Here is a 72,089-nt window from a genome sequence, read left to right on the forward strand (position 1 = left end):
CTTTCTTAGATGAGTCTTTTTTAAATATATGGTTTATTTTTTTATATTTAAAAGTTTCCATCTCCTCTCCTCCTCATCCCCCTTCCCTCCCCTCCCCTCCACCCATACTCCCCTCCCTCCCTCTCCAGGCCAAGGAGCCATCGGGGTTCCCTACTCTATGTTAAGACCAAGGTCCTCCCAACTCCCCCCAGGTCCAGGAAGGTGATCAACCAAGCTGAGAAGGCTCCCACAGAGCCCGTCCATGCAGAAGAATCAAAGCCCAGCGCCTTTGTCCTTGGCTTCTCAGTCAGCCTCCACCGTAGGCCACATTCAGAGAGTCCGGTTTGGTCTCATGTTCCGTCAGTCCCATTCCAACTGGAGTTGGTGATCTCCCGTTAGTTCTGTCCCACCGTCTCCATGGGTGAATGCACCCCTCATGGTCCTGACTTTCTTTCTCATGTTCTCCCTCCTTCTGCTCCTCATCAGGACCTTGGGAGCTCAGTCCGGTGCTCCAATGTGGGGCTCAGTAATTTTCTTCATCTATCGCCAGGTGGAGGTTCTATGGTGATATGCAAGAAATTCATCAGTATGGCTATAGGAACTGGCCTTTTCAGGCTCCCTCTCCTCAGCTGCCCAAGGAACTAGCTGGGGGTGTTTCCCTGGAAACCCGGGAACCCCTCTAGAGTCAAGTCTCTTGACAACCCTCAGTTGGCTCCCTTAATTAAGATATATGCTTCCCTGCTCCCATATCCACCCTTCCTATATCCCAAGCATCCCATTCCCCCAAGCTCTCCCCATCTTCCCCTTCACGCTTTTCTCTCCCCATCTTCCCTTGGCCCCGTCTCGCCCCACCCTCAAGTTCCCAATTTTTGCCCGGCGATCGTGTCTACTTCCAATATCCAGGAGGATTATGTTTTTCTTTGGATTCACCTTCTTATTATCTTCTCAAGGATCCCGAATTATAGGCTCGATGTTCTTTAATTATGGCTAGAAACCGATTATGAATGAGTACATTCCATGTTCATCTTTTTGGGTCTAGGTTACCTCACTCAAAATAGTGTTTTCTATTTCCATCCATTTGCATGCAAAATTCAAGATGTCATTGTTTTTTACCACTGAGTAGTACTCTAATATGTATATATTCCACACTTTTTTCATCCATTCTTCCACTGAAGGGCATCTAGGTTGTTTCCAGGATCTGGCTATTACAAATAATGCTGCTATGAACATAGCTGAGCAAATGCTTTTGTAGTCTGATTGGGCATCTCTTGGGTATATTCCCAAGATTGGTATTGCTGGATCCTGAGGTAGGCTGATTCCCAATTTCCTGAGAAAACACCACGTTAATTTCCAAAGTGGTTGCACAAGTTTACATTCCCACCAGCAATGGATGAGTGTACTCCTTACTCTATAACCTCTCCAGCAAAGGCTATCATTGGTGTTTTTGATTTTAGCCAATCTGACTGGTGTAAGATGGTATCTCAAAGTTGTTTTGATTTGCATTTCCCTGATATCTAAGGAGGTTGAGCATGACCTTTAGTGTCTTTTGGCCATTTGAACTTCTTCTGTTGAGAATTCTCTGTTCAGTTCAGAGCTCCGTTTTTTAATTGGGTTAACTAGAATTTTCATGTCCAGTTTCTTGAGTTCCTTATATATTTTGGAGATCAGACCTTTGTCTGATGCAGGGTTGGTGAAGATCTTCTCCCATTTAGTAGGATGCCTTGTTGTCTTAATGACAGTGTCCTTCACTTTATAGAAGCTTCTCAGTTTCAGGAGGTCCCATTTATTCACTGTTGCTCTTGTTGTCTGTGCTACTGGGGTTCTACGTAGGAGGTAGGCTCCTGTGCTCAAGTGTTGCAGTCTACCTCCCATGAGATTTCTTTTAAGTGTCTGACAGCCTTAACTCTCGAAACAATTTTGTTGAATATATTTTTTGGGCTTTTGAGCTGGAGTTCTTCTCCTTCTTCTATCCCTATTATTCTTAGGTTTGGTCTTTTCACAGTGTCCCATATTTTCTGGATGCTTTGTTTTAAGGATTTGTTGGATTTAACATTTTCTTTGACTGATGATAAGTCTATTTCCTCTACTGTATCTTTAACTTCTGAGATTCCTCTATCTCTTATAATCTTTAGTTTATGCTTGTATCTGTAGTTCCTGTTCATTTACCCATATTTTTCATTTCCAGAATTACCTTGGTTTATGTTTTTTTTATTGACTATATTTCAGCTTTCACGTTTTGAACTGTTTGAACTGTTTGCTTCATCTGTTTGATTGTTTTTCTTGGTTTTCTTTAAGAGATCTATTAATTTCTCCCATTTTTTGTTTGTCTTTTCCTCCATTTCTTTAAGGAAAATTATTATTTCCTCTTTAAGGTTCTCTAGCATCTTTATAAAGTTATATTTAAGGTCGTTTTCTTCTGCTTCTTCTGGGTTAGGATGTTCAGGTCTTCCTTTTGCCGAACCACTAGGTTCAGGTGTCATCATATTGCTCTTTAGGTTTGAATGTATTCTTGCATTGGTGCCTACCCATCTCTTCCTTTAATTGGTGCAGGTGGGGCCTGTGGTTTAGGTGTTCACTCTTCCTCTTGGTGAAGGCAGTGCTGTACCTCTGGTAGTCAGTCGCTGATGTAGCGCTGATGCTCCTCTCCAGGTGCAGTCTGGGCCCAGGCTCCAGTGATCATAGGTGCAGTGGGGGATGGTTGAAGGTTTGGGGAGGCTGTTCAGAGTCTCTGGGATGTGGTGGTTGGATGTGGGGTATGGGATCCACCTTCATGGGCTAGGGCCTGGAGATCAGTGAAATCTAGCTGGGAAACAAAATACTGGGTAACAAGGAGAACCCTAAGAGAGACATACATGAATACCCCTTGGAAGGAAAAATAGACCAGATCTCCTGAGAAAACTGGGAGCACATGGGGAGGAGGGAGAGAAGGGAGGGCTGAAGGGAATGGGGAGGAGAGAAAGGGAGAGAGGAAGAGAACACAAATACAGCACTAAGATCTGTAGAGGTGGATCTCTTCCTCATTAATCACCCTACTGGTAGGATATAGCAGCGAGTTTCAAGGAAGCCACTTGCACCTCAGAGTCTATGGACTGTAGAACTCTGACTGGTAGATAGGTGGCTCCATATGCTGACATCATGCTGAACTGAGATGCAGAAGTATCACCACCTAAAGGTTCTAATCAGGTGATGAGAGCTGATCCCAACCACTAAACGCAGGGATCCCTTTTCCTTAGGCACTTCACTGCCTGTAGAGAAACCCCTGGAGACTTGAGTCTATATCTGGCCCTGCTGTTCTCCTCAAATGTTGCCCAGGGCTGTCTCTCACCTTGCAACAGACAGGTTAAATTCACTGTCCCAGACTCCTACCTGTCAGTCATTGTAGACAGAAGTTTCTGTCCTACTTGGTCCCGCAACCATTCAGTCCCAAAGAAACACATAGAGGCTTTTGTTTTGTCTATTGCTCAGCCTTATTGCTAACTAGCTCTTACAACTTAAAATAACCCATAGTTCTTATCTATGGTTAGCCACATGGCTTGGTATCTTTTCTCACTGAGGCATTCTTATCTTGCTTCCTCTGCCTCTGACTGGTGACTGCATCTCGGCCTTTCCTCTTCCCAGAATTCTCTTAGTCTGGTTGTCCTGCCTGTACTTCCTGCCTGACTGCTGGCCAATCAGCATTTTCATTAAACCTATACGAGTGACAAATCTTCGCAGTGTACAAGAGCATTGTCCCACAGCAACTCATTCTCAGACCCTTTCAGTAAGTCAGTTTTCAAATGAGGAGTTTCCTCTCAAGATGGTATGGAGCCCCTGCACTCACAGTGATGTTGACTCGCAACTGCTTCAAAAGCCACTGGTGAAGCTCTAGGCTTGTCCTGAGTGTAGGACTTTAAGTCTTATTTCACCAGGACTGCCTGCTCTAGTTGTGGAGGCATCTTTCAATGCCTCACCTGGAAGCCATGCAGCTTCCCATCTTTTTCTTTTCAAAGATCCTGTTACTACCCTCGTCTTCTCTTTATCTTTTTGTAATTAGGCCCTTTATTTCTCTCTCTTATTCCTCTTTCTGAGACAGGATCTCACCATGTAACCCTGGAGAACCTGGAATTTGCTTTGTAGACGAGGGTTGTCTGGAACTCACAGAGACCTGCCTGCCTCTGCCTCTGCCTCCACAGAAGTGAGTATTGGGATTAAAGGCATAGGCTACCACACTTGGCAATTTTTTGTTTCTCTGTCTCTCTGTCTCTGTCTCTCTGTCTCTCCCTCTTTGTCTCTCTCTCTCTCTCTCTCTCTCTCTCTCTCTCTCTCTCTCTCTCTCTCTCTCTCTCCTTACTCTCTTTCATAGGGTTACAAGGAAGCAGCTTTTTGTCTACTACCCTGAAGTTTCTCTGTTAGGTTTCACTTTAGCTCCCATTACTTTGAGACAACTTAATGTTTTTGTTTTGTTTTGTTTTTATAGAAGAAAGGCTTTTTCTTACATTGAAATTCATCATATCACCCAAATATAGGTGTGGAAAAGCAGTGGGTTTCTGTGGCCTTTTCAATTTCATGTGGTTTAATTCTGGAAATTCTTTCTGTTTTTTTTAATTCTATTTTTCAACTGTTTTCTTAAATTTTTACTTCTGTGTTGCACACAATGGTTTTAATGTCTAATATTCTTTTTCACCTAAACATTCTATTGTTGTAGAATATGAAGTTAAAGGGGCATCCTTTTTTATGCTGTGGAATATTTGTTTAATGATGGAAAGATGTATTGCATTCTTTTATGTTGCATTTGTTTAATACAGATCTGAATAGCAAGGGAATAACCAGGCAAGGGAAAGGATGTGTTGGTATAACAGGCAGAGAGAGTAAATAGAAGGAGAAATCTGGGAAGAAAAGATCAAGGAGGAGGAGCAAGAACAAGGAGAGGTTGACACTAGGGTCAAGCCACCCAACCACACAGTCAGCCATGGAGTAAGAGTAAAAGTAAGAGAAAGATATAAGCCCAGAGGCAGAAGGTAGATGGGGTCATTTAAGAAAAGCTGGCTAGGACCTTATTGACTTCCCAAGGAAGGCCTTGCCCACTCTGAGGAATGAATGGGGATGGGAAGAAGGGGAAGGTAAGGGATGGGAGAAAGGGAGGGAGGGGGAACTGGGGTTGGTATGTAAAATGAAAAGTAAATTTTTAAAAGAAAATTATGAAAAAATAAAAAAGAAAAGCTAGCTAGAAACAAGCCAAGCTAAAGCCAGGCATTTATAAGTAATAATAAGACTGTGAGATTTATTTGGGAACTGGGTGGCAGGTCCCCCCAAAAGAGCCTAAGAATAAAAAACAACCAACTACATTCTATCTCAGTTTCTTTCCCCCTAGATGTAATGCATCAGTTTTATTTGAACATTTATGCTGGTATACAAATTTTTGTGTGTGTGTGTGTGTGTGTTACTGTTGGTTGTATAACATTCTCGGAAGAGTTCTTGCTTTTCTTTGTTTATTTAGTCAGCCATATGGGCAGAGTTTTAGTGACCTGAACTTTCTGAAGCATGTTCATATTGTCCTGTAGAGCAAACACCCACCAGACTCAAGGATATGGAGTAAGCTTAGAGCTGTAGGCAGTAGGCATCACTAAATCCCTCTTTTCTTTCTCTCTCATTTTCTCCTGTGCCCTGATGTGGTACAGAGCTATGGCTGCTTTATTGGGGAAAATGTGGAAATATTCAGAGAGACATAAGGAAGGAAATTATAAATTAATATGATCAGGACACAAGCTTGCTTACATTGTGCTGCATTTTCTTAAGGAATGGAGAGCACAGTGGATCCGCTTCAATGAAGCTTATGACAACCAGGGCTTTTCTTTCAGAATATGGAGCTTGTCATAAGTAGTACCATGGCTGAATGGGGAAGATACTGAGTTGGAGTACTCAGGCATTGACCAACATATTGTACATGGGGAACAATCAGACCATTTAGTACAGTGGCCAGAGGAGAGGCCAATGTTTGATATCATATGTGATAATTTTCATTTATGGCTACAGAAAACTTACTTGCAGGGCAGTGCAAGATGGTGTTTGACCGAATACCAGAGTTTCCGATGCCTGATCTCCAAGATTGATAGTCATACTGATAGGAATTATTCTGTAACTTATTACCATCACTGAAAATCTATTTTTTTTATCAAAACCCATTCAGTGCAAGACCCAAGACTTAGGACAACAACAGACAGATGGTAGCATGTAAGAAGAGTAATTTATTAGTGCAAGACGTTGGAACCTTCACATTGGGCAGGAAAGTCAGTTTATCCATGAGAACCAAAGGAGCTGAGAAGAACTATGTTTCATTATTCCTTGAAATCACAATATAATAAAACTTGTGTCTGGAAATAAACAGAAAGCGAGAGAAGAAACGTGAGCAGAGTCAGGCAACTCCTGGAGAAGAAATGTTAACAAACGAGTGCTCCATGAGAGAGCACTATGAGAACTGTTGCCTTTTTAAACACAGCGCCTAATTTTACTTGTCTATAAATGAAAATAAAATGTTATTTATAAAAAAAAAAAAAAAAAAAAAAAAAAAAAAAAAAAAAAGAAAGACCCGCAAAGTGTGCTTGGGGGAAGTTCTGAATTCTCCTGGGGAAATTTCATCAAACAATGCATAAGAGTGGAAACTCTTTCCAAATTCAGGCAAATATACTCTGAATGGGCTCAACAGCGTGGATCAAGTCCCTTTGTCTCTGTGATCAGGAGGGTTAGAGAGCAGATCACAGCTTCCCAGGTATAACTCCCTCTGATGATTTACAATTGTGAACTCAACCTTCATTCCAGTGGGATAACCAGGGGGGACCCTGAGCAGAAGTGGGTAAAAAGTACTGGATCAGGAGGTTCACAGGCTTTTGGCAGGGCCAGCAAAGGTGGCAGAGAAATGCATGCTGCTGGTATTTTGCTCTTAAGGAGGCTGTCTCCAGTTCCCTTCCCCCATCTGTGTGATTTTCATCCACCAACACTCCCCACAGCATAATATCTACTCCTTGTGCAGATGTCAGCTTCGGCAAAGTTCCCAGTAGATTGAAAATAGAGTTATCCCTGAATCCTCCCTTTGTAGGACCCCACAGTTCTTTTAGGGTGCCTCAGGAGTGTTGTGTCTAGAAGGAGGCACCTATGCCAGGCACTGTTTATAACGGAATTCAAATCAGTAGTGTATGCCTGAACCAACCTGCTCCTGGTGACCTCAAATTCCATTGCTTCACCCCATCCATGTGTTCCCCATAGAATGTCAGGCCAACTTCATTAGTGGCCTTCTGAGTGTGTAAAGCAAAGTGAACATACCAATGCAGCTCCTACGCTAGTTTTTTCTAAGAAGTTCATATTGTTGTCTACACATCGCTTCACTTTTAGCATTGCTTCAACAGCCTCTGAAGGTGCATTGTATCTCTCAAGCTCAGTCTTCAGTCTTTTCTCACTCGACAGTAGGAAGATGAAGTGTTCACGCTTAACTGCATAACAGACTGGGGCGGCATTAGCTGGAGAGTGAAAGGAGAAAGAATCCAGTTAGTCAAAATTACTGCTCATATTTTATTAATTCCTTTTTGGTGTGAGTCTCTCTGACTTAGGGCGGCAGACTGGACATCATAACCAGTATTATGGCTCCCTCCTGTGAGGACACTGAAGCAAGCCAGCCTAACCTCAAGATCACACAACCAGGGACTGAGGAAAGAGTATTATTGAGATTACGTTTCTGTATTTTAATCCACATTTACGACCCCCAATGCGTCTATGGCTGCAGAATTTCTCTTTTCTAGCATTAAAGTTGGAGTTTTGACTGCATCTTCAGTAGCATTTTCATGAGTCTTTGATAGTTGAAAAAGGAATTTTTGTGTCATTCAACTTCGACATAAATAACAGAGCTAGAATTTTATAAGAGACAGGAAAAGTAAAAACCAATCTGAGTGCTTATGTGTAGAAAGGTCACAGTTTGAAATTGATGGAAGTAGGTCATGCAGCAAAGTAAAAAGCTAATGTAATGTAACAAAAGTTGATACTGTTTTTTTCAGATAGGGTTTTTTTTTTGGTAGCTCTGACTGTCCTGGAACTCAATCTGTAAATCATGCTGGCACCGAACTCAGAGATCTGCCTTCTTCTGTCTCCTGAGTGCTGAGATTAAAGGCATGTGCCATCACCTAGCTGTGTTTATTGGTTTTGATACACACCAGAGCATATCTAGGAACCTGTGAAAAGCTTTGTCCTTCCACAGTGATGCTCAGATTTAATTCTAGGGAAGGTGACAAGGGAAGCTGACACCCACCTTATCATTCCTAAAGATCTATGATGAATATTTGGGTAGAACCGAAGAAATCAACTTTCCTAATCTACATTCCACATTATCTTCAAGGCTCTTAAAAAACAAAACAAAACAAAACAAAACAAGGCAATAGCACAAACCTCACAAATCTCCAAAGGTGGCCTTGGCAAACTTCAGTCCAAAGTTCCTTGTTTCAGCTTCACCTAACTTGGATCACTGGGATGAGCCACCAGACCCAGTTTTTCCAAGGACATGACAATACTACCCTTAGGAGGTGCCAAAACAGCATCTGATGTGGGCCTAAAGCAGGTCTCATCAGTCTGTAGGGATGTGTTGTAGACTATTAGAAGAAGGGTGTTTAGGCAGACAGGAGGAGATGCAGAAAAGAAAGAGAGTAACTGCACATTAAACTTGGTTCCCTTTGAAGGTACAGAGTATGTAGGAATGTCTGTTTACACACAAATGGATTGTTTGCAAAAAATTGGTTAATTTTAGAAAAATAGACATCTTAGTGGTAATAACTGCACTGTTTCTATCCCCGTTATTGGAGGAACCCCAGGAAACTGATTGGACTACATGAGCCTGCTTGTCCTCAGAGTCTAGTGGAGAGATTTGAGATGTATTACTCAGAGACTGGGAAAATCCTGATTCTGAACAGAGCTCTCTGAAGTCAACTTCCCAGACACAAAGACAATAAACTGAAAAATAGCACAACCAACACAATACCTCTAATAAAATCTTTCTTGAACCTTGTTCCTAATGGCCTTCTTGTCCCTGCTGCCCCTACCCCATCAAACTTCCTAATTTTAGGAGAAAATGAGTTGAATGTATCTGGGCTTTTAGGAGGGCTAGTAAAAGGGGCTGGGATGGGAGAAATTTTAGATCATCTGTTGTGACTTCAACCTTGTCACACATAAACCTACCAACTGTTTAAAGAGGTCAGCTTTCTAGGAGCTGTGTCTGGATTGAACATAAATGATTCTCACCTTCATAGCAACAAACAGCCAGGATGACCAGGAGAAGACACAGGATCAACCTCATGGTGCTCAGTTTGTTCGCAGACTCAGCAAACAGTGAGCAAATGGACTCTACCTGAGCCCCTGGAGACCAGGGGTATTTATATGTGGTGAGCCTTACTGGTCCCGCCCTTCAGGCATCAGTGAGGGCAGATCCCCTCTCCTCCCTCCATCCTGTTGGGCTGGAGCCCAGCAGAACAGCCTCATGGGAACATCACTGTTCCTTCAGGTGACCTTTCACATCCCCAGGAAGCAATCTGTGAAGTTTCAGTTTACTTTTGAGCTTTTGATTATCACACTTGAGTTCCCTCCTTCTCAACAGGAACAAATGGCTTCTGACAATGGATGACATTCTCTAGGTCACAAAACTTCCAAATACCAGCCCCGGAAATGAGAGCTTTGCATTTGGACCTTGCCAACATTTCATCCAAACTCTACATTTAACTGCATCAAAATATCAAGAAGACCTGACAGAAATAACCTCAATGCACTCGAAACAAAAATAACGTAGACTCCAAATTCATTAAGGAAGGAAACACTGAGTAAAAGAAAGTAAATAATATAGAGCAGAAAGCATAGAAAAACCAATGAAACAAACACACAGGTCTTGGAAACTATAAACAAACCTGAGAAATGCACGTCTAGATTATTGTAGATAAATGAAAAAATATGAATGGAAATATGAAATGAATAGAGAGAAGTTACCAATTATACCACAGATAAGAAACAATGGATTAGCAGAGGTCGTTATGATCAACTTCATGCCAACCAATGTGACAGAATGCAGGAGCACTTTCTGAACATATTTATTCTATCAAGATGGAATTATGAAAAAATTATAAAATCCTGAATAGACAACAGTTTGTGATTGGAGTACATATATAGCAAAAATTCACAAACCAAGAATAATAAGACCAGAACAAAATGGCTTTACTACTGAATTCTATCAAACATGCGGAGACCTAAGCTTATTTATTGCTATTTTATTCCAAAACCACATTGAAGGGAATTGTTCCTAAAACATTCTATCAGGCCAGCATTTTCTTATCCAAAATCACACAAAGGTGCGTGCATGTGCACACACACACACACACACACACACACACACACTAAATGCACAAAACTCTAGTATTCTCAATGAAAATTTTGTACAAATACGCATCAAAATTCCAGCAAACAAAATCCAGCAGCACAAGGAAAGATTATCTGCTGTTGTCCACAGTGTTGCAAGGATGACTCAGCATGTGTACAATGCACAGTATGCTGCGTCAGCATAATGAAGAAGAAAATCCCTTCATCCTCTCACTAGCTGAAGGAAGGACATCATGTAAAACTCAGCAAGAATCTTTTTATGGGCTGGCAAGATAATTCAGTGAATAAAGATGCTTACCACCAAGCCAACTGACTTCATCCCTGTGGTCCCCATGGTGAAAGGAGAGAACTACCTCCCACTGATTGTCCTCTGACCTTCACGTGCTTGCCCAGATACGTGCGTGCTCACACATACACAAACATATAAGTAATGTAATAATAACTTTTTCTGTTTTTTTTTTTTTATATCGGATTTCTCGGTATAAAAGTTCTGGCTTCCCCAAGGACAATGGCACTGGATTTGGATCCTACTACACATACTGGCTTTGGGGGGGCCTAGCCTGTTTGGATACTCACCTTCCTAGACCTGGATGGAGGGGGGAGGAACTTGGACTTCCCACAGGGCAGGGACCATTACTGCTCTTTGTACAAGAGAGGGAGGGAGAATGGAGGGGGGAGGGGGGTAAATGGGAGGTGGGGAGGAGGCGGAAATTTTTAATAAAAAAAATAAAATAAATTAAAAAAAAGTTCTGGCTTCTAGGAGCTCACATTTGAGACTAGGCTGGACTTGAACTCACAAAGATCTGCCTGCCTCTGCCTCCTGAGTGCTCGGATTGAAGATGTGTTTCACCACTGCTTAACCATAATAATTTTAAAAAATTAACTATAAAACCATGGGCAGAATTATACATTCAAAATGTGTCTCAATATAAAAAGACTGCTTATAGTAAGTCAAGGACGTCCTGTAACAAAGTGTGTCCACTTTCACTGTTGATTCAAACTGTGGGCGTCCTACCCACAGCAACCATACACAGAAATGTCATAGGCAGCAATATGGAAAGAGGACAGAAGGCTGTCAGTGTCTGAAGATGCCATGATCTTATATGTACACAAATATTCTACAAAAACCAGTTACAATTTATGAATCAACTGAGCATGGCTCTCAGTTGCAATCCAGCTCATAAAGCAGCAGTGTCAGTAAGCGCTAACAGCGGTTATCCCAACCATAGGTCTTCCGTATATGTGTGTGCTGCAGTGCGCAGGTGCAGGTCAGACGACAACCATGCCAGTTCTTTCCTTCTAAGGTCTGTGCCTTGGGTATTGAGCTCACGTGGTCAGACAGGGCCACAAATACCTTCATGCACCGAGTCATTTCGCTGGCCCCACTTATTTATTCTAAATGAAATTAAATTAGTAGCCGGGTGGTGGTGGCGCACGCCTTTAATCCCAGCACTCGGGAGGCAGAGACAGGCGGTTCTCTGTGAGTTCGAGGCCAGCCTGGTCTACAAGAGCTAGTTCCAGGACAGGCTCCAAAGCCACAGAGAAACCCTGTCTCGAAAAACCAAAAAAAAAAAAATTAGTAACTGCAAGGACCAATAGTTTTGGAGATATGATGACATATCTGTATTGATGAGTATTGCCTGCCATCTCTGCTAGGTTTATTTATTTATTGGGTGCTGGGACAACCATTTTTATCTCTGAACTATATTCTAGTCCTCAGTCTATCTTCTAGAGAGCTTTGGGATGCTTTTATCATGAAAATGTACAAAGCACTAAAAAGAGTTCCCTTGAGATGTCTCCTACTGTTAAGAGTTGTATGGCATTTCCTGTGGCCAACTCTACCCTTGTGTCAGTATCTGAGGTCTTCCAGGAGTCTGGGAGCAGCAGGACAGCATGGCTGTTAGCCCACACTTTATATCTTTCCAAAGACTCTGACTCCCTTTGGGCAGAATCTGGGACTGAATCCTCTTTGAACGTGGTTTTAGAGCAGCTGAGACACAAACTTGCTCCACACATGTGAAGGAAGCTGGACACCGGCAGTTTCTGACCTCCATTTGGAAGCCTGAGACAAGTCTATTCTGGAGAGAGAAAAACTCAGACCAGAAGCACAAGTGCCCTGGTCTTTGTGGGTCCTCTGGTTGTCTAGTTAAACAGCTCCACAAAGTAGCCTTTTCTTCACCCAACGACCAGTGTTCACTCTCCAGAGAATGGCCTTCACCAAGTATCCAGGTAAAAATGAAGTCACAGTCCCTTCAGTGTGGAGTGGGATTATTTTTGGAAATGGAAATCTTTTAAGTGTCTTCCAGCCCAGCAGGTGCCAGGGCAGGGACATAAGTCTGGGACACTGAGTCAAGGCCCTCTACATCCTGACCAATGATGCAGTGTGCCATTTACTTTTCAGGGCCTTTACTTGACTGGAGACTGAAGATTCGGCCTTGGGCAACCAGGAAGGAGAGCTCACGTGCACTCTCTGGAGATGTCAGCTTTGTTCTTGGCAGCTTCTTCTGCTGATTGATGGAAAGGACAGCATCGTTAATCATCGCACAGCAAAGCACACTCAAGGATAATCAGAACACGCACTCCTGCCTGACACTCCCGCTTATTTCTGCTGTTTTAATTCTTTAGTATATCAGCCAACTATTCTTGTTCCTTGTTCCTTCAACTTTCCCCCTTGTCCTTAATTGATCTATTTTTCAGACACATAATTTTATCTTGTCAGTATCTTAATCTCATGTGTTCATGTTCCTTTCCTTACTTGACCTTGGTGAGTAGCAACTGTTCTCGGGCCACTGAACTCCCTTTGATCAATGTCATTGCTGAAATCATTGTGTTGGATATATTTTAAAGTTACAGTCATGTCACTATTTTATTTTCATTGAAAGATGTGTTCTGTAAGCTAAAAATAGTCATGGCTTTTTACACTTTCATATAAACTTGAAGCACAAAATATAACAAATTCTGCATTTTATTTATTTTCAAAAAGGCTTCCATTAAAATTGCTCTTTGTCGTAGATACACATAGACATGTAGAATGCATCCTGCCTGGCCTCCCATACACTATCTCGTCTCCTCACTTCTGTCCTCCATCTTTCCTGCAAGTCCCTCTCCTGCAGTCACGTCTTATTGTTTTGTTTTGGAAACCACATAGTTGAACCAGGACTGTCTCTGTGAGCAGGGTTTGGAGTGACAGCAGTCCTCTGGGAAAATCATTTCCTAGGCCTGTGTCCCACAGTTTGTTCCTTTGTTTTTTCATCCAGCAATCTGAGTTTTTTCCCTTTTATTTTTATTTTTTTAAAACTATCTTTTCTCATCTTACATACCAATCAAAGTTCCCACTCATTCCCCTCATCCTGTTCCCTCCACCTTCCCCCAAACCCACCACTCACCTATTCCTCAGAGAGGGAATCATCACAGGGAGTCATCAATGTCTAGCACACTGCTTTGAGGATGGACCAAGGCTCTCCCTTCTATATCTAGGCTGAACAAGGCATCCCTCCAAATAGAATGGATTCCAAAACCTGTACAAGCAGTAGGGATAAATTCTGGTCCCAAGGCCAGCTGACCCTCAGTCTGCCTCAGCCATACAAGGCCTAGTTTGGTCCTATACTTTTTCCTTCCCTGTCAGGTCAGAGTTGGTGGGCTCCCATTAGCTCAGGTAGGTTCTTTCAGTGGGGATCCTCATCATGGTCTTGACCTCCTTACTCCTATTCTCACTCCTCCCACTTTTTAACTAGAGTTTGCGAGCTCAGCCCCAGTGTTCTGCTGTGGATTTCTGCCTCTACTTCCATCAGTTGCTGGATGAACATTCTATCTTAAATATTCTATGGTGACACAGTCATCATTCTTACTACAGGGCAAGGCCAGTTCGGGCACCCTCTCCACTACTGCTTAGGGTCTTAGCTGGTGTCATTCTTGTGGATTCCTGGGACTTTCTCTAGTGCCAGGTTTCTTGCTTTCTCTATAATTACTCCCTCAATCAAGATCTCTTTCCTTTCTCTCCATCTCTGTCCTTCTCCAATCTCGACCATCCTGTTCCCTCAAGTTCTCCTTCTTCTTCTTTCCTCTTCTTCCCCTTCCACTCTCCCTTCTTTTCCCGCCCCATGCTCCCAATTTTATCAGGAGATCTTGTCTATTACCCCTTCCATGGGGGGGGGGTGTATATACATTTCTTTTAGGGCTTTCCTTTTTCCTTAGCTTTTCTGGGGTTATGGACTATAGGTTTGTTATCCTTTGCTTTACAGCTAGTATCCACCTATGAGTGAGCACATACTGTGCTCATCTCTCTGGGAAACCTCCATCCTGATTTCCAGAGTGGTTGTACAAGTTTGCATTACCACCAGCAATAGATGAATGTTCCCCTTACTCTGCAACCTCTCCAGCATAAGCTATTATTGGTGTTTTTATCTTAGCCATTTTGACAGATGTAAGATGGTATCTCAGAGTCATTTTGATTTGCATTTTCCTGATGTCTAAGAATGTTGAGCAATCCTTTAAGTGTCTTTCAACAATTTTTTAGTAGAAGAGAGGTCACTTGTTGTGAGCCGCTTATTAGTTCCCAGCTGCCAGGCTAGATTGGCCCTGAAATAATCACACAGAAACTGTATTAATTAAAACTCTGCTTGGCCCATTAGCTCTATCTTCTTATTGGCTAACTCATACATATTAACTCAACCCATTTCTATTAATCTGTATACCACCATGAGGTTGTGGCCTACCAGCAAATTTTAGCATCTCTATCTTCGGAGGCAGACACATGGCATCTCTCTCTGACTCTGCCTCCTTTCTCTCAGCATTCAGCCTAGCCTTCCTTTCTTACCTAAGTTTTGCCTTGCTATAGGTCCAAAGCAGTTTTTTATTCATTAATGGTAATCACAGCACACAGAGGGGACTCCCACATCACCTCCCCTTTTCTGTTTAAATAAAAAGAAAGGTTTTAACTTTAACTTAGTAAAAATACATATAACAAAACATATCAAGTAAGAATTATATTACAATATTTATATCTACTTTATCTTTTATCATAACTAAAGAAAACTATAACTATCACTGTATATTCTTTAACTCCATCAAAGACTCCAGAAGGATATAATATTACCTAAGTAAACAGCAAGTACATTATAAGCAACTTCCAAAACTCTAAAAATGTCAGAGACATCTTGTGGCATAGACAGTCACCCAGAGTTTTTCTGCACCATTGGGGCATCCATCTTCAGCCTATAGGCCCATAGTATCCATCAGACTTTTCTATGAAACAAGAAATTTCAAAGACAGTTCCACCTATACTGGAAGTTTGTCAGTCACTTTCTTCTGTGTTCTTCAGAATGTCTCGCAGACTCTTTCATGAAGCAGGAACTCCTAAGGATCATCTCATCTCATCTTTGGGCAAATTCAGCAGTCATTTCTCTGTGGGTTCTGCATGTCCAGTTAAGCAGTCCAGGCAAGAGCAGTTTCTTACCCAAATGGCTAGCAGACTCCATAAGGAGCCTCTTCAATGCCCATCTTTCTCTTGAAGGTACTGTGTTGCCAGGAGCAGGTGTGTCTCACTGTCATGAAAAATCCTATTGAAAAGATAGGTATTAAAGTATATCTATCTAACTGAAATATATCTCTATACATCTAAAAAATCTAACTAACATGACTACAAACTTGACTATTATAGATGATTATCTATTAACTTATATTTCTTAATAATATATTACATTTTTAAATGAGCTATACAAACACAATACCTTAATCAAGATCAGAAATAAATATACATATAATAAAATTGACCTTAAATTTGTATCAATAAACCAGGATCCATACCAATGCAAATTATTCACGTCTGTATCATATTCTCCTTTAAATGTAAAGAAACATTTAAAAACAATATTTGGGAATATGGGCGTAGTTTTGTCCATACTGCTTCTTGTTGATTGGGGCTATTGTTAATCAGGTCTTTCATGGTGTATCCTGTGTGCTAGGTTCATCTCAGCCAGCAGTTGGGCAAAGTAATTTTTTGAGGGTGTTCAAGGTGACCTTTTAGGAGGTCTTTGTCTATCACACCACACCAGACTGGAAGCAATCCATAGGTTCTCATCATCTGTGGAAACAAGAGAAGAACCTCTTTTCCAAAGCAACATATCCTTAGACCCAAATTTGGAAATCATGATACCTTTATAATATACATGCTGGTTTAGCTTAGCAGCCCAAATAATGAAATGTTTCTCTTTACTTAGCTCCTTCACAGTCAAAAAAATTCAAAGAAAACACATTAATATACATAATTCAAACTTTCTGTTTATAGTCCATCTTTACATGGCTTATTATTTTTTCATTCTATTATTCTATCTCCTTAAAGACTTTACTTTTTTAAAAAAAGCATTAATTTTATTTTATGACTCTCTATACTCTTTTTTTTTCTCTTTCAAGCCTACATGCAATTATCCAACACTATGACTCATCTGGACTTGTCTTTATTGCATATCTGTAATTCTTTACTGTCCAGGAGTGCTTTTTAAAATGCTAAGCGCTTCTTAAAAACTTAAGCTGCACCATTACTATGATATATATGGCACAGTCAAGCATGGCAGAGCTGCTCATTGCCCTGAGAGCCATGCACACTGCTCCATTCTCAGGCACACAGCCAATCCATGTCACCATTATGCAAGCTGTAGCAATCTGCTCACAAACTCCATCCAAATGCTCCATCTTCTGAAAGAGCCAGAGTTCATGCTAACAACAGGACCTACAACTGGAAAGCTGCCATTTTGAAACAGTGCAGCTGCTACCACTGAATCGGTAAGACCTCTCTCAACGGAGTTGTGTCATGTCACCAACAAACAGTAAGAAGCTGTGTTAAACTCTGTATTTTTGTGTCTAGAATTCCTTTTCAAGCTCTCTCAGATTTTACATGGATTTATTCCATCATGTTGGTACACCAATTGTAGGAGGAGGAGCTGTTTGTTTGTTCTGGCTGCCCAGAACTGAAATAATCACACAGAAATTGTATTAATTAAAACACTGTGTGGCCCATTAGCTCTAACTTCTTATTGGTTAACTCTTACATAATAATTTAACCCATTTCTATTAATCTATATATCACCACAAGGTCATGGCCTACCAGCAAAGTTTCAGCATGTTATCTCTGTTGGTGGCCTCATGGTGTCTTTCTCTAACTCTGCCTCTTTTTTCCCAGCATTCAGCCTAGCTTTCCCTGCCTACCTAAGTTCTGCTTTGCTATAGGACCAAAGCAGTTTCTTTATTCATTAATGGTAATCACAGCACAAAGAGGGGACTCCCACATCACAGTCTGAGATTCTTCTGTTGAGAGATCTCTGATTAGATCTGTATCCCCTTTTTAATTGGATTATTTAGTATTTTAAAATCTAGTTTCTTGAGTTCTTTATATAATTTGTAGATCAGTCCTTCTGTCCTCTGATATGGCACTGGTGAAGATATTGTCCAATTCTGTAGGCTGCTATTTTGTCTTATTGACTGTGTCATTTGCCTTAAAGAAGCTTCTCAGGTTCAGGAGGTCCCATTTATTTATTGTTGCTTTCAGTGTTTGTGCTACTCGTGTTATATTTAGGAAGTGGTCTCATGTGCCCATGCATTGAAGGTTATTTCCCACTATCAATTCAATCAGGTTAAATGGGGTCAGAGTTTCAGAATTATATTGAAGTCTTTAATCCATTTGTACTTGAGTTTTTGCATGGGGATAGATATAGACCTATTTTCATTCTTCTGCATGTTGACATCTAGTTATGCCAGCACTATTTGTTGAAGATGCGTTTTTTTCTATTGTATAATATGAGCTTCTTTGTCAAAAATCAGGTGTTCATAGGTATGTAGATTAATAGCTGGGTCTTAAATTCGATGCCATTTGTCCACTTGTCTGTTTTTATGCTAATACCAGGCTGTTTTCATTCCTGTAGTTCTATAATAGAGTTTGATGTCAGGGATGGTGATGCCTCTGGAAGCTCCTTTATTGTACAGGATTGTTTTGGCTATCTTAGGTTTTTCAGTTTTTCCATCTGAAATTGAGTATTGTTTTTTTTAGGTCTGTGAAGAATTGTATTGGGATTTTGATGGGGTTTGCACTAACTCTATGGATTGTTTTTTGGAAGAATTGACATTTTTGTTATGTTGATCCACCCATCCAAGAGCATGGGAGATCTTTCCATTTTCTGGTATCTTCTTCAATTTCTTTCTTTAAAGACTTAACATTCTTGTCAAACAGGTCTTTCACTTCTTTGGTTAGCATTACCCCAAGATATTTTATGTTATTTATGGCTATTGTTAAGGGTGATGTTTCTCTGATTTTCTTTCTCAACTTCTTTATCATTTGTATATAGGAGGGCTACTGATGTTTTTGAGTTGATATTGTATCCTGCCACATTACTGAAGGTATTTATCAGCTGTAGGAATGCCTTGGTAGGGTTTTTGGGGTCACTTTTGTAAACTATTATATCATCTGCGAACAGCAAAATTTGACTTCTTCCTTTCCAATTTGTATCTCCTTGCTCTTCTTTTGTTGTCTTATTGCTATAACTAGAACCTCAAAAACTATGTTGAATAGATATGGAGAGAGTCAACAGCCTTGTTTTATTCCTGATTTCAGTGGAATCACTTTGATTTTCTCTCCATTTAATTTGGTGTTGACTGTTGGCTTGTTGTATATTGCTTTCATTATGTTTAGGTATGTTCCTTGTATCTCTGATCTCTCCAAGACCTTTTTCATGAAGGGATATTGAAATTTGGTGAATGCTTTTTCAGCATCTAATGAGATGATCATATGATTTCTTTTCTTTCAGTTTATTTTTATGGTGACTTACTTTGATAGATTTTCATGTTAAAACATACCTGCATCTCTGGGATGAAACCAATTTGATCATGGTGGATGATTTTTGTTTTTTTTAATTTAATTTTATTTTAATTTTTTTTTTATTATTATTAAAAATTTCTGCCTCCTCCCCACCTCTCATTTACCTCCCCCTCCCCCTTCACTCTCCCTCTCTCTCTTGTCCGAAGAGCAGTAAGGGTTCCTTGCCCTGTGGGAAGTCCAAGGTCCTCCCCCCTCCATCCAGGTTTAGGAAGGTGAGCATCCAAGCAGGCTAGGATATGCAGTAGGATCAAAATCCAGTGCCATTGTCCTTGGCTTCTCAGCAGTTCTCATTGTCCGCCATGTTCAGGGAGTCCAGTTTTATCCCATGCTTTTTCAGTCCCAGTCCAACTGGCCTTGGTGAGCTCCCATTAGATCAACCCCATCATCTCGGTGGGTGGGTTCACCCCTCGCAGTCCTGACTTCCTTGCTCATGATCTCACTCCTTTTGCTCCTCATTTGGACCTTGGGTGCTCAGTCCGGTGCACCAATGTGGGGCTCTGTCTCTATTTCCATCCATCGCCAGATAAAGGTTCTGTGTTGATATGCAAGATATTCATCAGTATGACCATAGGATCTGGCCATTTCCGGCTCCCTCTCCTTAGCTGCCCAAGGAACTAGCTGGGGGCATCTCCCTGGACACCTGGGAACCCCTCTAGAGTCAAGTCTCTTGCCAACCCTAAAATGGCTCTCTTAATTAAGATATATACTTCCCTGTTCCCATGTCCACCCTTCCTATATCTCAACCCTCCCATTCCCCCAAGCTCTCCCCATCCTCCCCTTCACAATTTTCTCTCCCCATCTCCCCTTACCCCCATCCCACCTCACCCTCAAGTTCCCAATTTTTGCCTGGAAATCTAGTCTACTTTCAATATTCAGGAGGATAACTATATGTTTTTCTTTGGGTTTACCTTCTTATTTAGCTTCTCTAGGATCACGAATTATAGGCTTGATGTCCTTTATTTATGGCTAGAAACCAATAATGAGTGAGTACTTCCCATGTTCATCTTTTTGGGTCTGGGTTACCTCACTCAGAATAGTGTTTTCTATTTCCATCCTTTTGCATGCAAAATACAAGATGCTATTGTTTTTTACCGCTGAGTAGTATTCTAGCATGTATATATTCCACAGTTTCTTCATCCATTCTTCCACTGAAGGGCATCTAGGTTGTTTCCAGGATCTGGCTATTACAAATGATGCTGCTATGAACATAGTTGAACAAATGCTTTTGTAATATGATTGGGCATCTCTTGGGTAAATTCCCAAGAGTGGAATTGCTGGGTCCTGGGGTAGGTTGACCCCAAATTTCCTGAGAAACAGCCACACTGCTTTCCAAAGTGGTTGCACAAGTTTGCATTCCCACCAGCAATGGATGAGTGTACCCCTTATCCCACAGCCTCTCCAGCAAAGGTTATCATTGGTGTTTTGGATTTTAGCCAATCTGACAGGTGTAAGATGATATCTCAAAGTTGTTTTGATTTGCATTTCCCTGATAGCTAGGGAGGTTGAGCATGCCCTTAAGTGTCTTTTGGCCATTTGAACTTCTCTGTTGAGAATTCTCTGTTCAGATCAGCGCCCCATTTTTTAATTGGGTTAATTAGCTTTTTAAAGTCTAGTCTCTTGAGTTCCTTATATATTTTAGAGATCAGACCTTTGTCAGTTGCAGGGTTGGTGAAGATCTTTTCCCAGTCAGTAGGCTGCCTTTGTGTCTTAGTGTCCTTTGCTTTATAGAAGCTGCTCAGCTTCAGGAGGTCCCATTTATTCAATGTTGCCCTTAATGTCTGTGCTGCTGGGGTTATATGTAGGAAATGGTCTCCTTTGCCCATATGTTGTAGAGTACTTCCCACTTTCTCCTCTATCAAGCTCAGTGTGTTCAGATTAATATTGAGGTCTTTAATTCATTTGGACTTGAGTTTTGTGCATGGTGATAGATATGGATCTACTTTCATTCTTCTACAGGTTGACATCCAGTTATGCCAGCACCATTTGTTGAAGATGCCCTCTTTCTTCCATTGTGTACTTTTGGCTCCTTTATCAAAAATCAGGTGTTCATAGGTTTGTGGTTTAAGATCCGGGTCTTCTATACGATTCCATTGGTCGATTTCTCTATTTTTATGCCAATACCAAGCTGCTTTCAATACTGTAGCTCTGTAATAGAGTTTGAAGTCAGGGATGGTAATGCCTCCAGAAGTACCTTTATTGTATAAGATTGTTTTGGCTATCCGGGGTTTCTTGTTCTTCCATATAAAGTTGATTATTGTCCTCTCAAGATCTGTGAAGAATTTTGATGGGATCTTGATGGGGATTGCATTGAATCTATAGACTGCCTTTGGTAGAATTGCCATTTTTACTATGTTGATCCTCCCAATCCAAGAGCAAGGGAGATCCTTCCATTTTCTGGTATCCTCTTCAATTTCTTTCTTTAAAGACTTAAAGTTCTTGTCAAATAGGTCTTTCACTTCCTTGGTTAGAGTTACCCCAAGATATTTTATGTTATTTGTGGCTATCGTGAAAAGTGACGCTTCTCTGATTTCTTTCTCTGCTTCCTTATCCTTTGTATATAGGAGGGCAACTGATTTTTTTGGAGTTGATCTTGTATTCCGCCACGATACTAAAGGAGTTTATCAGCTGTAGGAGTTCTTTGGTGGAGTTTTTGGGGTTGCTTATGTATACTATCATATCATCTGCAAATAACGAGAGTTTAACTTCTTCCTTTCCAAATCGAATCCCCTTGATCCCCTTGTGTTGTCTTATTGCTATTGCTAGAACTTCAAGCACTATATTGAAGCGATAAGGAGAGAGTGGACAGCCTTGTCGTGTTCCTGAATTTAGTGGGATGCCCTTGAGTTTCTCTTCGTTTAATTTGATGTTAGCTGTCAGCTTGCTGTAAATAGCCTTTATTATATTTATGAATGACCCCTATATCCCTAATCTCTCCAAGACCTTTATCATAAAGGGGTGTTGAATTTTGTCAAATGCTTTTTCTGCATCTAATGAGATGATCATATGGTTTTTATCTTTCAGTTTATTTATATGATGGATTACATTGATAGATTTTCGTATGTTGAACCAGCCCTGCATCTCTGGGATGAAGCCTACTTGATCATAGTGAATAATTTTTCTAATGTGTTCTTGGATTCTGTTTGCCAGTATTTTATTGAGAATTTTTGCATCGATGTTCATGAGTGAGATTGGCCTGTAATTCTCTTTCTTGGTTGAGTCTTTGTGTGGTTTAGGTATCAGGGTAATTGTAGCTTCATAAAATGAATTTGGCAATGACTGTTCTGTTTCTAAATTATGAAATACCTTAAGGAGTATAGGTATTAGGTCTTCTTGGAAGTTCTGGTAGAATTCTGCATTGAAACCATCTGGTCCTGGGCTTTTTTTGGTGGGGAGGTTTCTGATAACAGTTTCTAATTCTTCGCGACTAACAGGACTATTTAGATTGTTCACCTGGTCCTGGTTTAACTTTGGTATATGGTATTTATCTAAAAAATGTCCATTTCTTTTACATTTTTCAATTTTGTGGCATACAGGTTTTTGTAGTAAGATCTAATGATTCTCTCAATTTCCTCTGTGTCTGTGGTTATGTCCCCCTTTTCATTTCTGATCTTATTAATTTGCATGTTCTCCCTCTGCCGTTTGATTAGTTTGGCTAAGGGTTTGTGAATATTGTTGATTTTCTCCAAGAACTAGCTTTTTGTTTCATTGATTCCTTGGATTGTTTTCTGTGTTGCTATTTTTTTGATTTCTGCCCTCAGTTTGATTATTTGCAGTCTTCTACTTCTCCTAGGTGAGTCTGCTTCTTTTTTTTTTCCAGAGCTTTCAGGTGTGCTGTTAAGTCTCCAATGTGTGCTTTCTCCATTTTTTTTTAAGTGGGCACTTAGTGCTATGAATTTTCCTCTCAGCACTGCTTTCATAGTGTCCCATAAGTTTGAGTATGTTGTGTCTTTATTTTCATTAAATTTAAGAAAGACTTTAATTTCTTTCTTTATTTCTTCCTTGACCCAGGTGTGGTTCAGTAGTTGACTGTTCAGTTTCCATGAGTTTGTAGGCTTTCTGGGGGTAGCATTGTTGTTGAATTCTAATTTTAATCCATGGTGATCCAATAAGATGCAAGTGGCTATTAATATGTTTTTGTAACTGTGGAAGTTTGCTTTGTTACCGAGTATGTGGTCGATTTTCGAAAACGTTCCATGAGCCACAGAGAAGAAGGTATATTCTTTCCTGTTTGGGTGGAATGTTCTATAGATGTCTGTTAAGTCCATTTGGTTCATTACCTCCATTAAGTCTTTCAATTCTCTGTTAGGTTTCTGTCGGATTGACCTGTGCCTTGGTGAGAGAGGAGTGTTGAAGTCTCCCACTATCAGTGTGTTTGGTTTGATTGCTGCCTTGAGTTCTAGTAATGTTTCTTTTACATAAGTGGGTGCTTTTGTATTAGGGGCATAGATATTCAGGATTGAGACTCCATTCTGATAGATTTTTCCTGTAATGAGTATAAAGTGTCCCTTTCCATCTCTTCTGATTGATTTTAGTCTGAAGTCAACTTTGTTAGAAATTAGTATGGCCACACCCGCTTGTTTCTTAGGTCCATTTGCTTGATAAACCTTTTGCCAACCCTTTACTCTGAGTAGGTGTCTGTCTTTGTGGTTGAGGTGTGTTTCTTGTAAACAGCAGAATGTTGGATCCTGTTTTCGTATCCAATCTCTTAGCCTGTGCCTTTTTATAGGTGAATTGAGTCCATTGATATTAAGTGATATTAATGACCAGTGGATGTTAACTCCGGTTGTCATTTTTTATTTGGTAGTAGAGATTGTGTGTTTCCTTTCTTTGAGATGTGCTGGTGAAGGGTCACTAGATGTCTGAGTTATTTTGGGCAATGCTGGACTCCTTTGTTTGTGAATTTCCTTCTATTACTTTCTGTAAGGCTGGATTTGTGGCTACATATTGTTTAAATTTGTTTTTATCCTGGAATATTTTGTTTTCTCCATTTATAGTGAATGAAAGCTTGGCTGGGTAGAGTAATCTGGGCTTGCATCCATGGTCTCTTAGTTTCTGCAAAACATCTATCCAGGACCTTCTGGCTTTCATGGTTTCCATAGAGAAGTCAGGTGTTAATCGGATAGATTTACCTTTATATATTACTTGACCTTTTTCCTTTGCAGCTCTTAATATTCTTTCTTTATTCTGTATGTTTTGTGTTTTGATTATAATATGGCGAGGGGATGATTTTTTTTTGATCCAGTCTATTTGGTGTTCTGTAAGCTTCTTGAACCTTAATAGGAATATCTTTCTTTGGGTTTGGGAAGTTTTCTTCTATAATTTTATTAAATATATTTTCTGGACCATTGAGCTGTAATTCTTCTCCTTCTTCTACGCCTATTATTCTTAGGTTTGGTCTTTTTATTGTGTCCCAGATTTCCTGAATGTTTTGTGATGAGAATTTGTTGGATTTGCTGTTTTCTTTGATCAGTGCATTTATTTTCTCTATGGTATCTTCAGAATCTGAGATTCTTTCTTCTATCTCTTGTATTCTGTTGGTTATGCTTGTTTCTGTAGTCTCTGTTCGTTTACATAGATTTTCCATATCCAGATGGCCCTCGGTTTGTGTTTTCTTCCTTGCCTCCATTTCAGTTTTCAAGTCTTGAACTGTTTCCATTATCTGTTTGATTGTTTTTTCTTGGTTTCGTAGGATATCATTTACGGATTTACTCAATTCTTCAAACTTTTTGTTATTCTTCTCGTCCATTTCCTTAAGGGAGTTTTTCACCTCCTGTTTAAGGGACTCTATTACTTTCATAAAGTCAGTTTTTTCTACTTCTTCTTGATTAGTGTGTTCAAGTCCTCCTGTTATAAGTTCGCTGGGTTCTGGTGCTTTCATGTTGTTTTTCAAATTGTTGGAGGAATTCTTGCATTGGCGCCTGCCCATTTCTTCCTCTGAATAATCCTCTTTGGGTCTTCTTTTAGAAGTTCAATTCACCCCAATGAATTCAATTCACTCACCCTAATGAATTATGGATCTTCTGGTAGACAGTCAGGTCTCCTTGCTGGCCAAGAGGCTCACTGACAAAGGGCCTACCTTGCTGCAGGCAGGCTATTGAAACGGGACCTCCCACCGGCCTGTGTGCACTCAATTCCAGGTCCCCGGCGCCCAAAGAGGCAGAGCTGTGGGATTTTGTGTCCCCAAAGACGGGAGGATGAAGGGTGGGGGTTCTGGGTCCAAGCTGGAAAGGGACAGGATGAGAGAGGCAGTATTCTGGGAGAATAACCCCTGCAGGAAGAGCAGGAAGTGTGTGTGTGTTGGGGGGTTGGGGAATGTCGGTGGTCCCTCTCCGGGTGGTTCAGGCACTAACTCACCCCAATGAATGATGGATCCTCTGGCAGTCAGGTCTCCTTGCAGGCTAAGCAGCTCGCTGACAAAGGGCCTACCTTGCTGCAGGCAGGCTAATGAAGCAGGGGACCTCCCACCGGCCTGGGTGCACTCAATTCCCGGTCCAGGCACCCAAACAGGCTGGGCTGTGGGATTTTGTGGCCCCAAAGACGGGAGGATGAAGTGGGGGGAGGGTTCTGGGTGCAAGCTGGGAAGGGACAGGAAGAGAGAGGCAATATCCAGGGAGAATAACCCCTGCAGGAAGAGCAGGAAGTGTGTGTGTGTGTGGGGGGGGTGGTGTTGGGGAATGTCGGTGGTCCCTCTCTGGGCAGCTGCCGTGGTTCAGGCACTCACTCACCCCAATGAATGATCTGCCATTGTTCTTATATTGTTTATGCAGCGATTCCTAGAAGAGTCTTTTTCATAGCACATTACCTTTGGTTCCAACTCTTTCAAACTTTCTGCTCCCTCTTTCGAAATGTATCTGAGCCATAGACTCAGGAGTTATGTAGATGTGTTCATTGAGGCTGGGTTTCCCATGAGCAGTTGATCTCTGTACTGTGTCCAGGTATGTGTTCTAGGACAGGCTCCACTTGTAAAGAGAGGCTTCTTTGTTGAGGGATGGTAGCTACATGTATCTGAAGATTTGAAGGTGGAAATAAATGAGAGCAAACTGGCAGCATTTGTCTTTCTGGGTCTGGGTTACTTTACTCAATGTCATCTTTTGAGGTTCCATCATTACCTGCAAAATTCATGCTTTCACTCGTATTTAGTTGAATAACGTTCCATTGTGTACGTGCACCACACTTTCATTACCCATTCATCCACTGCAGTACAGTTCCTGGCTACTGTGAACAGGGCAGTTGTGAACATTGCTGAGCAAACACCTGTGGAGTAGTGTGTGAGTCCTTTGGGCATGTGTCCAAGAGTGGTATATCTGGGTCATAGAGTTTTTTTGGGTTCTCCGTCTTGATTTCCAGAGTGGGTGTACCAATGAATGGGGGTTCTTCTTCCCCCCCCCAGCATTGCCAGCATTTGTTGTCAGTTGTTCTTTTGATCTTAGCTGTTCTGACTGGAGTGAGGTGAAAGAAGCTTTGCCAACCAAAAACCATAGAGGATTAATAGCCACAACACACACACACACACACACACACACACACACACACACACACACACACTAACCCAACAGAATCATGGAAGCTTGTGTGAAAAGGTCATATGGTTATTCTTCCCAGAATGCAACAGCACAACCTGGTAGACACTGCTGAGTCCATCCTGGTGTAAACAGCTAAGACTGGCTAGAGGCCAACCCATAACCACATGTAACTGACTCTCCCTGGAGGACTTATTATTATTTTTTTCTGGATGGCGAGTTGTCTGCTTTTGTTGTTTTTCTAAATGGTCATGTTTTCAAACTATCTTCTAAATATGCATATTTATGCCATAGATAGTATCATACTAAGCCTTCATCAGAGAACTGTTTGCAACAGTAGGCAGTGGATAATACAGAATGGATACGTGGCCAAGGTTCTGAGAAGTGATGGCGGAGCATTCAGCCCACAATATGATTCCAATTTCATCCTCTCCAAGGCCCAGGGAACATCCTGGCAGAGAGGTGGGAGCAATGTATTGTCGATGTCTTTCTGTGCTCTGAAATTAATCCCTGGTTAGTTGAACAAGTGACGGAGGGTGTTTCTCATTCTATCAGCCTTCTATTCACTTTGACACTGTTTTTCCTTTCTATGCTTTTAAAATTTCAAGTCATTCTGTTTGTCAATTTTAGTCTAACTTCCTTAGCTGTCCTTGCCTATGCTGGGGTCACTATTTCCTCTGTTTTCTTGTTACAGTTCTATTTCAGGACTTATGTTATGGCCATTGTTATATTTTGAAATGATGTTTTGGGGGATGTGGATTATTAAACTTGCTTGGTGTTCTACACACATAATGCAATTTTCTGAGCCCAAATTTATTAGTATTTTCTTCTCTAACATATTTTGACACAACAATTGTGATGCTGCTGATGAATATTTTATTTTTGACTCTTCTAATATATTCCATTGGTTACATCTCTTTTCATACCAGTACCATGCTGGTTGTAGTACCACAGCCCAGAATTTCAATTGGAAATAATAAAATTTGACACCTTTATCATTGTTCTTTTTGCTATGGATTGTTTAGGATAATCAGGTTTTTCCTTTCAAATATGGGAACTCTTCCTATTTCCTTAAAGATTACATTTTGGAATCTTGATAGGAATTTCAATGAATCTGTAGCCTTTTTCAGTAATATGGATATTTTAACAACATTTATTTTGCTGATTCATGAGAATAAGTGTTTTTTTTTCTAGCTTCTAATGTTTTACTCATTTTCTTCCCTCAAAGCTTTAAAGGTTTCATGGTGGGAGTCCTACACCTCTTTGTTTAGGGGGTTGTCACACTGACACAGTCACCTGGAGGATAGTTTCAGTGAGGTATTGTCTATGTTGAGTGTCCTGTGTGGATGTCTGAGGGACGTTGTTTTAATTAGGGTAACAGATGTGGGAAGTCCCAGATACTGTAGGCAGCACCCTTTCCTATTCAGAGAACCTTGAACTGTATGAGTGAGAAATCAGCCCTAGTACAACAAGAGAAGCAGCGAGCATGCATGCATTTGTTACTTTCTGTTCTTGAGCACGGTGTGATGCAGCTAACTCTTCTAAGTTCTGCAACTCTGACTACACCACAGTGAAGAGTTGTAACTCGCAACTGTGTTAAAATAAACCTTTTCTCTCTTAGGCTGTCTTTTGTCAGGATATTTTGTCACATCAATAGCAATGCATGTAGGGCAGACACATCTATAGGCATTTATTTTGAATGGCATTGTATTCTTAAATTCCCTCTTAATGTGTTCTTAGGGGTATATAGAAATTCTGCTGGGTTTTGTACATTCTGTTTCACATTCTAGTGATTTTATAGTAGAGTGTCTCTGATCCAAGAGTTTTCTGGTAGAGACTATTTTAATTATTGAATCATATCATCTTCAAACAGGGGCAGTTTGATTTCTTCCCGTGTTATTTGTAGTGTATTTCTTTTTATGCTGTTTTTCTTGGCTGAAAATTTAGGCAACTCTAGCAGTTAGTTTTGGACTCAACATGGCCAGGGACACACACTCTCCTTTCTTCTCCAGAGAGGAGACTCAGCATGGCCAGGGAGAGACATTCTCCTTTCTTTTTCAGAGAGGGGACTCAATGGCCAGGGACAGACACCCTACTTTCTTCTCCAGAGAGGGGACTCAATGACCAGGGAGAGACACCCTACTTTCTTCTCCAGAACGGGGACTCAATGGCCCCAGGGACAGACTCTCTCCTTTCTTGGTCTCACTTTAAGGTCCTGTGGGAGGCAGCTGTGGGCCTGTGTCCTAGAATGGAGGGTAGCAGGCCTCTTAAGCCCCCAGTTTTAAAAGATCACACAAAGAAGTATTGGTATTTGCAATTAATTTAATGAGTAGAAAGAAATGCCTTTGAGATTCCAAAAATAGTCTTGCATTTTATAGGCAGAAAGATAAAATCAAGAAAGAAAGTTATGATTTGTGGTATCAGCTGCTGGCTCATGATCATTCTCTTCATTCCTGTGAGACAAAGGTCACACAGAACTTTTAGGCAGACTGTGGACAGTCTTTACTGTTGTATATAGCATTCTGAAAAATAAACGAGGAAGTGACTTACATTATGATCTTTGACTGACAGCCCAATATTAAAAAGAAAAAAATCTTGGTTTTTAAATTATTTTTTCAGTATTTTCAATTACTATTAAATATTCCAGAAAGCTTCCAGAAAAAATCCAATTAGGTGCATGTGTTCTATCATTTAAGAGACAAGAAACCACGAAAACAACAGCAGTCAGAAACCAATGTTTTTGGTTCTTTCTTCAAAGATTCCCTATGATTCCTTTCCCTTGTACCTTCCAACCTCCCCCACCTCTGAGCCGTTTTCATAGGAATTCATTCTATACCCACTCTGAAGCTAGAGGTCTCTGTGGCTGAAGTTATCTGATGACCCTCAGTTTGAACTGCTCTGCGACTATTCTCTTACCACTCACTCAGTGGAAAGCTTGCTTAACAGAGTGGGTGGCTTTTAAAAATTCTTCAGTGCTCTAAAAAATTGACTAGGGAGCCCTCACCAGTACTTTCAGGCCCCGTGTATTTCTGTGGTTTTAGTTAAAACTGGGCATATTTCTAAGATTTGGCATCTGTGGAATGCTTAAATGGAATAGGAACACTTTAGATAAATTATTGGAGCTACATTTTTATGCCTGAAAAGAGATGATGATGATGATGATGATGATAATTATTATTGTTAAAAAGACCCTTAGTCATGTAATCCTTATACTGGGGTCTTCTTCACTCACTCTGAATTGGTGCCAAATTCAATGGTTCCTGGTCACTGACGCAAAGCAGGACTACTTGAGAGTCAAGTGTATTTTTCTCTGACTACAGAATTTGAGGGCTTTCTCTGTGTCATGACATGTTTATGTGTGTGTGTGTGTGTATGTGTGTGTGCGCACACACATGTGTGCACAGATGCCCATGCAGATGCATGCATGTGTGTACCTGTGTTTGTGTGATTGGGAGGTAATGGATAAGAAAGTGATCTCTGGGTGATCTCCTTTGTTTTTGTGTTTTTCTTTAATTATTTTAAAATCCTCAAAATAATATGGAATATCAACTGTCTTTCAATGGTTTTCCTGAACAAATTGTCACCACTAAATCAAATTATGTTGTTCAATAATAGTACACAGACAATGTTTACTTGGACCTTATCAGTCACAACATTAGAAATTGTTTTTCCTCATTAGTGAAAAATATACATATTGATATATAAATATGTATGTATGTATATATATATACACACATAAATATAAATGTATAAAATACACAAGTATATACATCTATGTATATGTGATGTATGTATATATGTGTACATCATACAAATATATATAGTAATATAATAGAAAAAAGGGAAAATGTATAATTACCACCATCACTTTAACATTGGTCAGAGTATCCTCAGACTGGTCTAGGAAACATTGTTTCAATTTGCTCACAGCCTTTTTGTCGAAAGGAAGAGGTGCGTATGACTTAACCACGCCCTGATAATCAGCCACAGACACTGATGAGTTAATAGTCTGTGCAATGATGTCATCCATTGCATGGCAGCCAGAACCTGGAAAGACATGGCATTCATCACTGGAGGCCTGAACTCATTAGGGGTTACCACTCATCACAAACATCTTGTTGAGTACAAGTAGAGACACAGATTAGCAAGGGTGGTGGGCGCTGCCAAATCTGGGACAGCAAATGCAGGTTGCAAGATTCCACTTAGAAACTGCAAACTCTGCCCCTGACACCCCAGCACAAAGATGCAAAAGCCTCACACAACCTTCACTGAGAAGGACACTGAAGAGATGGCAGGCTGTTGGGTTGGGTATGATAAGCATTTTGGATCTTGGTTTGGTCAAAGCCTGCCACATTTTGTTTCTGTTCTGAGAACATTATGGAATATGTTCAAACATCCTATAACTATCATGGCAAGAATAGTATCCGCTGTGCTCTGTTAACTCGAGCATCTGCATCACAGAGCAACTTAAACAGAAACTCTGGTACTTGAAGTAACCTCATGCAGAAAATGGAAACATACTGCAAGATTCCTTTAGGTTCTGCAAACTTGCCCCTAACAAGCCAACAAGGGACGTCAAACCTCGCTGAACTTTGTCAACAATGACATGTAAGAAATGAGAAGCTTTGTTCTGATGGGACACTGTGAGCTATTGTGTCTTTCTTTCTTTTAGCCATGATGCATCTCAGTGCTATTTTTAGAACCCCATTAAGTATTTTACAGTAGTTTATAAATATTAGCCATTGTCACCGTAAACTCTATCATCTGCATAAAAAGTATCATAAACCATAAACTCTTGTACTTGAAGTGATGTCATTATTCAGTCAGTGGAAGAGAAAGAGGTCAAGGTTAACCCTGATTTTCCTACCAAATTAACTGAGAACTCCACCTTCTTGTCATTTTGCACCAGCCTCTCTGATAAGTGAAGTAGACAACATAAACAAAGCAAATTATACAAAGTCTATTACACTTGTAACATGTTTGTACTGACTACATTCTCAGGGACAAAGTTTTACTTCTGTCATACTTCAAGTGGACTTGGGGAATGTGAAGTCTCCTCTCTACCAGCAGGACTAGGTTGTAAGTGGCCCAATGTGAAGGGCCTTTCAGTCTGTTTTGTGGCTCACAAACTGTTTACTCCTTGGTCGCATGCTGCAGTTTCATAAGTAATTCCTTCCACAGTTAAGGAGATTCCTAAGTACAATTTTTAGGAAACACATTTAGGTCCAGGGTCATTTATATTTTTCCCATTTTCTGTAAAATATCTTGTATCCAAATCCAAGACCTGCTATCGATTTCAGGAGAGCTGTCATCTCCTTGGGACCTCCTGCGTGGTAGTGACACATCACACACAGCTCCAGCAATGCATCTGTGATGCCTCTTTGACTATCTGGACTAGTGTTGAGTTTCTGAACTATTGAGTCAGACACTTTGTACCACTGTTGACAAGTTCTAGAGCTCAGGTGCTAGGACTTCTTCCCAAAGAACAGAAAGAGTGTGTGGTCTAAATGTAGCCCACCCCTGCACAGAACCCACCACGCACCCCTCCACAAAACTCATCACCAACCCCTCATCAGAACCCACCACCCACCCCTTCAGAGAACCCACCACCCACCCCTTCACAGAACTCACTGCTGGCATAGCAGCAAATGGGGATGGCGGCCAGCACGAAGACCAGGACCAGCTTCATGTTAGGAAGCCCTTGTGGGTTGGTCTTTGGTACAAGATGGAGATCAGGGACCTTTCTGCAGTTGAGACCTCAGCGCTCTGCTATTTATTTCTTGGACAGGCCCTTTAGTGTCACCCAGGAAATAAGAATGCAAGTCATGAGAACAACGTGGCATTGTAGCAGACGGCACTAGAAAACATGAAACAGCCAGGGAAGCCTACGATTTGTATGAAACAAGGAAACAAATTATTAAGAATGACAGTTGGTGACCTTTCCAGAAATTTTTTTTTGGACAGCACTGTAGTTTGATTTTTGAAATGATACTCTCTTTCCCTTCATACCCTCTCTCCTTCATTTGCTCCTCTTCATCTTCTGTGTTCTTCTTCATCTTCTTCTCACTCCTTTCATTCTTTTCCTTCTTCTCCTTCTTCATCTTTCTTCTCTTATGTCCTTTTTTTGTTCTTTTTTATTTTTAAATTTTAAACAGCTTCATTTTGTTTACACTTGTTCTGATGGGTCGAGGAGCTAGGGTCATTGCACAATCACACATCCTTTTGTAAGCAGGGTTCCTGTTGATCTTCTTCTTTGAATTCCAGAGGAAGTTTATTGCCCACAGATCCTTACTGAAGAGTCTTATGAAGAGTCATTTTATTAGATGAACATTCACTGTTCATTTCTGATAGCTCAACATATTTCTCCTTCTGTGTTAAAGGTCAAGGGTTTTACTTTTCCTGAATCAAAGGACACTGTCAAGTATTTGTGATCCCTGTTGCATGATGGGAGGGAGGGATGTCTGTTGGCATATGGTCAGTGACCTGTGGTTCATGCAGATGTGACTTCAAATCCTGGGGATAGCATCTGCTCATGACTTACCATGACTTATAATGGAACAGCTGTTCTGTCTTTCTGAGATCCCTTTTAGCCATGGTAAAGTGAGTATAGATGAAACTCTGCTAAAGTTTTATCAGGACAGCAGCTTCAGCATGTAAATAATCTTCACACATTGCCTAGATAACCACTGATTTGTAGGAGTTTTCCACTGCTGAAACTATTGACATTAATATCATGGTCCCTCAATTAAAATCAAACAAATAAACAAACAAAAACAATAAAAGCAAACACAAACCAATTACTATGAAATCCAGTTAGATCATGTGGGTATATAATAGAATGCCACAGATGGCATGCACATCTATAATTATTATAGCATTAGTCAAAATAGCCTAAAGTGTTTGGGAAGGTCCATGCATGACACAGCACACATATGTGGATGTCAGAGAACATCTTTGTGGAATAACTTTAGATTTTTTGCTTTTATGTAGATTTTGGGGCTTAAATTGAGCCCAAGAGGTCAACCTTCTGAGCTACTGTGCCAGCCCTGAACACTTTTGATTGGACAACCACAAATTATTGAAGAAATCATGAAAGAAATTCAAATAGTCCTAGAAACAAGTGTAGATCGTAGCTCTGCCCATCAGAGTCGCTGGTATATGCCCAACACAATCCATAGTCCATAGGAAAAAGCTATAAGTGCTCACAGAAAAATCTCAGTAGGCTCTCAAATAAACAATTTATTATACAACTTAAAGCTCAAGAAAAAAGAAGCCAAACCCAGTTCAAAGTAAGAAATCATAGAAGTTGAAGTGGATAGCAGTGGAACAGAAAATAAAAGAATATGTAGGATAATCAGAAATGGTTGAGAATCTAAGCACAATTGACAAACCACAAGTAAAACTAAAGAAAGAAGATTATGCAAATTAATAAAATTAGCCATTAATAGGGGGAAAATAAAACAAAACGCATTCTCTGTAGCCAGTATTAGCCAAATACCAAAACTGGATAAATGATAAACAGCAGTTAAATAAGAACAAATAGGCCTAAGCCTACTACAATGCAGTCCACTGTTCTGTATTTAAATAAAAATTAGTTTAAACTGAAAGTAATTCTTGTCAGAAAAGAGTTCTAAGTACAGAGAAGAAGGACAGTTGGGACCAGATGTGACTGAATAAACGAGCTACAGGTACAAAGAAAACTGAAGTAGACAATTGTGTGTTTCAGGTCTTACTGTGCTACACTGTCTCCAGTCCCAGTGTATTTGGAAAGGAAATAGGGTGGGGTGAATGGAAGGATTAGGAAGGAAGAGAAAGAGGGAGAAATTATTCATGTTTTAAGTAAAATTAACAAATAAATTTATTTTGAAAAATAAATGAAAGTAAGACTGTCTCATATGAAGCTATTCTGAGGGGAGAGATATTGATTAAGACATAAAAATTCAGAAGGGGAAAATTTTGACCTTGCACTTGAAGGATTAAGGGAATGGAGTTGAAGATGGAGCAAGGAAAGAGTCGTGGCATGCAAAGAAGACAAGGTAAAAGGACTAGACGTGAAGCTGAGCCCCACACACTGGAGGACGAATGTGCTCTTGCTGCTTTGGTCAGCTGACTAAACTGAGGGCTCGACTGCCCGAGAGAAAGATCTCTCTCCACACTGCTCATCAGTTGTCACCTTGTCTGCACCTGACATCGTTTCTCTGACACACGTTGTTCTTTTTTTTTTTTTTTTTTTTTTTTTTTCGGCTTAAGAGATTCTTTTTTTTTCCTCATTTTTTTTATTAAAAATTTCCATCTCCTCCCCTCCTCCTCCCCCTTCCCTCCCCCTCCCTTCCACCTATACCCCCACTCCGCCCCTCTCCAAGCCAAAGAGCCATCAGGGTTCCCTTCACTATGTTAAGTCCAAGGTCCTCCCAGCTCCGCCTAAGTCCAGGAAGGTGAGCAACCAAACTGACAAGGCTCACAGTGAGCCCGTCCATGCTGTAGAGTTCATGCTGCCTGGAATCCCTGATCCTGTGCCCTGACATTCCATCTGAACTGGCTTGTGTCGGTTTCTCGGCGTCCCTGTGTCTCCCAAGCTTTCCCTAGTGTTCTCAGGTGTCCTGCTCCTGTTCTAAGGCCATCCACCCAGAGGAGTCAGACTCTGGCCTCCAGGCAGGTCTGAGGATTCCTGCAAGGGAGTGCAGGCTTCTTCAGATTGTGACGCAAGGAATAGGTCCTCCTCTGGCACTGGGGAGATCCAACCAGTTTCAGTCACAGCAAAGATTGGTCTAGGACGCCAAACGCCTCCGGGCTCCTTTTGAAGGAAGAGATGGGCAGGCGCCAATGCAGGAGCTCCTCCAACAACATGAAAGGCAACATGACATCACCACAAGCCAGACATCCCGAAACAACAAGAATTGAACACCCTACCCTAGAAGATATAGAAGGAACTGACCTTAAACAGTACTTTATGAAAATAATAGAGGACCTTAAACAGGAGGTAAAAAACTGCCATAAAGAAATGGAAATGACAAACAAAAAGGTAGACGAAATAAATAAATCTCTCAAAGATACCCAAGAAAAACAAGAAAAACAAGAAAAAGCAATCAAACAGGTAAGGGAAACAGTACAAGACCTGATAAATGAAATGGAGGTATTGAAGAAAACACAATCAAGCCTATAATTCGTAAAAAAAAATCCTAGAGAAGCTAAATAAGAAGGTGAATCCAAAGAAAAACATATAGTTATCCTCCTGGATATTGGAAGTAGACAAGATTGTCAGACAAAAAATGGGAACATGGGGGTGGGGTGGGATGGGGGATGGGGGGATGTGGAGAGAAAAGTGTGAAGTGGAGGATGGGAAGAGCTTGGGGGAATAGGATGGTTGGGATATAGGAAGGGTGGATATGGGAACAAGGAATTTTATATCTCAATTAAGGGAGCCATTCTAGGGTTGGCAGAGACTTGACTCTAGAGGGGTTCCCAGGTGTCCAGGAAGACGCCCCCAGCTAGTTCCTTGGGCAGCTGAGGAGAGGGTGCCAGAAATGGCCAGATCCTATTGCCATACTCATGAATATTTTGCATATCACCATAGAACCTTCACCTGGCATTGGGTGGGAAGGGGGAGGAGGAGGGGAGGAGGTGGAAATTTTTAATAAAAAAATGAGAAAAAAATAAAGTAGAATAGACTAAAAAAATTACAGTGAGTGCCAATTAAGGACAGTGGAACTGTGTCTCACGGCCTCTCTGTTTTACACTAATCATAAGTCTCAGTTTAACACTATATTCACTTAGAGAGTGGATTTTCACAAAAACATTAAACTTTAGATTAGGGAGGTGTCAGATCAGACACTAAAGCCAGACGTTGCATGACTTCCTGGGCACTCACAGCACCCTTTACTGTGTTAGATAAGGACTTTGCCGTCAGCAACAGAGGAGAGATATCATTTGTCATGATATACTCTAACCTGAATCAAAAAAAATCATCTAAGGTCAGAAGCCTGATTTTGAAGCACAGCCAGGGCCAAGTGCCAGCCTTTGGCTGCTTTCCCATGGCACCTTCACTGAAAATGAACTTTACACAACTTTCCTGAGCCAAGTGTGTGTGGTTAAACCTTTAGTCCCCTCACAAAGTAATAGTTTATTTGAGTTTTTTGGTGCCTACCCTGACATATTATCCAGTTCGTCAGGGTTGCTCTTCCATTTTAATGATGATATTTTTCTGTGAGTCATAAGGGGAACATCGGTGTGAGGCTTTTATTTTAGTCATTCAAAGAGGGGAAGATGAGGGCTCTGATGTCAAGGTCTCCCTCCAGCAAAGCAGTGAATCTCAGGAGAGATTTACTCCCCACATGCCCTGTAGAAATATCTGGAGATATATTATTGTTAGAACTAGATGGTGGCTGCTGTGCTATTGGCTTATCACGTGTGTAGAAGCCTGCTACACTTCCTACCCACGTTCCTCAAACACCATTAGTTTCAGTTAAAGAAGAAGCTTGTGTCAGAGAAACGATCTCAGGTGCAGACAAGGTGACAACTGATGAGCAGTGTGGAGAGAGATCTTTCTCTCGGGCAGTCGAGCCCTCAGTTTAGTCAGCTGACCAAAGCAGCAAGAGCACATTCGTCCTCCAGTGTGTGGGGCTCAGCTTCACGTCTAGTCCTTTTACCTTGTCTTCTTTGCATGCCACGACTCTTTCCTTGCTCCATCTTCAACTCCATTCCCTTAATCCTTCATGTTCACGTGCAAAATTTTGACTTTCTGAATTTTTATAGGTTTTTCTCAATATTTCTCCCCTCAGACCAGCCTCAGATGAGATAGTCATACTTTCATTTATTTTTCAAAAATAAAGAGAATTTATTTGTTAATTTTAATTAAAACAAGAGTAATTTCTCCCTACCTCTCTTTTTTCATAACCCTTCCATTCACTGTCCCACTTTCCCTTCCCAAATGCACTGGGGCTGGAGACAGTCTTTGTGTGCAGCACAGTAAGACCTGAAACACACAATCGTCTACTTCAGTCTCCTTTGTACCTGCAGCTCATTTATTCAGTCACATCCTGTCCCAACAGTCCTTCCTCTCTGCACTTACAACTCTTTTCTGACAAGAGTTACTTTCAGTTTAAACTAATTTTTATTTTAACATACAGCACATTGGGCTGCGCTGTGGTAGGTTTAGGCATTTTGGTTCTTATTTACCTGCACCCCTGCTGTTATGCATTTATCCAGTTTTGGTATTTGACTAATACTGGCTGCAGAGAATGTGTTTTGCTATGTTTCCCCCTTTTCATGTCTACTTTTATTAATTTGGATAATCTCTCTTCTTTTTATACTTTGATTGGGGGTTTGTCAATTTTGCTTAGTTTCTCAGTCAATTCTTTGATTATTCTACATATTATTTTATTTTCTATTTCTTTATTATCCACCTCAACTTCTATTATTTCTTGCTTTGTACTAGGTTTGATTTCTTATTTTCTTGAGCTTTAAGTTGTATAATAGATTATTTATTTGAGAGCCTGCATAGATTTTACTGTGAGTACTTACAGCTGTAACTTTCTTCCTTGGACTATGCTGTGCACACCCCAGAGCCTCTGATGGGCAGGGCTATAATCTACACTTGTCTCTAGGACTTTTTAATTTCTTTCAGGATGTCTTCAATGATCTGTTGTTGCTCATTCATGGTGATCAGGACTGGCACTGTGTCTCAGGATGTTCACCACTTGGCTTCAATTTGATGCTCAGAATCCACATAAGTGAAAAAAGAGAATCGATTCCACACAGTCCTCTGATCTCCACTTATGTGCATATGTCATGCATGGACCATGACACAACTGTGCCCACCCCCTAAACAATTAAAAATTAATTTGAAGAACTATTGGCAGTTGATAGAAATGAAAGTTACTTTTATTTCTGGATATGAACCTTAGTAGATTGCCTAGGCCCCAGTGAGTGGCCACATGACCATGTGTATATGTTCAGCACTAACTGAACTCAGAAAGAATAAAGGGAGGGAGGGAGGAAAGGAGGGATGGAGTAGGGGAAGGAGAGAGGAGAGGAGAGGTGAGTAGAGAAGAAGAGAGAAGAGAAGAGGAGAAGACATGAGAGGACAGGACAAGAGAGGACAAGAAAGAAAAGGAGAGGAGAGGAGAGGAGAGAAAAGAAGAGAAGAGGAGAGGAGAGGAGAGGGAAGGGGAGGAGAGGAAAGAAGAAAAGAAAACTGGGAGTGAAGTGAGATACAGGGGTCTTGGGGGACTTAGAAGGGTGGAGTAGAGTTTGTATATGGTCAGCATACACCAGCAGCCAACAGTGTAGCCAGGAAGATACCACAGGTGGCTTGACTCAGAGTCCTCACACATGTCCCAATGGTCAACACAGCTTGCAGAAAAGAGGTTTAAGAACACTCAGAAAGGTGGCCGAGTAGATTTTTTGCATATGTCAGCTGAAGTCCAGTCTCTCAGACCCTCCCTTTCTAGTTCCTTCCAAGTAACCTATGAGGGTTTTCTCACTTCCTGTTTTAAACTTCCTGGGTTTTCTGAAGCTTTCCCACATTTCTGTGCTCAGAGTCCTACTGGAGCTCGGTGAGGTGACCATTGTCTGACACCCAGCACTTCAGAGAGTGAAACAGTAGGGTTGTCCTGAGTTCAAAGCCTCTGTGGCAACATAGTGAGGCGCCGTCAAATAAAGCAAGCAAAGAGACAAACAAGCCTGTCATAGTCCTTGGAGTCAGAAAATGTCTATGTTTTCAAAGAAAGCTTCTGCTTACTCCTGTGTCTTCCCAGAAACATTTATCCACACCTGACATGCCCCTGTCCTGTGCAGGCTCATACTGTTCTGCAGGTGTCTCTATTCAGACTTCTCTGAAGCTTAAAAAGACTCAAGTCTCACGAATGAGTTAGCTGAAATGTGTGCATTGAGGTGGGAGACATTTCTTGTGCTATGAACCTAACATTGAGACTAAATGCACTCTCTCTCCAACTCCATGTCAGAAGGGAAAGGCTAACGCTTCCTTCTAAAAGGATTCTCATATTCTTCCAAATTCATCTCAAGCCTTCATGCCTATGTGAATTCACAGCAAAGGGAGAGTCAATCATCTGTAATAAAATACAGCAGGAATAGCCTTGGGGACATGTGTGTAGTTATCAGGCTGGATCTCTGAGTTAAAAGGGGCCATGAGAGATAGAGAGGTTCTTCCTATGGAGTGTAGATGAACTGGCTTGGGGAAAATAACTTACTGAATTGTGGAGACCTGTGCCTTTAGATGCAAAGGAGAGACCAATGCTGGATATGGTATAGGTGTTCTAAAGAACACCATAGGCAAGAAACACAAACACTGGAATTGATAGAAACACAAAGATGATCCATGAAGGAAAGGTCTCTGTGGCTTCAACAACAGACATCTTAATGTTATCCAAGATTACAATGTCCAGAGTTCTCTCCTTAAATATCTGGTCTGTGTGAGCACCCATAGCCAGGTTTGTGAACTCTTTATTTCTCTAAGGAAGGAGAAGTTCATCTGCTAAGGCATGTGTGAGGAAGATAAGAATGCCTGGTAGTTCAGTGTGGGCCAGGCTTCCGTGACTTCATGAATTTTCAAGTGAGTCTTTCTGGTTTGAATCATTGATATTTGGTTTCTCACATAAAAACCTGCATCAAATATCCTGAGAAATCATTAAGGTTAAAGAAAAAATGGTCTCTCCTCTGTCGAAGTTTACATATGAGCAAGGAATATTTTAAGGGTTCTTATTTCAGCTGAAAAAAAAAGAGACAGGTCCACTGGGAAGGACTTGGGAAACAGGAACAACCCAGTTAAGGATTGAGCAAAGAGACGATATCACACACATCACTGTCACTTGACTTTGGATTGAATGAATCCTGCCAAGGACAATGAGATAAAAGTACACACATAAGACACATGTTCATACTTAATGTCCTTGACTAAATCAATTTCATTTTTGGCTTCTGCTCCTGCTTAATGATGAGAAGGAAATGTCACAAATGATTGACATTAAAGTAAACATTTGTAGGTCATTAGGAATTGGTTTTGTCTTTTTGGCTCACATACACATCCCCCCTTTTTTATACTGCAATCAATTTTATTTTTCTTATCATTGTGTCATTCATGTGACACTATCCACAAACATCATGTCTACAATTTGTTTCAAAATCCCTACCTCTCCCACCATTTTGGATGTTAGCAGGTGATATTTTTCCTTTAAGCATATCCTATCCTATTCCTTCTAGAAGCCACTCCGAAATCTGCTCCACAGTATCACCATCCACTTATTCCAGACAACAGTACCTTCTCCAAAATGCGGCCCATGCTCTGTATAGGATGGTGCCTTCAATTGATGACGTCATTGTTCTCATGGATAAAGTACTGTTCTTTCCATACCTCTCTCTCTCTCTCTCTCTCTCTCTCTCTCTCTCTCTCTCTCTCTCTCTCTCTCTCTCTCTCTCCTGCATGCATGTGTGCTTTCTCTTAAATCTTACATTTATTGGTTATGTTGTATAGATTCTCAAATTAAAAACTGACCTACACAAGACCTGGGACAAAGCATTCTTCATACTAAATGCAAATTCAATGCAGGTTACAGTTCATAGGAGATGCCCTTTAATTATGTTTTCCACAACAGACTGGTATATGTTTTAACGTCTGGAAGAAACTTCCCACTGGATTTTTACCTGAATGTTTCTTCTTGGGAAAGCCTGCTCTTTTTATATACCTCGAAGGTTTAGGTAATGGCAAACAATGAATTTCCTTCTGGATTTCCACAGAGATGCATCATTTCCTTGGGTCATTTGGTGCCATCAATGTCCTCCTTTCCCTTCCTCACTAACACATAGTAAATCCTCCACTTCCATGTCATACAAATATAGATAGATAGATACATACACGGTGTGTATAGTATAGAAAATGTCATGTTTCTCTTTCTGGGTTCAACTGTTTTGTTTAAATTGATAATATTCTGGTACATTTATTTCCATGTAAGTGACATTAATTCCATTCTCCTAAGAATAAAAATTTATTGTGTATAAATGCCTTATTTTCTTTGTCTAGTTATCTTCTGATAAACATCTAAGCTGATCCTATAATTTGACTGTTTTGACTAATGCTATAATAATTACGGATTTGCATGCCATCTGCAGTATTCCATTATAGACCCACATGATCTAACTGGATTTTATAGTAATTGTTTTGCTTTTGATTTTATTGTTTTTGTTTGCTACTTGCTTGTTTTTTAACTTGAGGGACCATTATACTAATGACCATTGTTTCAGAAGTGGAAAAGCCCCACAAATTAGTGGTTATCTAGGCAATGTGAAAGGTCATTTACATGCTGAATCTGCTCTCCTGATAAAATGTTAGCAGAGTTTTATCTATACTCACTTTACTATGGGTAAAAGGAAGCTCAGAGAGACATGATAGCTTCTCCAGGATAAGTCATGAGCAGATGCTATCCCCGGGATCTGAAGTAACAGCTGCATGAGTCACTCACCATAAGCCATCATCCCTCCCTCCCACAAAGCAACAGGGATCTCTATTAGTTGACAGTGTCCCTGATTCAGGAGAAGTGACACTCTAGACCTTTAACACAGAAGAAGAAATATGTTTAGCTATCTGGAATGAACACTGAATGTTTGTCTAATAAAATGACTCTTCATAAGACTCTTCAGTAAGGATCTGTGGGCAATAAACTTCCTCCGGAATTCAAAGAAGAAGAGGATCAACAGGAATCCTGTTTATGAAAGGGTGTTGGTTGTGCACTGACCCTAGCCACTGGATACTTCAGAAACAGGTAAACAAAATGAAGCTGCTTAAAATTGGAAAATAAAAAAGCACAAGAAAAGGGCATAGGCAAAGAAAGATGAAGGAGAAGAAAGGGAAAGAATTAAAGGCGTGAGAAGATGAAGAAGACAGAAGACAAAGAGGAGCAAATGAAGGAGTGACGGTATGAAGGGGAAGATAGTATCATTTCAAAAATCATACTACAGTGTTGCAATCTTCATTTTTTGGGAGACCTCAGGAAAGGTCACCAACTGTCATTCTTAACAATTTGTTTCCTTGTTTTGTACAAACAAATCATAGGCTTCCTTGGCTCTGTTTCTTGTTCTTCTGTGTCATCTGCTACAATGCCACGTTGCTCTCATGACTTGCATTCTTATTTCCTGGGTGACACTAAAGGGCCTGCCCAATAAATAAATAGCAGAGCGCTGAGGTCTCAACTGCAGAAAGTTTCCTGATCTCCATCCTGTACCAAAGACCAACCCACAAGGGCTTCCTCAACATGAAGCTGGTCCTGGTCTTCGTGCTGGCCGCCATCCCCATTTGCTGCTATGCCAGCAGTGAGTTCTGTGGAGGGGTGGGCGCTGGTTCTGTGGAGGGGCAGGCGGTGGTTTCTGTGGAGGGGCAGGCGGTGGTTTCTGTGGAGGGGTGGGCGGTGGGTTCTGTGGAGGGGTGGGCGGTGGGTTCTGTGGAGGGGTGGGCGGTGAGTTCTGTGGAGGGGTGGGCGGTGGGTTCTGTGGAGGGGTGGGCGGTGGGTTCTGTGCAGCGGTAGGCTACTTTTAGACCACACACTGTTTCTGATCTATGGGAAGAAGTCCTAGCGCCTGAGCTCTAGAACTTGTCAACAGTGGTACAAAGTGTCTGACTCAATAGCCCTGAAGCTCAACACTAGTCCAGATAGTCAAAGAGGCATCATAGATGCAGCGCTGGGGCTGTGTGTGATGTGTCACTACCACACAGGCGGTCCCAAGGTGATGACAGCTCTCCTCATGGCAGGTCTTGAATTTGGATACCAGCTATTTTATAGAAATGGGAAAAATATAAATGACCCTGGACCTAAATGGATTTCCTAAAAATTGTACTTAGGAATCTCGCTAACTGTGGAAAAAGTTACTTCTCAAACTGCAGCATGAGACCTAGGAGTAAACAGTTTGAGTGCCATGACGCAGACTGTCAAAGCTTGTTCTGACCCCTTCACATTGGGTCACTTACAGCCTAGTCCTGCTGGTAGAGAGGAGAGTTCACATTCCCCAAGTCCACTTGAAGTAATGACAGAAGTAAAGCTTTGTCCCTGAGAATGTAGTCAGTACAAACATGTCACAAGGGCAATAGACTTTGTATAATTTGCTTTGTTTATGTTGTCTACTTCACTTATCTGAGAGGCTGGTGCAAAATGACAAGAAGGTGGAGTTCTCAGTTAACTTGATAGGAAAATCAGGGTTAACCTTGACCTCTTTCTCTTGACTGGCTGAACAATGACATCACTTCAAGTACAAGAGTTTATGGTTTATGATACTTCTGATGCAGATGATAGAGTTAACAGTGACAATGACTAATATTTATAAACTACTGTAAAATACTTAATGGGGTTCCCAATAGCACTGAGATGCATCATGGCTACAAGAAAGAAAGAGACAGCAGTTCACTGTGTCTCATCAGAAAAAAGCTTCTCATTTCTTGTGTGTCTCTGCTGACAAAGTTCAGCGAGATTTGATGTCCCTTGTTGGCTTGTTAGGGGCAAGTTTGCAGAACCTAAAGGAATCTTACAGTATGTTTCCATTTTCTGCATGAGGTCACTTCAAGTACCAGAGTTTCTGTTTAAGTTGCTCTGTGATGCAGATGCTCGAGTTAACAGAACAAAGCAGATACTATTCTTGCCATGATAGTTATAGGATGTTTGAACATATTCCATGATGTTCTCAAAACAGAAACAAAATGTGGCAGGCTTTGACCAAACCAAGATCCAAAATGCTTACCATACCCAGCCCAACAGCCTGCCATCTCTTCAGTGTCCTTCTCAGTGAAGGGTGTGTGAGGGTTTTGCTTCTTTGTGCTGGGGTGTCAGGGACAGAGTTTGCAGTTTCTAAGTGGTATCTTGCAACCTGCATTTGCTGTCCCAGATTTGGCAGTGCCCACCACCTTTGCTAATCTGTGTCTCTACTTGTACTCAACAAGATGTTTGTGATGAGCGGTAACCCCTAATGAGTTCAGGCCTCCAGTGATGAATGCCATGTCTTTCCAGGTTCTAACTGCCATGCAATGGATAACCTTATTGAAAAGATTACTAACTCATCAGTATCTGTGGCTGATTTTCAGAAAGTGATTAAGTCATACGCACTTCTTCCTTATCTCGAAAAGGATTTGGCCGTAGTGAAACAATGTTATTTAGACCAGTCTGAGGAGACTCTGGCCAATTATCGAGTGATGATGGTAATTATACATTTTCCCTTTTTTTGTATTATATAACTATATATATTTGAATGATGTACACATATATACATATATCACATATATACATATATGTACATACTTATGTATTTTATATATTTATATTCACATATATTTGTATATATACATATTTATATATCTGTATGCATATATTTCCTCTAATGAGGAAGAACAGTTTCCAGTGTTGTGACTAATAAGGTCCAAGCAAACATTGTCTGTGTACTATTTTTGAACAATATAATTTGATATAATGGTGACATTTTGTTCAGAAAAGCCATTGAAAGACACACCTCATATTCCATATTATTTTGAGGATATTAAAATATTAAAGAAAAACACAAAAACAAAGGAGATGACCCAGAGATCACTCTTTTATCAATAACCTCCCAATCACACAAACACAGGTACACACATGCAACCATGCACGTTCATGAGCATGCGCGCACACACTTGCACATACTCACACACACACACACACATACACACACACACTCAAACACATAAGCACGTCATAACATGGAGAAAGCCCTCAAATGCTTAAGTCAGAGAAAAATACACTTGACTCTCAAGAAGTCCTGCTTTGCGTCAGTGACCAGGGACCTTCCATTTGTACTAATTTAGAGCGAGTGTGGAAGACCCCAGCATAAGAACATCAGGACTAACAGTCTCTTTAAATAACAACAACAACAACAACAACAACAATAATATTCTCTTTTCAAGCATAAAAATGTTGCTCTAAGAATTCATCTAAAGTGTCCCTGTTCTATTTAAGCATCCCACAAGTGCCAAATCTTAGAAATATGCCCAGTTTTAACTAAAACCACAGGAATACACAGGGCCTGAAAGTACTGGTGAGGGCTCTCTAGTCGCTTCTAACAAATCTCATTTTTTAGAGCACTGAGGAATTTTTAAAGCCACCCTCTCTGTTAAACAAGGTTTCCACTGAGCGAGTGGTAAGAGAATAGTGGCAGAGCAGTTCAAAGTGAGGGTCATCAGATACCTTCAGCCTCAGAGACCTCTAGCTTCAGAGTGGGTATAGAATGAATTCCTATGGAAAGGGCTGGGCAAGGGGAGGTTGTAAGTTAGAAGCTAAGATAATCAAGAGGAACCTTTGAAAAAAATAAAAAAAATCTGGGTTTCTTACTGCTGTTTTCTCATGTCTTTTTGTCTCTTAAATGATAGAGCACATGCACCTAATCAGATTTTTCTCTGGAAGCTTTCTGGAATATTTAATAGTAATTGAAAATACTGAAAAAAATTAAAAAAACAAAATTTTTCCTTTTCAATATTGGACTCTACAGTCAAAGTTCAAAATTTAAGCTGCTTTCTCATTTATTTTACAGGATGCTATATACGATAGTAAAGACTGTCCACAGACTGCCTAAAAGTTCCACGAGACCTTTAACTCACAGGAATGAAGACCTGATACCATAATCATAACTTTTCTTTCTTGATTTTACCTTTCTGTCCATAAAGCGCAAGACTACTGTTGGAATCTCAAAGGCATTTCTTTCTACTCGTTAAATTTATTTGCAAATACCAATGCTTCTTTGTGTGATCTTTTAAAACTGGGGGCTTAAGAGGCCTGCAACCCTCCATTCTAGGACACACACCCACAGCTGCCTCCCATACAACCTTAAAGTGAGACTAAGAAAGGAGAGTGTGTGTCCCTGGCCATGCTGAGTCCCCTCTCTGGAAAAGAAAGGAGAGTGTCTCTCCTTGGTCATTGAGTCCCCTCTCTGGAGAAGAAAGGAGGGTGTCTCTCCCTGGCCATGCTGAGTCCCCTCTCTGGAGGAGAAAGGAGAGTGTCTCTCCTTGGTCATTGAGTCCCCTCTCTGGAGAAGAAAGGAGGGTGTCTCTCCCTGGCCTGTGAGTCCCCTCTCTGGTGAAGGGCTCAGCTACTTTCTCACCACCACCTCTATTCAGCATCCTTGGCATTATCCTGCTGGGGGTCTGAGCCTGGGATGTGCTCCCAGCCCTGCTACCAACAGGGCTTTGTGTCTACAAGAATTAGGAAATAAAGATGGTCCCACATAGGCCACTCAATGAATAGAGCTCCCTGTGTAAATAGGTTCAGAGAAAGAAATCATAATCATCTAAAATGAGGAAAAGGGCTTCAGGAAAAGAGAAACTTCGGAGTCTTTTTGTTTGTTTGATTTTTGTTTTTTGCATTTTGTTTTAGATACTTCCCTTAATGGCAAAATGTCTTGATGAACATACGAATCAGAGGAAATGACAAACATTATAAATATTTCTTATATCAAAATTAATAAAATGAAAAAAATAGGATTCTAACCCGTTTTTGTTAGGGACCGAGAGAAGCCCCAAGGGAAAACCAACAGCCAAGCAAGCAATAACAAGAATGGTTTATTAATTCCAACACATGGCAACCCACAATGAAGGTCACAAGTTCCCTTTAAGTAGACTTTGGGGAAATCCAGGGAGAAGGGATTAAAGTAGGGTTGATTGATAGGGGAAAGATTAGTCTGGGTACTGATTGATGGGAGTACTTATTGGTTAGGGTCCTTTCTGCAGCAGGGTAGGGAAAGCTATCTTTAGCTAGCAAAAGGCTGGGGGTCATCTGCTGAACTAGCAGAAAGGCTTTAGGGCCAGCTAATCCAGAAGAAGGGCTTTGGGCATCTGCTAAGCCAGGAGAAGGTCTATGGGGGTCTGCTAAGCTAGCAGAAGACTGGGGATACCTGCTAGTTGGTTACCTGTAGGTAGCGGTATTTTTGAGAACTGCCTGTTTAGCTCTGCCCCATTTTAGTGAACCAAGACTAAGATTTCTATCAGGCTACTAGGAAAGCCTGGCCTGTGACCCCCCAATCCCCGCAGCTCTCTCAGTTTCCTCTAATAATAAGGAAGGAGGGAAGTGGGTCTACTCTCTAGGTGCTTTTTACTGGGGAGCCTGTAGTGACTGAACATAAGAAAGACAAAAACATATGTCACTCAGACTTAGAGGGAAAAATTCATCCTAGATCTCAGTCATTAAAAACACAGTAACACACACAAATTTATGCTCATAAATTCCTTAATTAGAAAGAAATAATTTAAATGATTTTTCAAAACCCCAAACTGCCAAAATCTATCAAGATGAAACAAAATCTTAACAACGCTTTCTGAGTCAAGGAAATTGATCTTTAATTAAATACTGAAAAATAAATTTCCAGGCCAATCAGATGTCACTAGAGAATACTGTCAAATGCTTACAGAGGAATTAACACTAAATCTATGCAAACTGAAAGGAAGATAGAAAAGGAGTAAACATCTCTCAGCACCAGGGAAGTGCTGCCCTGCAGCACCAAAACCAAAAGCAAAACAGGAAAACACAAGTTGGCATCCTAAGTATAAAAAATATAGCACTTATAATACATAAAAATGACATATTTAGATAGAAAACTTGCTCTTGGAGATTCAATAATTGAAACAGTCTCTATCAGAAAACTCTTGGATCAGAGACACTCTACTAGAGAATCACTAGAAACAGAATGTACAAAGCCCAGCAGAATTTCTATGCACCCCTAGGAACACATTGAGAGGGAATTTAAGAATACAATGCCATTCAAAATAAATGCCTATAGATGTGTCTGCCCTACATGCATTGCTATGGATGTGATAAAATATCCTGACAAAAGACAGCCTAAGAGTAAAAAGGTTTATTTTAACATAGTTGCGAATTACAACTCATTGCTGTGGTGTAGTCACAGCTGCAGAACTTAGAGCAGTTAGCTGCCTCACACCATGCTCAAGAGCAGAAAGTAACAAATGGACGCATTCTCGCTGCTTCTCTGGTTGTGCTCAGGCTCATTTCTCACTCATACAGTTCAAGGTTCTCTGAATAGGAAAGGGTGCTGCTTACAATGTCTGGGACTTCCCACATCTGTTACCCTAATTAAGACAACATCCCTCAGACATACCCACAGGACAATCAACATAGACAATACCTCACTGAAATTATCCTCCAGGTGAGAGTAGACTGTGTCAGTGTGACAAAGAGGTATACAGCTCCCACCATGAAACCTTTAAAACTTTGAGGCAAGAGAATGAGTAAGACACTAAAAGTTAGGAAAAACACCTATCCTCATAAATCAGAAAGATACATGTTAAAATATCCATATTATTGAAAAAGGCTACAGATTTATTGAAATTCCTATCAAGATTACAAAAAAAATAATCTTTAAGGAAATAGGAAAAATGGCCCAAATTTAAATGGGAACACAAAAGCCCCTGATTATGCTAAACAATCCATAGCAAACAGAATAATGCTAAAGGTGTCACATTATCTTATTTCCAATTGACCTCTTGTGCCATGGTACTACAATCTTCATGGTACTGGTATGAAAGAGATGTAACCAATGGAATATATTAGAAGAGTCAAAAAAATTATTCATCGACAGCCTCAGTGATTTGGGATTCCCCGCTGTGTTCTGTGATTGCCATTAATGAATAAAGAAACTTTTTTGGCCTGTTGATATGGCAGAACTTAGGTAGGCAGGAAAAACTGGGCTGAATGCTGGGAGAAGGAAGGCAGAGAGTTAGACTCTATGGAGCCAGGCAAGAGTCAGACATGCCCCAAACTTTGCCAGTAAGCCACTGCCACATGGCAATACACAGATTAATAGAAATTTGTTATATTATGATGTAAAAGTTACCCAACAAGAAGTTAGTGCTAATGGGCCAAGCAGTGTTTTAATTAATATAGTTTCTGTGTGATGATTTTGGGTCTAAACTAGCACGGTTGCCGGGACTCTCTCCCTTTCAACAAATTGGTGCCAACATGGCTATCTAAATCCACTTAAAACTTTAAGAAGCTTAGAAAGGAACTCTAGACACAGAAAAACAAAGTTTAATCTCATTTTTTCTCAGATGGTAGCAAGCTGTAGCTCCCTTAAGAGAGGTTTTCCTGATTCACTGGAAGCAGAAAAAGCCACAACATTTTTAAAAGGCAGCTTCCTGGGCCATGGTGTCAGTGAAAATCCGGCTATGGAGTATTTGAATGGCATTTGTGGGCCCAGGTATTCGTGTGCCCACTTGGGGTCGGGAGGAATGTAGCTGAGACCAGCTCAGCACACCCCACAGGGGCAGACTGTGTGATCAGGTCTACAAGGCATACACAAGCAGGAGAGCATGGCAGATTCTTGCTGTCATACACAGAGATATTTCCATACCATGCAGTATGCTGCATGGCAGATTTTGCTTTTACTCAGAAAAAAAAAACATGGTTTATATACTGCATGGTGCTACCCAGAGTTTCAGTGGTGAGGATGGCTCCCACCTGACAGGCCTAGAGTTGGAGGTGAACTACCTCCACAATATTTAAAGACTGAGAGAGGCAGAGCCAGCACCCAGGGCCACTGAGATCAAGCTGCTTAGCGTTTTAAGAAATGCTTTAGGTCAGAAAATATTTACAGATATGAAATAAAGACAAATCAAGATTTAAAAAAGACCTCTAAATTGGTCAAAGTGTTGGATAAATGTACATAGACTTCGGAGAGGGAAGAAAAAGACTATAAAAATTGTAAGAGGAAATAGTCATTTTTTAAAAAATAAAGTCTTAGTCAGTGGAGTTCCATCTGGACTGGTGAGTGAGTATGACCCTGGGGCAACCTGCCCTGGAAGAGAGCACAGACCCCCTCCCCAGGCTCCCTCTGCAGGCTTGTCATTGTTTCTCATGTCCCTGCCTCTCCCAAGCTTTCCCTAGTGTTTTCAGGTGTCCTGCTCCCTTACTAAGGCCATCCACCCAAAGGGGTCAGACTCTGGCCTCCAGGCAGGTCTGAGGATTCCTGCAAGGGAGTGCAGGCTCCTTCAGATTGTGCTGCCAGGTTTGCTGTGTGATATTCCATCCTGCCCTGCCCCCACCTTGGCCCTTTTGTCCTGGCGGCTTCCCTGGGCTGCCTGGAATCCCTGATCCTGTGCAGTAAAGTTCCATCTGGACTGGTGAGTGAAAGTGACCCTGGGGCAACCTGCCCCAGAAGAGAGCACAGACCCCCCTTCCCCAGCTCCCTCTGCAGGCTTGTCTTTGTTTCTCATGTCCCTGCCTCTCCCAAGCTTTCCCCAGTGTTTTCAGGTGTCCTGCTCCCTTACTAAGGTCATCCACCCAAAGGGGTCAGACTCTGGCCTCCAGGCAGGTCTGAGGATTCCTGCAAGGGAGTGAGTGCTTCTTCAGATTGTGCCACAAGGAATAGCTCCTGCTTGGGCACTGAAGAGATCCAACCAGATTCAGTAACAGCAAAGATTGGTCTAAGACACCAAGCACCTCCCGGCTCCATTTGAAGGAAGAGATGGGCAGGCGCCAATGCAAGAACTCCTCCAACAACATGAAAGGCAACATGACATCACCGGAATCCAGACATCCCGAAACAACAAGAATTGAACACCCTACTCCAGAAGATATAGAAGAAACTGACCTTAAACAGTACTTTATGAAAATAATAGAGGACCTTAAACAGGAGGTAAAAAACTGCCATAAAGAAATGGAGATGACAAACAAAAAGGTAGATGAAATAAATAAATCTCTCAAAGATACCCAAGAAAAACAAGTAAAAGCAATCAAACAGGTAAGGGAAACAGTACTAGACCTGAAAAATGAAATGGAGGTAATAAAGAAAACACAATCTGAAAGAAGACTGGAAATGGAAATTCTGAGTAAACAAACAGAAACTTCAGAGACAAGATTTTCCAACCGAATACAAGAGATAGAAGAAAGAATCTCGGACTCTGAAGATACTATAGAGGAAATAAATTCACAGATTAAAGAACTAAACAAATCTAACAAATTCTTAACACAAAACATTCAGGAAATCTGGGACACCATGAAAAGAACAAACCTAAGAATAATTGGGGTAGAAGAAGGAGAAGAATTACAACTCAAAGGCCCAGAAAACATATTCAACAAAATTATAGAAGAAAACTTCCCCAACCTAAAGAAGGAGGTTCCTATGAAGGTACAAGAAGCCTACAGAACACCAAATAGACTGGATCAAAAGAAAGCATCCCCACGCCATATAATAATCAAAACACAAAACATACAGAATAAAGAAGAGATATTAAGAGCTGCAAAGGAAAAAGGTCAAATAACATATAAAGGGAAACCTATCAGAATTACACCTGATTTCTCAATGGAAACCATGAAAGCCAGAAGAGCTTGGATAGATGTGCTACAGACACTAAGGGAACATGGATGCAAGCCTAGACTACTATACCCAGCAAAGCTTGCATTCACCATTGATGGAGAAAACAAGATATTCCAGGACAAAAACAGATTTAAACAATACGCAGCCACAAATCCAGCCTTGCAGAAAGTAATAGAAGGAAAATCACAAACCAAGGAGTCCAACAATGCCCACAATAACTCAGGCATCTAGCGACCCTTCACCAGCACAACTAGAAGAAGGGAAACACACAAACTCTACTACTAAAAATGACTGAAGTTAACAACCACTGGTCATTAATATCACTTAATATCAATGGACTCAATTCACCTATAAAAAGGCACAGGCTAAGAGACTGGATACGAAAACAGAATCCAACATTCTGCTGTTTACAAGAAACACACCTCAACCACAAAGACAGACACCTACTCAGAGTAAAGGGTTGGCAAAAGGTTTATCAAGCAAATGGCCCTAAGAAACAAGCGGGTGTGGCCATACTAATTTCCAACAAAGTTGACTTCAAACTAAAATCAATCAGAAGAGATGGAAAGGGACACTTTATACTCATAACAGGAAAAATCCATCAGAATGAAGTCTCAATCCTGAATATCTATGCCCCTAATATAAAAGCTCCCACTTATGTAAAAGAAACACTTCTAGAACTCAAGGCAGCCATCAAACCACACACACTAATAGTTGGAGACTTCAACACTCCTCTCTCACCAATGGACAGGTCAATCAGACAGAAACCTAACAGAGAATTGAAAGACTTAATGGAGGTAATGAACCAAATGGACTTAACAGACATCTATAGAACATTCCACCCAAATAGGAAAGAATATACCTTCTTCTCTGCGGCTCATGGAACCTTTTCGAAAATTGACCATATACTTGGTAACAAAGCAAACTTCCACAGTTACAAAAAAATATTAGTAACCACCTGTGTCTTATCGGATCACCATGGATTAAAATTAGAATTCAACAACAATGCTACCCCCAGAAAGCCCACAAACTCATGGAAACTGAACAGTCAACTACTGACCCACACCTGGGTCAAGGAAGAAATAAAGAAAGAAATTAAAGTCTTTCTTGAATTTAATGAAAACAAAGACACAACATACTCAAACCTATGGGACACAATGAAAGCAGTGCTAAGAGGAAAGTTCATAGCACTAAGTGCCCACTTAAAGAAAACGGAGAAAGCACTCATTGGTGACTTAACAGCACACCTGAAAGCTCTGGAAAAAAAAGAAGCAGACTCACCTAGGAGAAGTAGAAGACTGGAAATAATCAAACTGAGGGCAGAAATCAACAAAATAGAAACATAGAAAACAATCCAAAGAATCAATGAAACAAAAAGCTGGTTCTTGGAGAAAATCAACAAGATTGACTAACCCTTAGCCAAACTAATCAAACGGCAGAGGGAGAACACGCAAATTAATAAGATCAGAAATGAAAAGGGGGACATAACCACAGACACAGAGGAAATTCAGAGAATCATTAGATCTTACTATAAAAGCCTGTATGCCACAAAATTGGAAAATGTAAAAGAAATGGATATTTTTTTAGATAAATACCATATACCAAAGTTAAACCAGGACCAGGTAAATGCTCTAAATCGTCCTGTTAGTCACGAAGAATTAGAAACTGTTATCAGAAACCTCCCTACCAAAAAGAGCCCAGGACCAGATGGTTTCAATGAGGAATTCTACCAGAACTTCCAAGAAGACTTAATACCTGTACTCCTTAAGGTATTTCATAATATAGAAACAGAAGAGTCATTTACCCTGATACCTAAACCACACAAAGACTCAACCAAGAAAGAGAATTACAGGCCAATCTCACTCATGAACATCGATGCAAAAATTCTCAATAAAATACTGGCAAACCGAATCCAAGAACACATTAGAAAAATTATCCACTATGATCAATTAGGCTTCATCCCAGAGATGCAGGGCTGGTTCAACATATGAAAATCTATCAATGTAATCCATCATATAAATAAACTGAAAGAAAAAAACCATATGGTCATCTCATTAGATGCTGAAAAAGCATTTGACAAAATTCAGCACCCCTTTATGATAAAGGTCTTGGAGAGATTAGGGATACAAGGGTCATTCCTAAATATAATAAAGACTATTTACAGCAAGCCGACAGCTAACATGAAATTAAACCGAGAGAAACTCAAGGGCATCCCACTAAATTCAGGAACACGACAAGGCTGTCCACTCTCTCCTTATCTCTTCAATATAGTGCTTGAAGTTCTAGCAATAGCAATAAGACAACATAAGGGAATCAATGGAATTTGATTTGGAAAGGAAGAAGTTAAACTTTCATTATTTGCAGATGATATGATAGTGTACATAAGTGACCCCAAAAACTCCACCAAAGAACTCCTACAGCTGATGAACTCCTTCAGTAACTTGGCAAGTTCCAAGATCAACTCCAAAAATTAGTCGCCCTCCTATACATGAACGATAAGGAAGCAGAGAGGGAAATCAGAGAAGTATCACCTTTCACAATAGCCACAAATAGCATAAGATATCTGGGAGTAACTCTAACCAAGGAAGTGAAGGATTTATTTGACAAGAACTTTAAGTCTTTGAAGAAAGAAATTGAAGAGGATACCAGAAAATGGAAGGATCTCCCCTGCTCGTGGATTGGGAGGATCAACATAGTAAAAATGGCAATTCTACCAAAAGCAATCTATAGATTCAATGCAATCCCCATCAAGGTCCCATTAAAATTCTTCACAGATATTGGGAGGACAATAATCAACTTTATATGGAAAAACAAGAAACCCAGGATAGCCAAAACAATCTTATACAATAAAGGTACTTCTGGAGGCATTACCATCCCTGACTTCAAACTCTATTACAGAGCTATATTATTGAAAACAGCTTGGTACTCTCATAAAAACAGAGAAGTTGACCAATGGAATCGTATAGAAGACCCGGATCTTAAACCACAAACCTATGAACACCTGATTTTTGATAAAGCCAAAAGTACACAATGGAAGAAAGAGCGCATCTTCAACAAATGGTGCTGGCAAAACTGGATATCAACCTGTAGAAGAATGAAAGTAGATCCATATCTATCACCATGCACAAAACTCAAGTCCAAATGAATTAAAGACCTCAATATTAATCTGAACACACTGAGCTTGATAGAGGAGAAAGTGGGAAGTACTCTACAAAAAATGGGCACAGGAGACCGTTTCCTATGTATAATCCCAGCAGCACAGACATTAAGAACAACATTGAATAAATGGGACCTCCTGAAGCTGAGCAGCTTCTGTAAAGCAAAGGACACTGTCACTAAGACACAAAGGCACCTACTGACTGGGAAAAGATCTTCACCAACACTGCAACTGACAAAGGTCTGATCTCTAAAATATATAAGGAACTCAAGAGACTAGACTTTAAAAAGCTAATTTGATGTGGGAGAGTCTTCTGTTTGAGTTGATTTCATTGGCTAATAAAGAAACTGCCTGGCCCATTTGATAGACCGCCCCTTAGGTGGGTGGAGTAGACAGAACAGGAAGAAGGAAGTGAGGTAGATGGCTGAGTCAGATGCCACGCCTCTCCTAAGTTAGTCAGACCGCCATGCCTCTCCTCAGTGAGAGATGCAATGACGCTCCAGCCCAAGATGGACGTACGCTAGAAACTTCCCGGTTAGACACCGCTCATGGTGTTACATATATTATTAGATATGGGTTAGTCAAGATGTGAATAAGAGGCTGAAAATAATGGGCCAGGCAGTGTTTAAAAGAATACAGTTTCTGTGTAATTATTTCGCATGTAAAGCTAACGATGTGGGAGCAGGGCGGGACGAAAAGCAGGCCTGCCCACAGCTCAATCACTACACTAATTAACCCAATTAAAAAATGGGGCGCTGAACTGAACAGAGAATTCTCAACAGAAGAAGTTCAAATGGCCAAAAGACACTTAAGGTCATGCTCAACCTCCTTAGCTATCAGGGAAATGCAAATCAAAACAACTTTGAGATACCATCTTACGCCTGTCAGATTTGCTAAAATCCAAAACACCAATGTTAACCTTTGCTGGAGAGGTTGTGGGGTAAGGGTTATACTCATCCATTGCTGGTGGTAATGCACACTTGTGCAACCACTTTGGAAAGCAGTGTGGCGGTTTCTCAGGAAATTTGGGGTCAACCTACCCCAGGACCCAGCAATCCCACTCTTGGGAATATACCCAAGAGATGCCCAATCATACTACAAAAGCATTTGTTCAACTATGTTCATAGCAGCATCATTTGTAATAGCCAGATCCTGGAAACAACCTAGATGCCCTTCAGTGGAAGAATGGATGAAGAAACTGTGGAATATATACATGTTAGAATACTACTCAGCGGTAAAAAACAATGACATCTTGAATTTTGCATGCAAATGGATGGAAATAGAAAACACTATTCTGAGTGAGGTAACCCAGACCCAAAAAGATGAACATGGGATGTACTCACTCATAATCGGTTTCTAGCCATAATTAAAGGACATCAAGCCTATAACTCAGGATCCTTGAGAAGATAATAAGAAGGTGAACCCAAAGAAAAACATATAGTAATCCTCCTGGATATTGGAAGCAGACACGATCGCAGGGCAAAAATTGGGAACTTGAGGGTGGGGCGAGACGGGGCCAAGGGAAGATGGGGAGAGAAAAGCGTGAAGGGAATAATGGGGGGAGCTCGGAGGAAGGGATGCTTGGGATACAGGAAGGGTGGATATGGGAGCACGGAAGCATATATCTTAATTTAGGGAGCCATCTGAGGGTTGTCAAGAGACTTGACTCTAGAGGGGTTCCCGGGTATTCAGGGAGATGCCCCCAGCTAGTTCCTTGGGCAGCTGAGGAGAGGGAGCCTGAAAAGGCCAGTTCCTATAGCCATACTGATGAATTTCTTGCTTATCACCATAGAACCTCCATCTGGCGATAGATGAAGAAAATGACTGAGCCCCACATTGGAGCACCGGACTGAGCTCCCAAGGTCCTGATGAGGAGCAGAAGGAGAGAGAAAATGAGAAAGAAAGTCAGGACCGTGAGGGGTGCATTCACCCATGGAGACGGTGGTACAGAACTAAAGGGAGATCACCAGCTCCAGTTGGAATGGGACTGATGGAACATGAGACCAAACCAGACTCTCTGAATGTGGCGGTGGGACAGAACTAATGGGAGATCACCAACTCCAGTTGGAATGGGAGTGATGGAACATGAGACCAAGCCGGACTCTCTGCATGTGGCCTATGGTGGAGGCTGACTGAGAAGCTAAGGACAAAGGCGCTGGGCTTTGATTCTTCTGCATGGATGGGCTCTGTGGGAGCCTTCTCAGCTTGGTTGCTCACCTTCCTGGACCTGGGGGAAGTTGGGGGGACCTTGGTCTTAATATAGAGCAGGGAACCCTGATGGCTCCTTGGCCTGGAGAGGGAGGGAGGGGCGGTATGGATGGAGGGGAGGGGAGGGAAGGGGGAAGAGGAGGGGAGGAGATGGAAGTTTTAAATATAAAAAAATAAACCAAAAAATAGAAAAAAATAAAGTCTTAAAGAAGAGAGAGTACAGACAGTGATAAATTAAAAGGAGTAAATAAAGCCACTTAAACATGTAAAGTTCACAGAGAGTCTGGATTATGTATATTATTGTGTCTTTTTGATTTTTTTTAAATTTATTTATTTATTCATTAAAATTTTCCACCTCCTCCCCTCATTCCATTTCCCTCTCCCTCTCCCCTTCACACTCCCTCTCCAGTCATAAGAGGAGTCAGGGTGCCCTGCCCTGTGAGAAGTCCAGGGCCCTCCCCACTATATCTGGGTCTAGGGAGGCATGCATCCAAACAGACTAGGCTCCCCAAAAAAGCCAGTACATGCAGTAGAATCAAAACCCAGTGCTATTATCATTGGCTTCTCAGTCAGCCCTTATTGTCAGCCACATTCAGAAAGTCTGGTCTGATCACATGCTTGTTCAGTCCCAGTCCAGCTGGCCTTGGTGAGCTCCCATTAGATCAGTCACACTGTCTCACTGGGTGGAAGCAAGCACTCCTCACGGTCCTGACTTCCTTGCTCATGTTCTCCCTCCTTCTGTTCTTCATCTGGACCTTGGGAGCTTAGTCCAGTGCTCTAATGTGAGTCTCTGTCTCTATCTCCATCTATCACCACATGAAGGTTTTTTGCTGATATGTAAGCTATTCATCAGTGTGGCTATGGGGGAAGGCCAGTTCAGACACCCTCTCCTCTGCTGCCCAAGGGCCTAGCTGGGGACATCTCTTTGGACAGCTGGGAACCCCTCTAGAGCCAAGTTTCTTGCCAACCCTAAAATGGCTCCCTTAATTAAGATATCTTCTTCTTTGCTCCCATATCCGCCCTTCCTCCATCTCAACAATCCCATTCCCCTAAGCTCTCCCCAATCCCCCCCTTCTCCCTTCTCTCTCCCCATCTCCCCTTTCCCCCACTCCACCCTCACCCCGTGCTCCCAACATTTGCCTGATGATCTTGTCTACTTCCAATACCCAGGGGGATAACTATATGTTTTTGTTTGGGTTCACCTTCTTATTTAACTTCTCTAGGATCACGAACTATAGGCTCAATGTCATTTGTTTATGGCTAGAATCCACTTATGAGTGAGTATATACCATATTCCTCTTTGGGGGTCCGGGTTATCTCACTCAGGATAGTGTTTTCTATTTCCATCCATTTGCATGAAAAATTCAAGATGTCATTGTTTTTTACCGCTGAGTAGTACTTTAATGCATATATATTCCACACTTTCTTTATCCATTCTTCCTTGAGGGACATCTAGGTTGTTTCCAGGATCTGGCTATTACAAATAGTGCTGCTATGAACACAGTTGAACAAATGCTTTTGTAGTATGATTGGGCATCTTTTGGGTATATTCCCAAGAGTGGAATTGCTGGATCCTGAGGTAGGTTGACTCCCAGTCTCCTGAGAAGCAGCCACACTGCTTTCCAAAGTGGTTGCACAAGTGTGCATTCCCACCAACAATGGATGAGTGTTCCCCTTACTCCGCATCCTCTCCAGCATAGGGTATCATTGGTGTTTTTGATTTTAGCCATTTTGACAGGTGTAAGATGGTATCTAAAAGTTGTTTTGATTTACATTTCCCTGATCACTAAGGAAGTTGAACATGACCTTAAGTATCTTTTGGCCATTTGAATTTCTTCTGTTGAGAATTCTTTGTTCAGTTCAGTACCCCATTTTTAATTGGGTTATTCAGAATTTTAATGTCTAGTTTCTTGAGTTCTTTATATATTTTGGAAATCAGGCCTTTGTCTGATGCAGGGTTGGTGAAAATCTCCCATTCAATAGGTTGTGTTTTTGTCTTAATGACGTGTCCTTTGCTTTACAGAAGCTTCTCAGTTTCAGGAGGTCCCATTTATTCAATGTTGTTCTTATTGTCTGTGCTACTTGGATTACACATAGGAAGTGGTCTCCTGTGCCCATGTGTTGTAGAGTATTTCCCACTTCTCTTCTATCAGGTTCAGTGTGTTCAGATTAATATTGAGATCTTTAATCAATTTGGACTTGAGTTTTGTGCATGGTTATAGATATTAATTTATTTTCAGTCTTCTACAGGTTGACATCCAGTTATGCCAGCATCAGTTGTTAAAGATGCTTTCTTTCTTCCATTGTATACTTTTAGCTCCTTTGTTGAAAATCAGGTGCTCATATGTTTGTGGGTTAATATCCAAGTCTTTGATTCGATTCCATTGGTCAATGTCTCTGATATTTTTATGCCAATACCAAGCTGTTTTCATTACTGTAGCTCTGTAATAGAGTTTGAAGTCAGGGATGGTAATGCCTCCGGAAGTACTTGTATTGTATAGGATTGTTTTGGCTATCCTGGGTTTCTTGTTTTTCCATATAAATTTGATTATTGTTCTCTCAAGGTCTGTGATGGATTTTGTTGGGATTTTGATGGGGATTGCATTGAATTTATAGATTACTTTTGGTAGAATTGTCATTTTTACTATGTTCATCCTACCAATCCAAGAACATGGGTGATCCTTCCATTTTCTGGTATCCTCTTAAGTTTCTTCTTCAAAAACTTAAAGTTCTTGTCTAATAGATCTTTCACTTCCTTGGTTAGAGTTACCCCAAGATATTTTATGCTATTTGTGGCTATCATAATAGGTGATGATTCTCTGATTTTTCTCTCTGATTCTTTGTTCTTTGTATATAAGAGGGCTACTGATTTTTTCGAGTTGATCTTGTATCCTTCCACATTACTAAAGGTGTTTATCAGTGGAAGGAGTTCTTTGGTAGAATTTTTGGGGTCGCTTAAGTACACTATCATATCATCTGCAAATAATGAAAATTTGACTTCTTCCTTCACCAATGACAAGTTAGCAAAAAGTGAGGGAAAGAGAGGGCTATTTTTACTAGCTGGCATTAAAAGTGGGGGTTTCTCACCAGACTCCCCATCATCTGTGATTCTGTTGTCACCTGAAGCAGAAGGAGTGTCGTGTTCTTCATCCTGAGTCATCGGTTGTACACACTGCTCTGGTACCCAAATTCAACTCCTGGAAGAAAAACACATACAGCCCCCCTCACCTTTGCCAACAGGGTTTTTTCTTTCCATCTTCCTGTTTGCAGATATTTCCAACGAACCCATCCTAGGCTGTGAGCCCTAACTTGTGGATGACACTTCATAGGCGAGCGCCCTTCAGCATCCACAGTCAAAAAATTGTAAAAAAGGGAATGGTAGATAACTGAGTTGCTGGGGAGAATATGAACTCACCTGTTTTTATTTTTGAAAATATTGCTTGAGGGTCTTATTGGCTCTTTCCACAATTTCTTGACCCATTGAGTTATATGGGATGCCTGTTTTATGGGAAATTTCATAGAATGAACAAAAAGATAAAAAATTTTTGCTGATATATGCTGGGTTATTATCTGTCTTAATAACCTCAGGTTTGCCCATATAGGCAAAAGCAGATAGGCAGTGTGCAATGGCATCTCTTGCTCATTCTCCCAAATGCAAGGATGCAAAACTTATTCCTGAAAAGGTGTCTACTGATACATGGACAAACTTAAGTTTTCCTGTGGCACACAGGTGTGTAACATCCATCTTTCCAATAATCCTCCATTTTACATCGTGGGCACTTTCCTGGTCTGGTGGTAGCTCCCTGAGGGAGCTGTGGACAATCCTTTTTTTTAATGTCCAGGGGCACCACAGTTAAGGCAGGTTTTATCCCCAGTTGTCCGGGGTCCTCACCCAGGCCTGATGACAGCGGCAATCATCTGGCCCTGAATGAAGTGCCTATCAATATCCCAGCAGATCAGGATGTATTCATTTAAGTTTTTAACTTAAGTGGCCGCAAGGCTTCCTTACAGTATTTATTTGCATTCTCAAATGCCAGCTGCTTAACTATGGGCATAGCTGTGGTCACATCACCAAATAATTTCCCTGCCAATGGCAATAGACTATCCACATAGTCCTGAAATAGTTCTGAAGTCCCTTGTAAAACTTTTGACAGCTGATACCCCGTGGCCTTGTTTGGCAGGACTTTCCAAGCTTTGGTAGCCGCAGTGGCCATTTGGAGATATATGACAGGATTGAGCACAATTTGATTGGCCAAGTCAGCATAAGCTCCTGTTCCAGTTAGCATGTCTAGATTGCATTGTGCCTGTCCTGCTTGAGCATTTAACCTAGCTGTTTGTAAACAATTTTCTTGATATTCTCCCCTCCACAATAAGTAATCTCCTCACAATAGTACTGCACGGCATAGCTGCTGCCAATCGCTAGGTGTAAGATTCAATTCCGCAAGATTCTACTATGGCAAGAGTAAAGGGGGCCTGAGAGCCATATGCCACTATGGCCTCTTTCAAATGCTTCATCTCCTTAAATCTCAAGACCACATGTTGTCTCAGCATCTGTCCTGGATTGTTTGGATCAGTTACCTCTATAACCGGAGCAACTGTGTGCTGGGGCTGAAAACAGACACCTTCTCTTCTTCCTGAGCCCTCTTCAGTCTTCCCACTCATCTCTTAGTCCCCAATGGGCCTCCCTCTTTCCCCAATCCTCATTATAAGCAGGTGGGGCTGATGGCACACATAAGAAATCCTTCACCTTACAGCGCTTCAGCCTTTACTGAAGTACCTTAATTTCCTGTGTTAGCTGTTCTTCCTCATCAGATAAACTATTCTCTGCACTAGAGCTGAGGCTGTCTTCCCCATTTTCTGACTCAGAGGTTATTGCTATCTGGTTTTGCGCCTGAAAATGTGCAGACTTTGGCGCTAGCCTTGGTCCTGAACCAGATTCCAAAGTTCCCCCTCATACCCCTGACATTTCCTTTCAGTCCCTATGTGACTCCTCCACCAATCCTATGGACCGACATGTCTCCTCCTCCTGTATTTCTTCAAGTATTTCTTTAGCCATGGCAACCTCCTGTCTTATTTTCACCTTATCAGTAAGCAGGGTGTTGCAGGCCAGGCGCCATAGCAAAAAGGTAGAAATAAGGAACCTATCGGCACTCTCCTTTTTGCAGTCATTTCTTCAAGTCTCTTTTTACCTGTTTCCAATCAGAGATGTTCAAACCTCCACCTGTCAAAAACCATGGTCTTGCTGTGGCTATAGTCTTAAGAAAATCCTCTATAGTTCTCTGTTTGACCACGGTTCCTTATTGCTCTAACAATTTAGATATTTGATATATCAGGTCTCTCTTACTGCTTTGTATCACATTTTACCCCAATCCATCCTTACCAGCCTAGGACAACCTGGTCCACTACCCCTTCTTTCTCAGATCTTGGTGGGACCTCCACTTTGCCACGCCAACACGGCAACTGTAGTTCTCTGAGTGAGGGACGTCGGAATTAACACACAACACAACTTCAGGTTCTGCAGCAAGCCTTTATTCCAATTTCTCATACAGTATATATAGCCCTCAGCAGGGGAGGAGGAGCCAGAAAAAGCAGGAAGCTCATCACCAAAACTCACATGGCTTAGGGGTAAACATCCTTAAAAACATTGCTGAAAACAACAGATTGTTCCTGTATTTGTCCCTGTTTTCAGAAAAACCAACCACAAGAGTGCAAAACAGATCAAGTGGGGGTGTGAGGACCTGTCCTCAACGGACCCAACATTGCAGGACACAAAAGATAGTGACTGACAAACTGCCAATATGGGCAGAATTGTCTTTGAAATTTTCTGCTTCATGGAAAAGTCTGCTGGATACTATGGGTCTGTAGGCTGAGGGTGGATGTTCCAATGGTACAGAGGATCTTTGGGTGACCGTCCAGGTAGTGAGATGTCTCTGTAAATTCTAGAGTTTTGAATGTTGTTTACAGTGAACTTATTGTTTTATTAGGTCATATTATATCCTTCTGGAGTCTTTGATGGAGTTAAAGAATCTATAGTTATTGTTACAGATTTCCTTAGTTATGATAAAGGATAAAGTAGATATAAATATTGTAACTGTAATTCTTGTTTGATAACTCTTTTGTTATATGTAATTTTAATATGCTAAAGTTAAAACCTTACTTTTTATTTAAACAGAAAAAGGGGAGGTGATGTCGGAGTCCCCTCTATGTGCTGTGATAACCATTAATGAATAAAGAAACTATTTTGGCCTGTTAATAGGGCAGAACTTATGTACGTGGGGAAAACTAGACTGAATGGTGGGAGAAGGAAGGCGGAGAAGGAGATGCTATGGAGCCATGCTAGAGTTGGTCATGCCCAAACTTTGCCAGTAAGTCACTAGTATGTGGCAATACACAGATTAATAGAAATTGTTTAAATTAAAATGTAAGAGTTAGCCATTAAGAAGTTAGAGCTAATGGGCCAAGCAGGGTTTTACATATATAGATCCTCCTGGAAATTGGAAGCAGACAAGATTGCCAGGCAAAAGTTGGGAACATGGAGGTGGGGGTAGGGTGGAGGAAAGAGAAGAGGAGGAGAGAAAAGGGAGAAGGGGAGGGTTGGGGAGAGCTTGGGGGAGAGGGATGATTGAGATGGAGAAAGGACAGATATAGGAGCAGGGAAGAAGATATCTTAATTAAGGTAGTCATTTTGGGGTTGTGAAGAGGGTTGGCTCTAGAGGCTTTCCAAGGTTTCCACAGAGATGTCCCCAACTAGGACCCTGGGCGGTGGAAGAGAAGGTGCCTGAACTGGCCTTGTCCCATAGTCAGACTGATGACTGTCTTGAATATTACCATAAACCTTCATGCAGCAATGGATAGAGATAGAGACAGAGACCCACATCGGAGCACTGGACTGAGCTCCCAAGGTCCAATTGAAGAGCAGAAGGACAGAGAATATGAGCAAGGAAGTCAGGACCACAAGGGGTTGGTCCACCCACTGAGTCAGTGTGCCTGATCTAATGGGAACTCACCAAAGCCAGCTGACTGGGACTGAATAAGCAGGGGTTCAAACTGGACCCTCTGAATGTGGCTGACAATTGGGGAAGACTGAGAAGCCAGTGATAATGGCATTGGGATTTGCCTCTACTGCATGTACTGGCTTTTTGTGATCCTAGTCTATTTGAATGTACACCTTCCTAAGCCTGGATGGAGGAGGGAGGGCCTTGGACTTTCCACAGTGCAGGGTGCCCTGCCCTCTCTTAGGATTGGAGGGGAAGAGGGGGAGGTTGAGTGGGGGAGCAGGAGGGAAATGGGAGAAGGGGAAGCAGTAGAAATTCTGAATGGTATTTATAAAGCAATAAAAAATAAAAATAACTTAGTACAGTTTCTGTGTGATTATTTCAGGTCTAAGCTAGCAGGGTGGCTGGGAAAAATGAACAGCCTCTTTCTCTTCTAACACTCACAATTATTGTGTCAAAATATGTTAGAGAAGAAAAAATCTAATAAATTTGGGCTCAGAAAATTGCATTATGTGGAATCCCTGATCCGGTGCAGTGGAGTTCCATCTGGACTGGTGAGTGTGTGCAACCCTGGGGCAACCTACCCTGGAGGAGAGCACAGACCCCCTCCCCCATCTCCTGCTGCAGGCTTATCTTTGGTTCTCATGTCCCTGCCTCTCCCAAGCCTTTCCTAGTGTATTCAGGTGGCCTGCTCCTGTACTAAGGCCATCCACCCAAAGGGGTCAGACTCTGGCCTCCAGGCAGGTCTGAGGATTCCTGCAAGGGAGTGCAGGCTCCTTCAGATTGTGCTGCCAGGTTTGCTGTGTGATATTCCATCCTGCCCTGCCCGCACCTTGGCCCTTTTGTCCGGGCGGCATCCCGGGGCTGCCAGGAATCCCTGATCCGGGTGCAGTGGAGTTCCATCTGGACTGGTAAGTGAATGCGATCCTGGGGCAACCTGCCCCAGAAGAGAGCACAGACCCCCTCCCTCATCGCCTGCTGCAGGCTTGTCTTTGGTTCTCATGTCCCTGCCTCTCCCAAGCCTTCCCTAGTGTATTCAGGTGGCCTGCTCCTGTACTAAGGCCATCCACCCAAAGGGGTCAGACTCTGGCCTCCAGGCAGGTCTGAGGATTCCTGCAAGGGAGTGCAGGCTCCTTCAGATTGTGCCACAAGGAATAGCTCCTGCTCTGGCACTAAGGAGATCCAACCATATTCAGTAACAGCAAAGATTGGTCTAAGACACCAAGCACCTCCCGGCTCCATTTGAAGGAAGAGATGGGCAGGCGCCAATGCAAGAACTCCTCCAACAACATGAAAGGCAACATGACATCACCGGAATCCAGACATCCCGAAACAACAAGAATTGAACACCCTACTCCAGAAGATATAGAAGAAACCGACCTTAAACAGTACTTTATGAAAATAATAGAGGACCTTAAACAGGAGGTAAAAAACTGCCATAAAGAAATGGAGATGACAAACAAAAAGGTAGACGAAATAAATAAATCTCTCAAAGATACCCAAAAAACAAGAAAAACAAGAAAAAGCAATCAAACAGGTAAGGGAAACAGTACAAGACCTGAAAAATGAAATGGAGGTAATGAAGAAAACACAATCTGAAAGAAGACTGGAAATGGAAATTCTGAGTAAACGAACAGAAACTTCAGAGACAAGTATTTCCAACCAAATACAAGAGATGGAAGAAAGAATCTCAGACTCTGAAGATACTATAGAGGAAATAAATTCACAGATTAAAGAACAAAACAAATCTAACAAATTCTTAACACAGAACATCCAGGAAATCTGGGACACGATGAAAAAACCAAACCTAAGAATAATTGGGGTAGAAGAAGGAGAAGAATTACAACTCAAAGGCCCAGAAAACATATTCAACAAAATTATAGAAAACTTCCCCAAACTAAAGAAGGATGTTCCTATGAAGGTACAAGAAGCCTACAGAACACCAAATAGATTGGATCAAAAGAAAGCATCGCCACACCATATAATAATCAAAACACAAAACATACAGAATAAAGAACAGATATTAAGAGCTGCAAAGGAAAAAGGTCAAGTAACATACAAAGGGAAACCTATCAGAATTACACCTGATTTCCCAATGGAAACCATGAAAGCCAGAAGAGCTTGGATAGATGTGCTACAGACACTAAGGGAACATGGATACAAGCCTAGACTACTATACCCAGCAAAGCTTGCATTCACCATCGATGGAGAAAACAAGATATTCCAGGACAGAAACAGATTTAAACAATACGTAGTCACATATCAGGCCTTGCAGAAAGTAATAGAAGGAAAATCACAAACCAAGGAGTCCAACAATGCCCACAATAACTCAGACATCTAGCAACCTTTCACCAACATAACTCAAAGAAGGGTAACACACAAACACTACTACCAGAAAAAACATGACCGGAGAAAAAACAACCACTGGTCATTAATATTACTTAATATCAATGGACTCAATTCACCTATAAAAAGGCACAGGCTAAGAGATTGGATACGAAAACAGGATCCAACATTCTGCTGTTTACAAGAAACACACCTCAACCACAAAGACAGACATCTACTCAGAGTAAAGGGTTGGGAAAAGATTTATCAAGCAAATGGTCCTAAGAAACAAGCATGTGTTGCCATACTAATTTCTAACAAAGTTGACTTCAAACTAAAATCAATCAGAAGAGATAGAAAGGGACACTTTATACTCATAACAGGAAAAATCCATCAGAATGAAGTCTCAATCCTGAATATCTATGCCCCTAATATAAAAGCACCCACTTATGTAAAAGAAAAATTACTAGAACTCAAGGCAGCCATCAAACCACACACATTAATAGTAGGAGACTTCAACACTCCTCTCTCACCAATGGACAGGTCAATCAGACAGAAACCTAACAGAGAATTGAAAGACTTAATGGAGGTAATGAACCAAATGGACTTAACAGACATCTATAGAACATTCCACCCAAATAGGAAAGAATATACCTTCTTCTCTGCAGCTCATGGATCCTTCTCGAAAATTGACCACATACTCGGTAACAAAGCAAACTTCCACAGTTCTTCTATCCCCCACAGCATTGCCAGCATTTGCTGTCAGTTGTTTTATTGATCTTAGCTGTTCAGCCTGGAGTGAGATGAAAGCAGCTTTGACTCCTTAATCTAACAGAGGATTAATATCCACGATACACAAAGAATGAAAAAGTAGAATCATGTAAAAGTGTGTGAAAAGGTCATATGGTTACTCTGTACAGAATGCAACAGCACAACCTGGTAGACACTGCTGAGTCCATCCTGGTGTAAACAGCTAAGGCTGGCTAGAGGCCAACCCATAACCACATGTAGCTGACTCTCCCTGGAGGACTTATTTTATGGGGGGGTGGTCGGGTGTCTGCAATTGTTTTTCTAAATGGTCGTGTTGTCAAACTTTCTTCTAAATATTCATGTTTATGCCATAAATAGTATCATACTGAGCCTTCATCAGAGAACTGTTTGCAACAGTAGGTAGTGGTTAATACAAAATCTATACCCGGCCAAAGTACTGAGATGTGATGAAGGACCATTCAGCCCTCAATATGGTACCCATTTTACCCTCTCCAAGGCTGAGGACATGCTGGCAGAGAGGTGGGAGCAATGTATTGTTGATGCCTTTCTGTGCTCTGAAATTAATCCCTGGTCAGATAGATGAGTAAGTGATGGAGGGTGTTTCTCATTCTATCAGCCTTCTATTCACTTTGACATTGTTTTTCCTTTCTGTGCATTTAAAATTTCAAGTCATTTTGTTTGTCAGTTTTAGTCTAACTTCCTGAACCATAAATAAAGGACATCGAGCCTCTAATTCATGATCCTTGAGAAGACAATAAGAAGGTGAAACCAAAGAAAAACATATAGTTATCCTCCTGGATATTGGAAGTAGACAAGATTGCCTGGCAAAAATTGGGAACTTGGGTTTGGGGTGGGTTGGAGGCAAGTGGAGATGGGGAGAGCAAAGCGTGAAGGGGAGGATAGGGAGAGCTTGGGGGAATGGGATGCTTGGGATATAAGAAGGGTGGATATGGGAGCAGGGAAGCATATATCCTAATTAAGGGAGCCATCTTAGGATTATTAAGAGACTTGACTCTAGAGGGGTTCCCAGGTATCCAGTGAGACGCCCCCAGCTAGTTCCATGCGCAGCTGAGGAGAGGGAGTCGGAAAAGGCCAGATCCTATAGCCATACTGATGATTATCTTGCTTATCACCATAGAATCTTCATCTGCCGACGGATGGAGCTAGAGACAGAGCCCCACATTGGAGCACCAGACTGAGTTCCCAAGGTCCTGACGAGGAGCAGAAGGAGGGAGAACATGAGAAAGAAAGTCAGGACCATGAGGGAATCTTCATCTGGCGATGGATGGAGACAAAGACAGAGCCACATATTGGTGCACCGAACTGAGCGCCCAAGGTCCAAATGAGGAGCAGAAGGAGGGAAAACATGAGCAAGGAAGTCTGGACTGCGAGGAGTGCTCCCACCCACTGAGATGGTGGGGCTGATCCATTTGGAGCTTACCAAGCCCAGCTGGACTGGGACTGAAAAAGCATGAGATAAAACCGGTCTCCCTGAACATGGCAGACAGTGAGGGCTGCTGAGAAGCCAAGGACAATGAATGACACTGGATTTGGACCCTACTACACATACTGGCTTTGGGGTTCCTAGCCTGTTTGGATGCTCACTTTCCTAGACCCGGATCGAAGGGGGAGGAACTTCGACTTCCCACAGGGCAGGGAACCCTTACTGCTTTCTGGACAGGAGAGGGAGGGAGAGTGGAGGAGGGAGGGGGGTAATTGGGAGGCGGGGAGGAGGCAGAAATTTTTAATAAAAAAAAGGTGAAAACCCCCCCCCCAAAGTATCCTAACCCTATGGAATAAATTGTATGTAGCACCAGAGATAGTGCCATTCTTTGGTCTCTAATCAATTTTCTTGCTTGATACATGAATGATTACCTTGACATGAGGACCACTTCATCAAATGCACTCTCTAGTCCATCACCATCAGAGGGAACTGGATTATTTTAATAAGCAACTTCCTTGGCCCTAATTACATATGATTGGAATTGCAGAGGTTATGTATTGCAGAATTACATTTTAAAATAAAAGTTCAATGACCACTGGGCACACATAAGTTTTGAATATAGATTTTCCTCCATTTTTCTTGCTCTGGCAGTGCCCCTAGGCAAGTCAAAAAACTTTTATGTGTCTTATGATTTTGTAAGAAAAACTTACAGTCTTAGAGCAGAGGCTTGCAAAATGACCGTAAATCCCCAATTGTGTATGTTGGAAGAGAGAACATGAACAAATAAATTTACCTTTGTCCACTTCAAAAAAAAAAAAGAAAATTGCATTATGTGTGTAGAACACCAAGCAAGTTTAATAATCCACGTCCCTCCCCCCAAATCATCATTTCAAAATATAATAACGGCCATAACATAAGTCCTGAAATAGAAACTAGTAATAGGAAAACAGAAGAAATAGTGACTCTGGCATAGGCAAGGATGGCTCAGGAAGTTAGACTAAAACTGACAAACAAAATGACTTGAAATTTTAAATGCACAGAAAGGAAAAACAATGTCAAAGTGAATAGAAGGCTGATAGAATGAGAAACACCCTCCATCACTTACTCATCTATCTGACCAGGGATTAATTTCAGAGCACAGAAAGGCATCAACAATACATTGCTCCCACCTCTCTGCCAGCATGTCCTCAGCCTTGGAGAGGGTAAAATGGGTACCATATTGAGGGCTGAATGGTCCTTCATCACATCTCAGTACTTTGGCCGGGTATAGATTTTGTATTAACCACTACCTACTGTTGCAAACAGTTCTCTGATGAAGGCTCAGTATGATACTATTTATGGCATAAACATGAATATTTAGAAGAAAGTTTGACAACACGACCATTTAGAAAAACAATTGCAGACACCCGACCACCCCCCCATAAAATAAGTCCTCCAGGGAGAGTCAGCTACATGTGGTTATGGGTTGGCCTCTAGCCAGTCTTAGCTGTTTACACCAGGCTGGACTCAGCAGTGTCTACCAGGTTGTGCTGTTGCATTCTGGGAAGAATAACCATATGACCTTTTCACACACTTTTACATGATTCTACTTTTTCATTCTTTGTGTATCGTGGATATTAATCCTCTGTTAGATTAAGGAGTCAAAGCTGCTTTCATCTCACTCCAGGCTGAACAGCTAAGATCAATAAAACAACTGACAGCAAATGCTGGCAATGCTTTGGGGGAAAGAAGAACCCTCATTCATTGGTGAAGCCACTCAGGAAATCAGTACGGAGAACCCTAAAAACCTCTATGACCCAGATATACCACTCTTGGACACATGCCCAAAGGACTCACACACTACTCCACAGGTGTTTGCTCAGCAATGTTCACAACTGCCCTGTTCACAGTAGCCAGGAACTGTACTGCAGTGGATGAATGGGTAATGAAAGTGTGGTGCACGTACACAATGGAACGTTATTCAACTAAATACGAGTGAAAGCATGAATTTTGCAGGTAATGATGGAACCTCAAAAGATGACATTGAATAAAGTAACACAGACCCAGAAAGACTAATGCTGCCAGTTAGCTCTCATTTTTGATTTCTATCTTCAAATCATCAGATACAAGTGTAACTACCATCCCTCATTAAAGAAGCCTCTCTTCCAGCAGGTGGAGACCATTCCCAAAAATCACAGCTGGATACAATGCAGAGATCAAGTGTCATGGTAAGCCCAGCCCCATCTACATAACTCCTGAGTCTATGGCTCAGAAACATTTTAAAAGAGGAAGCAGAAATTTTGGAAGAGTTGGAACCAAATGGAATGTGCTGTGAAACAGACTCTCCTAGGAATAGTGGCATAAACCAGATAAGAACAATGGCAATAACAACTGACAAATTAACATGGAAGGGAGAAGATTCTATGAGGTTCCCCCATCTAGACAGGAAACCAATGACTGCTGTGAAGGAAGGAGAATTAATTACCTTTCCCAGGGATGAGCCCTAATATAAAGTTGTCAGTCCTGAGACCATACACAGAAACAAAAAGAACAGACTCGCTCAGGAAAGTAAAAATTAGTAGTGGCCTAGATGTTACCTGGATTTAGTTGGGTCTGATTGCTGCCTCTAGTAAACTTTAAAACTTTAATGGCATTTGCTTTCTAATCAGATGTAAAATTTAAAATATGTAATATAATTAGAGAATTCTCCACCTTCCAGGTGTCCTGGGAATGTCAGAACTACACTTCCTGTAGTGAGAGGTGTTTCTGGCCTCCTGGAGCTATCTCCACGTTTTCTCTGAACATATGTTTATCTCCCTCATTTCATGAGTGTCTCCAAATTCAAACTGTCTGTTTTTTCCTCAAAGTCCCCGCTGTAGTCTGGTGGAAAGGCTCACACATGAAATCCCAGCATATGGGAGACTGAAACAGAAGGATTATACAAGTTTAGCATAAACTTCAGCCTTGTAGTATAGGTTGGACATCTGCCTGGGCTACTGAATGAATCCCAGTCTCAAAACAAACAAACAAACAAACAGACAAATCTGAAACTAAAGGCAATCTCTGATCCCGAGTCAGCAGAAACATTTTCTCTCTAGTCTAACTCCCAGAGCTGTCTATCCTTTTC

General features: G+C 41.2%; 1 protein-coding gene across 1 annotated transcript; it reads right to left on the reverse strand.

Moving 5' to 3' along the window:
* Positions 1–8,451: 8,451 nt before the first annotated feature.
* On the reverse strand, positions 8,452–32,431 carry LOC119802529 (secretoglobin family 2A member 2-like). Its single transcript, XM_042054424.1, has 3 exons — positions 32,374–32,431; positions 30,602–30,789; positions 8,452–8,667 (listed from the first exon to the last, which is right to left on the reverse strand). The coding sequence occupies exons 1-3, from the start codon at positions 32,429–32,431 to the stop codon at positions 8,452–8,454; spliced, it is 462 nt and encodes a 153-aa protein (XP_041910358.1).
* Positions 32,432–72,089: the final 39,658 nt, after the last annotated feature.

The sequence above is a fragment of the Arvicola amphibius genome, chromosome 1, assembly GCF_903992535.2.
Source record: "Arvicola amphibius chromosome 1, mArvAmp1.2, whole genome shotgun sequence".
Taxonomy (NCBI): domain Eukaryota; kingdom Metazoa; phylum Chordata; class Mammalia; order Rodentia; family Cricetidae; genus Arvicola; species Arvicola amphibius.

Bases quoted from the DNA above. Each gene is read 5' to 3' on its own strand.
- LOC119802529 (XM_042054424.1), bottom strand. From the start codon at position 32,431: ATGAAGCTGGTCCTGGTCTTCGTGCTGGCCGCCATCCCCATTTGCTGC. The intron at 30,790-32,373 runs GTGAGTTCTGTG...ATGTCTTTCCAG, and splicing joins CATTTGCTGCTATGCCAGCA to GTTCTGGCTGCCATGCAATG. The intron at 8,668-30,601 runs GTAATTATACAT...GTACCTTCAAAG, and splicing joins CCAATGTTAAAGTGATGGTG to GGAACCAAGTTTAATGTGCA.